At 35.8% G+C, this 72089-nt stretch overlaps 1 long non-coding RNA gene across 1 annotated transcript; it reads right to left on the bottom strand.

Annotated features, from left to right (window-relative positions):
* Nucleotides 1–18457: 18457 nt before the first annotated feature.
* On the bottom strand, nucleotides 18458–58364 carry LOC117098937. Its single transcript, XR_004443654.1, has 2 exons — nucleotides 58158–58364; nucleotides 18458–18865 (listed from the first exon to the last, which is right to left on the bottom strand). It is a non-coding gene; the product is annotated as an uncharacterized LOC117098937 (long non-coding RNA).
* Between the last annotated feature and the right edge of the window lie 13725 nt (nucleotides 58365–72089).

Genomic DNA, 72089 nt, shown 5'->3' with positions numbered 1-72089 from the left:
CTCAAAGAACTTAAACAGAACTGCTGTTCAACCCAGGAATTCCACTACTGGAAATATATTCATAAGAAAACAAATTTTTCTATCAAAAAGACACATGTGCTAGCATGTTCATCACAGCACTATTTGCAATAGCAAAGACACGGAGGCCACCTAGGCGCCCATCACCAGTGGATTGGTTAAAGAAAATGTGGTAGATATACACCATGGAATACGATGCAGCCATCTAAAACAAGGAGATCATGTCCTTTGCAGGAACGTGGAAGTCATTACCTTAAGTGAATGAATGCAGAAACAAAAATTCAAATACTGAATGTTCTCACTCATAAGCGGGAGCTAAACACTGAATACACGTATATATAAAGATGGGAACAATAGACTATGGGGACTACTGTACAGTGGATGGAGGGAGAGGGCCATGAGCTGAAAACCACCTATTGGGTACTAACTGCCAGGATGAAGGGATCATTTGTAGCCCAAACCTCAGGTCGTGCAATATACTGATGTCACACATCTGCACTTGTACCCTTTAAAATAAATGTTGAAATTGTATTTCAAAAATAGACTAACACTTAAATGGATAATTTATTTAAAAAATAAATGGAGTGGATAGCTTCTCAGCCTTTTGGTTGAGATTGAGTGTAAAAATAAATGCAGTGGAGAAAATTTATCTTTTTAACACATTCTTCTGGGATAACTGAGTATCCATGTTCATATAAAAGGATCTTCATTTTATATCTCAGATTATATACAAAAATTCACTTGAAATGGATTACAGATTTAGAATCAAATATTTTTGATACAACAGTAAATAATAAATTGATACATTGGATGTTTTCAAAATGAAAAACTTATGCTTCTTGAAATACACTATGAGCATAAGATATAAAGAGCATGTACCTTGAATATACATATATGTGAAAATCAATAACAAAATGAAAATCAAATTAAATATGAACCAAAAATTTGAACAGCTGCTTCAACAAAGAAAACAAACACATGGATGATAGGTAAGCATGAGTGGCTAATTAACATCATTAGTCACAAGAGAAATAAAAATTATAACCACAATATAGTAATACTTCAAACATATTGAAATAGCTAAAAGTAAAAATAAAAATTCTATCAAGTTTTGATAAAAAGTAGAGGGACTGAAGTCATTTGCTCATGGAGAATTAAATTATATGCCTCTTTGGAAAGCAATTTGACAATTGCTTAAAAATTAAGCACGTGTATTACCTGTGATCTGACCGTTTCAACTCTCCTTATTTACCAAAGGATACATATATGTCTATAAAAGATAATATATGTCTATAAAAGACCTTAGACATAAATGTTTGCTACTAATTTATTTTTAGCAGCCAAAAAAAACTGAAAACATCCATATGTCGGTCAGTAGGAGGATTAATAATCAACCTGCCACATCCGCACAATGGAACACTAATCAGAAATTATAAGAACACACAGTTAAAAATAATAAAATATTAACAAATTCTAAAGTACTTACACTGTGTGAAAAGACAAGTTCCTCCCACTCTCAAAAAGAGTTTATACTGTATAATTCTTTTTATATAAAATCTAGAATTTTATATCTATCTACCTGTGTGTGTATATATATATTAAAAAATGATATATATAGATACAGATATAGATATCTGATATATATATATATATATATATATATATATATATATATATCTGATATATCTATATATCTATATCAGACCAGGGTTTTCTGGGGGCATAGTGGAAGTTGGTGGATGAGTGGAAGCACTTTGTAGCCTTAAATTATAAAAAAGCCAAAAATTGGAGGGCTGATATGCACACTTATTATCTTGGTGATGCCTTATGGATGTATACATGTGTCAAAACTTATCAAACTTGTCAAACCCTTTAAATATGTGCGGTTTGTTGTATAGCAATTATACCTAAATAAATGTGTTTTAAAGAGCATATGAAGTTTGTAACATCTCTTAGATCTTATGACCTTTCCACCAATTTTATGGCATAATGATTTCATCAATTTACCCTCTTTACATGTAGATGTTGTTTCTCTTAGTTGTTTAGTATTAGCTAATGACATGCAATTTGCTTTGATTTGTGAAAGCTAAAGAAAAGTATATTCCAATTCCAATAGGAAACTTAATTGAGTGTTTGTTCTTCCCTTTTCTCTCCAATTGTGGAAAAATATGTTAAGAATAGTCAACAATAAATCATCTCATAGTGACACCTGTGGTAACAATGACTCTGCAGCCTGGCAGTGTTAGGATTGCACCTAGGTCCCTTTGGTTACATTTGCAAGATTCCATATCAATCCCTCAGTCTCCGCAGCTTTCTTCCACTTGCAACTTTCTTTACAATACCGTCTTTTCAAGCTGGTTCACCCATGGGAGCAAAAAAACTGAACTGCCTGAAAGTTTATATCCTCCAGGGGTTTGCCAATCGCCAGTGAATAACTTTTGTGGGATTCTAAATCACCAACTTATTTCCCTAGATGGGAGAAAAATTATGTTTGTAGCATATGCTTCAAGATCCTGGTGGGACAGAGCAAAAGCTGCGGTGAATAAGAGTAGAAACCAAGTGGAGGAGGACGCAGCGGCTCTGTGTTCACCTTGTCATTTGATAGGCACAGTGGACTTAGAAGTTATAGCAATATTCTCTGTAATTATAAGGACTATTGACATCAATTTTGTTATTCCTACACACCTGCAATACATTGAAAGAAAAAAGACTTCCTAATTACCATTTCGTAACCAAGCATGAAAAATCTAAAAACCTTACAGATACTCTCATCTCCTTCAACTGAGGGCTGACCATACTGGGGATCAGTTTTGAGACCATTGCAAATGTTGAAGAATTCATCTGGATTCAAATCCTCAGTAATTCCCCATCTAAAGATGATGGACCTAATAGAAAAAAGGTAGAACACTGAGTCGTGATTAAACACACTTTAAAAATCTTATTCTCCCAAAGTCCCTTGAAAACTTCTGTGCTTGAACCAATGATTCATTTCTTCTTCCTCAAGTATAGCTTTCTTTATGATTTGTCAGAGCCCTCATCTGATGCAACACAGTGCTTACCCTCCTCAGAATCGATTTCTACTTCTACTTTATATAGGTAAATAAATGTGCTAGGGAGATGTAGTCTGATTGCCGGAAACCATCAGAGTTCTCCCATTATGATGTAAATGATTTGAAAACTTTTTTATGCTTTGATATGATATTACATATTCACTGTTATTTTACAAAACCAAGTCAAGAGGAATATGATAAACTGAGAAGTTAACCAAAATACAGCTTCTCACAGTGGTAATAAGTTAGCAGTATTTTTTTCTTTTCTTTGTATTTTTTCAAATTTTTTTAGGAAAGGTGCTGTTTTCTCCTAGTCTAACTTTTCTATTTACTCTGCTGTCATGTGAATGTCCATGAGATTCTACTGCCTAAGAGAGTTTTTACATTAAACATTTAAGTATCTTGTCATCTACTTTTTGATCTTATAATATTAAAAAAATCCCTTCTGACATTATTTACTCTCCTGCCTATATTCATTGTTTAGTCACCATCATTCTCTTTTGATCTATTGTTTTTAATAGGTCCACCAATAATGTATCTTTCTAGCAATAAAAAACAGAATAAAACTAAATAACATTTACAGGTGCGAGGAGAATCACTTTCACTAGTGAATTATAACCAACAAATAGTCATTTTCATGATGAAATAAAAGTAGTATTTATATGTACAGCATGGAAGACTATACGATACACATAAAATTCCTGAAAAAAAAAGGCCATATACTGATTCCCCCTCGGTTCTTACACTCTACCACATACAACTTTAAAGCATTTGGGGATGACATGAGATATGAAAAGACAGTTGTTGAGAATTTTAAATTTCTGAATTTACTAAGAAAGCTTTGACAAATAAGTAATAACCAAAATGCCACATTCAATGAGATTCTGTTACCTTTCTGGGACATATTTAAATTACAAGAACTCAGTGACTGCTGTGTGGGCTGCAACTCACTTACTTGCAAGAGTCACTCAAGATGTCTCTTGTACATCTCAGCCAGGTGCAGTGGCTCATGCCTGTAATCCCAGCACTTTGGGAGGTGACTTGGGAGAATTGCCCAAGCTCAGGAGTTCCAGACAAGCCTGGACAACATGCCAAAACCCCGTCTATAACAAAACTACAACAAATTAACTGGGTATGGTGGCACACGCCTGTGGTCCCAGCTACTCAGGAGGCTGAGGCACAAGAATTGCTTGACTCAGAGAGTCCAATGTTGCAGTGAGCTGAGATGGTGCCACTGCACTCCAGCCTGAGCTACAGAGCAAGAATCTGTCTCCAAAAGAAGAAAAAAAAAAACTCTTCTGTACATCTCAAGATGGTCCCTTCCCCCAACCCCTCTAAGTGAATGTAATGTAGAGAAGGGATTCTAGCTGTATTATTCTTTGAATCTGAGAATGTCCATAGTTCTATGAATTAAGACTTTAGAAATAGAGTAGATTCATTCCAAATCCAAGATTAACTTAATCTCTTCAGCAGTACTTAGTGTAGTGCTCCACCACTGGGGAGGAACTTCTTGAGTAGTCTTGCACCCAATGCACCAGGATAGTTTACTGTTTCCAGTCTAGGGAAAGTGATCAGATACTAATTTATGTGTGAGTGTTGGGTTTCAATCCCCTGAATCCTTTAAGAAAGTTTTCTTTTTTCTTCGCTTTGGATCATGTGACCACAATTTATGTGTGAGTGTTGGATTTCAATCTCCTGAATCCTTTAAGAAAGTTTTGTTTCTTTTTTCTTCACCTTGGATCATGTGACCTCAGTAGTACACTGGTGGATATATTAGATATGTATTAGATCCGTGTGGTGCTGAAACAAACCAAAGACAGCTGATATAATATTTCCAGTACCAGACCAAATCAATGTTTAGGGAAAATAATTATCATGGATAGAACGAGTATCATGTAGAAATAGGTAATTATTTACTTGTGATGGTTAATATTAGGTGTCAACTTGATTGGATTGAAGAATGCCTAGATAGCTGGTGAAGAATTGTTTCTAGGTGCATCTTTGAGAGTGTTGCCAGAGGAGACTGACATTTGAGTCAGTGGACAGGGGGAGGAAGGCCCACTCTCAATGTGGATGGGCACCATTGGCTGCCAGCATGGCTAGAACAAAGCAGGTAGAAGAAGGTGGACGAAGCTGGCTTGCTGAATCTTCTGGATTTCATCTTTCTCCCATGCTGAATGCTTCCTTCTGCTCCTCCTGCCCTTAAACATGAGATTTCAGATTCTTCGACCTTTGGACTCTTGGATTTATGTCAGTGGATTGCCATGGGCTCTCGTGCCTTTGGCCACAGACTGAGGGCTTCAGTGTTGACTTCCCTCCTTTTCAGGCTTTGGAACTTGGACTGAGCCACTACTGGCTTCTTTCTATGTCCTATGATAGGTAATAGCTTGCAGATGACCAAACAAGGGACTTTGCCTTGTGATCGTGTGAGCCAATCCTCCTTAATAAAATTCCTTTCACATATAGGTCTGTCCTATCAGTTCTGTTCCTCTGAAGAACCCTGAACAATCCATTACTATAAAACTAAAACAAGCTGAAGCATGCACTCTAACAATACTCTTTCATAGTTTGCAAGGACATTTTCTGTTCCTATAGTTTTGACTTTCCAGAATGACATATGAATAAAATTATTTAGTATCTAGACTTTTGAATTTGCTACCTTACCAGCAGAAGTAAAATTATTTATCATTTTGTTGTCTGAATATTCAGTTTATCACATTTTATTGCTGAGTCATATTTTATTGTGTCATAAATTGCAGATTGCTTATCTATTCACCTTCAAAATCTCTTTGTTGTTTCCAATTTTTGGTGATGGATGATACCACTATAAAATTAACTAAAAGGCAGAGCATGGTGGCTCAAGCCTGTAATCTCAGCACTTTAGGAGGTCGAGGTGGGCAGATCACTTGAGGTCAGAAGTTGGAGACCAGCCTGGCCAATATGGCAAACCCAGTCTCTACCAAAATACAAAAATTAGCCAGGCATGGTGGTGGTTACCTGTAACCCCAGCTATTCACTAGGTAGGCTGATGCAGGAGAATTGCTTGAACCCAGGAGGTGGAGATTGCAGTGAGCTGAGATCACGGCATTGCACTCCAGCCTGGCTGACAGAGCAAGACTCCATCTCAAAAAACAAAAAGAAGCAAACAAAAAAATCCACTAAATTTTTTAATGTAAACATGTTTTTCTTTATATGATTAATAATTATTTATAATTTCTATAATTATATCCAATTAATATACAACTACTATCTAGGAGTAGAGTGGCTGGATCACAGGGCACATGTATGATTATGTTATAAACTGCCAAACTTCTTTCTGAAGTTACTGTAAAGTTATTATTCTTCACAACGATGTATGAACTTCCAGTTTCTCTGGATTCTCACCAAAACTTGATAATGTCAATAGTCTCTTTCTTTTTAAAAAGCCATTTGTATAGATGTATAGTTGTATCTCATTGTAAATTTTGCCGATTTTATTTGTATTAACGTGTATGTTAATTTGGAATACGTTAGGATGAGACAAACTAAGTTATTTATTTATTTATAGAGATGGGGTTTCGCCATGTTGCCCAGTCTGGTCTCAAATGCCTGGATTCAAGTAATCCACCCGCCTCAGCCTCTCAAAGTGCTAGAAGTACAAGCGTGAACCATCACACACGGCCTACAAGTTATTTTTATTTTCAAATATTTAACGAGTCATACTAGAAATCAGTAGAAATTAGAATTACATTATCTGAATCTGTGGGATGCAGTGAATATGGAAATAGAAGTAAATTATTTTTCAATTATTTAATAAAGTGGCCAAATATTAGTAAGCTAAACATCTAACATAATTTTGAAAAAATAAAATAACAATATTAACCCATAAATTAAAACAATAAACTAAAATAAAGTATTTATTAATATATATGAAAATATGTTAAAAAATGTTCAACAGAATAAAAGTTTGAAAATGGATGAATAGGCAAGAGAAAATTTTGATAAGACAGAAATGTTTACATAAATAGAAAATATTAGGTAGGAAAGAGGGAGGATTGTAAGTAAAACAGATCAAATATATGAAAAGAATGCTGTAAAAATGGGTGAATAAATTTAAAATAAGATAAAATGCTTAAAATGTTATAAACTGTAACCTACTAAAACTGGCTCAGGATGAAACAGGAAATTGTTTTCAAGCCTTTAAAATATTTCCACAAAGAGGATAAAAAATTCAGATGATTTTGGAAGTGACTTTTATCAAAAAGACTTGAGAAAGTCACTCCAATTTTTAATAAATTATTTCAGAAAATAAAAAAGAAAAAATCTGAAACTGATTTTATATGTCTTGTGTAATAGAAAAACCAGAAGAAAGCAGTACAAGAAACTGTAAATATTATACTATCTCATTAATGACCAGAGATCCAACAATTCCAAAAGAAAATGTTAACAAGGAGGAAAGAGCAATGTATAAAAATCACCGTATGGAATAAGGTTGGTATAACAAGATCATCTAGTAAGGCAATTTTCCACTTTTCCTGGACGATCAAAAAACTTTCTAGTGGTTTCTGTTTTTTTCTTATTTAAAACATATATTCTATGTTTAATTTGCAACACAGCAATGAGGAATATTTTGAATTAAAGCACATAATCTTTTGTCAGGACTCTGGTTGGAATACTCCAATTCTGCTCCAAATCCAGTCTGAGCTTTCTTGAAGACCTCATCAACTACTTCCTTTCTCTCTGATGCGGTTTGGTTCTGTGTCCCCACTCAAATCTCATCTCAAATTGTAATCTTCATGTGTCGAGGGAGGGGAGTGACTGGATTATGGGGCAGTTTCCCCCATGCTGTTATGACAGTTAGTGAATTATCACAAGATCTGAGAGTTTTATAAGTGGTAGTTTTTCCTGCATGCTCACACTCTCTCACCTGCTGCCATGTAAGACATACCTGATTCCCCTTCCATCATGATTGTAAGTTTCCTGAGGCCTCCCCAGCCATGCAGAACTGTGAGTCAATTAAACCTCTATCCTTTATAAATTACTAGTTTCAGGTAGTATATTCATAGCAGTGTGAAAAACAATGCAAACATTCTCCTTCACTTCTCTGCACCCAGGCTGGCAGCTTACTTCTTGATTTCACCTAGCACTTGATTGTATCTGCCACATGGATTTGTTACTTCTTGTTCCCTTCGCCTAGAAAGCCTCAACTCTCTGCCTGGTTGTTTTCCTTATCTCTTTCAGTGAGAATTTTGTTCATATATCTGCTTTGTACTGACCCTATTCCTGACTGCCCTTTTTAAAATGTTTACTGCCTCACCCCTTATTTGTGTGCAGGACACATTCTTTATTTTAATTATTTACTTATTTTATTCTTCTATTTGAACACAGAAGTCATTTCTATGTTTTGTCTTTTCACCATTTGGTGTCTTCTCAGTGCCCAAACAGCACCTGGCTCTTGGTTCCTGCGACAACTGATTACCCTTGTGGGCAAGTTTATCTCTCTGGCTTTAAATGCTTCTAGGATGGATGTCTTCATACCACTCCTATATCTTTCAATCAGACTACATTTTTCTTGTCATAATTACCATCTCCTTTAACTTATAAGTAGCCTATCTGTTGAGTGATATTTCTGAATATTTCTTTCTTTGAAGTTTATGCCATCCTGATACTTGTAAATTGAAAGTGAAAAATCTATTATTTCCATTCAGTCATATGTGAAAGGCACTCAACCACACTAAGTCAAAGGACAACTCTTCTGTAAAATTGTATATAGCACTACAGAAGGTAATGAGGTAACACTTTTAGGGGTGTGCCCTTAATTTCTTTATCATTTACTTCAAGCAGCACAATTCCCCTTCAGTGACTAGCACCTATCAATATCAATTGTGTTTCCAATTTTGTCTTGTACGTTGGTCAGTGATGAGCAACTGGCAGAAACAGATGCTGCCAATTCAGCATCTATAGTTATAAATGTCTCTGGGTTTCTTTTCTTTTTTCTTCCTCTTGTTCTTCTCTTTGATGTCTGAGTATCCTGGCATTAAATTGCCTGCTCTCGTTTATTGACAGTGTTCAATAATTTTCAATTATTTTAGAACAATTTTCCTTCTCAGGTTATGGTATCAGTGAAATTAACTCTGGATTCCTTTTAGAAGTATGAATTTAATACCACATGATGCTGTTGGAACTATGAAATAATCTGATATAAAAGCTTAAGAACAAGCACCATGTTTTAACTAAACATAGTAACAGTGTGTATGTGTGACCATCTAGTTTGTTTCATCTCTATGTTCCATGTCTTAACTGATAACCCTGATAGGTTTGCATGTCTTGAATAGGTTTCTGTATTAATTCACAGATTTCAAAAAAAATCTATCTTTGTATGTATGTGACTCAGCTCTTTAAAAAATAATCTTTTATCAAATGCTTACAGTTGAATTTAATGTTTTATGAATGGTGTAAAAATGGACTCTTCACATCAAGAGTTCAAACTTTCTAGAACTGACAATTTAAGTTATCCTATTTACCAGTTTTCCAAGGACCATCGAGTTAGCCCAAGGCAATCCCAATTTTATGCCTTTTGACACAGTGAAATGATTAAATAATACTTCCACTTCATCATCTGCAATGTTCTTGTTTGGAAGTTAAGTTACAAGCTTACTCAGGCTAACATTTGTTAATTCATCGAGCCTTGTCTCCATTCATTTTTTCATTCTCTTAGTAAATTTTGTGGAACCTGGTGGAAAACATGCATTCTCTCGTTTAGGATGAGAAGAAGAGACTCCAAATGATATAGGCAAGGTTTTCAGTGAAAACTTACTGACACAAAACTTCAGAGAAAAAAACTATAGTACAATGTGCAGAGAGTCAGAATGTAGGGATGTGGTGGAAAGAGAAGTGGAGGTATTGCAAAATGAGGAAGAGCCTCCACTGAAAGGTTTATAATTAAATTTCAATGACAAAAATAAGAGGCAGGAGACAGGGGAAAGGTAATTTCTCCTAGAGGAAAAAAGTAAGGGCAAGTGCCGTAAGACTAAAACGAGTGGGGCATGGTGCTGGGAAGAAGAGTTCAGTGTGAATGGAGCATGGTAAATGAGTTTAGAGGAAGGCACAATATTAGTTTAGAAATGCTCAGGTTAGCCAGAGTACATTTTGCTTTGTACCAGGATAATGTGAGTTATATAGCTCTTTAGTAAAAAACAAAACAAAACAGACAAACAGAAAAACAGAACTGTTTCGGCAGGATATGGTGGCTCATGTTTGTAGTCATCACTTTGGGAGGCCGAAGAGAACAGATCACTTGAGGAGGCCAGGTGTTCCAGACCAGCCTGGTCAACATGGTGAGACCCCGTCTCTGCTAAAAGTACAGAAATTAGCTGGGCGTGGTGGTGCGCACCTATAGTCCCAGCTACTTGGGAGGCTGATGAGGGAGGATCACTTGAGTCTAGGAGGTTGAGGCTGCAGCCAGCCAACATCATGCCTCTGCACTCTAGCCTGGGCAACAGAGCGAGACTGTGTCTCAAAATAATAATTATAATAATAACAATAATAATCATAATAGAACTGTTTATTTTAGATAACACTTTTTCATAGTAGCCAACAAAGTAAAACAATTAAATCATTAAAAAAATGTGGTCTTGAGAGGCAAAAACTGAAAACAAAGGATCAGGGACAGACTTTTTCATTTAGAGATTGTGGTACAACCCTGGAAAGAGGATGCTTTTATGGCAGGACGAGCACTCACAACGATGTGTATAATATAGATAATAGGGTTCTTTTCTTTTCACCATAATACTTTTGAAGATAGTTAAATATCTTTGTTCATAGGTTGAGTCATTTAATAAATACTTACGGAGATACAAACCCCATCCTATGCCATGTATATGGAGGCAAACAAGAGAGGAATGGCTCCTGCCCTCCTGCAGAAAAGGCTGCTGGATCCATCATGACAAAGACTGAGAATTTGAAATTAGTACAGTGTTTTCTGGATATAAATAACCTGTTCTAAGACATGGGAGAGGCAAGAGAAAGTGTCCCTGAGAAACTCAGAGGTAATCATGTAAATAGTTGTTGAATTTTGAAAGTGAATTACTAGTATTTGTTAACCAATTGATTTACTATTGGAGTCATTTGGAATGTCAGGCTGCATTAAAAGTGAAGGGGCAAAAAATCTGGGACCCAGCTAAACATGACCATCGTACAATAGAAGTTCTCCTGCATAGTTTCACAAATAAAGTCATTGTCAATTATTCCCATACATAGTAATTTCGGAGTTGGCTTGTACCAAAAACAAGTGCTAAAAATCCTAGAGTAACTAGAGATTTGGAAACTACACTAATTTATAAAGCCGTTAGGGTACGATGATTAAATAAATAATGAATAATGAAATAATGAAAGCCCCAAGGAACTATGAAGTTTTGAATTAAATTCTAAATTTTCTTAACTTAAGCTAAACACTTTCTTTCGCATTTTGAAACAGCTTTGCTATATATTGATGATTTTATAATAGATTGTTTACTGCACTACAAACAGTGATAATCAGCCAATCACTTGTTAATGCATAGTTTCGTAAAGCCTTAGATTTGAGCCATTATATGCTATTTCCATTTTGACAAACAACAATGGTTCATGAGATTTACTTTAGGAGTGGAGAAGAAAATTCATCTAAAAAATTGTTTCTTAACAGTTTCAGTGGCTAAGCAATAGACATTGTTTGGCATTAATGAGTAGTGTGCTTGAAACAAGGGAATTTCATCAGTTGTATTTATTTAACATTGTTCTTTCTTTTAAGTCTTATACAAAAAGTTGTCTCTGAAGGGTTATGGCCAGGCACACTGGCTCATACCTGCAATCTTAGCACTGGGGGTGGATGAGGAGGGAGGATCACTTGCACCAGGAGTTCAAGACTAGCCTGGGCAACACAGTGAGACCCCGATGGCTACAAAAAACTAAAAGAATTACCTGGCCATGGTGGTGTGCACCTGTAGTCTCAACTACTTGTGAGGCTAAGGTGGGAGAATCTCTTGAGCCTGGAGGTCGAGGTCATAGTGAACTGTGATCAAGTCATTGCACTCCAGCCTAGGTAACAAAGCCAAAAAAAACAAAAGCAAAAACAAAACAGCAAGAACTCAGGATACTTGTAGAATATGAAGTAAAGTGAGAGAGGTGAAATTACTTAATATTAAGTAAAAGTAACATGTTGATGTTACTTTTATGTTGAATAAAAGTGCAATGACTTTTACGTTGAGTGATAAGGTTGTCATTAATGAAATTTATGCATAATAGATTATTCTTTTCCATGGGCTTCAAGAATGAGGGCACAAAATATAAGGAGCTGAGGTATGCATATTTCAGCCACTTTTCTATCATCCTCTACCCTTCTGTCCTTCCTCCCTTGAACAGACATTGAAGTAAATGCATACACTAAGTCATAGCTCTAATAGGGTTAGAAGAGAATGATAAATAGGACGTTGCACATGTACAAACAGATCTTATAAGTAAACAGACGTAGCAGATAAAGAAAGAAAGATATAGGCCAGGCACAGTGGCTCATACCTGTAATCCCAGCATTTTGGGAGGCTGAGTCGGGCAGGATAACCTGAGGTCAGGAGTTCAAGACCAGCCTGGCCAACATGTTGAGACCCTGTCTCTAATAAAAATACAAAAATTAGCCGAGCATGATGATGTGTGCCCATAATCCCAGCTACTCAGGAGGCTGAGACACAAGTTTATTTTTTGAAGCCTTTTGCATTTTGTAGACTTATAGCTATGCTTGTGTTTGTAAGGAGAGGGGAAAATTAGAAATAGAAAACAAACAATAACAACTATGTCCCCCAATCTAAATTAAGTATTCAAGTATTCAGCTGACAGGTAAGTAGTTTTCATTATCTTGGAAAGCATCCCCAACTTCTCTATTTTTTAAGGAAGAATGAGTGTTTTTTCAGGACCTAAACTGTCAATGATACTGTAGCTTTTGACCTCACTTGTTTATTCTCCCCCATGTGCCTTTTAAAAATTTCTTTTCTCATAGTTTCTTTCACACATTATATTGTTCTGGGATAATCCATATTAATTATTCTTTGGTAATACTTCTAAATTTTCCCAATATCCGATTGTTTTTAATTCTCCAAACATAGTCCTTAACTATTTGGTTATTCATTTATCCTGAATCAATTGGACATATTTTACTTTTTGACTATAAACTTCAAATCAGTGAATACACTGCTCCCCCTCCTCATTTGGTGTGTTTTTAGATATACTTCTATATTTTTAAATGCTTTTCAGGACATCTGCTAATATTTATCTTGTTATCAGTTGTACATCTTGGTACTAAACTCCTAAGTGTCCACATCACAGCAATCGATACTGATGAACTGTCTTAGAACCATCATTGGCATTGTCCTTTATCCTTTACATATCTGAAATTCCTATGTCCTTCATCACATGCTTTTTCTTCTCCCTTCCATGGATCTATCAATAATTACCTAGAACCAATTTTTTTCTAATAGATCCCTATTTTCCATTTTTTTTCTCCCACACTTCTGTCATCCTAGCAAAAAGTTTGTTAACTGCTGGTGAAATCACTACACAGCAGATTCCTATCTGCGGATCATGCACTGTTTCAAATTATCATTCCCAATTTAGTTGCAGTAAACATAGAATAAGTAGCACTCTATGTCCTCCATATATGTTATTATAACAGTAGACTGAAGATTTTAAGGTTCAAAGCCATCTAGATGCTTAACTATAACCTCAAGAGAAGGGACCAATCTTCAGATTATAGTTGCAACAATGAGAAGAAAAAAAAATCAACCATAATGAGCATGTGGGGAATTCTTATGACTGTGCCTGGAATTTACTGACTAGGAACTCTTCCCATAAACGGTGCATCCTCCATGTAATTTGAAGACTTTACAGGCAAACCATATTCTATGTTTTAATAATGGCAGAGCATTGAGGACCATTCTACATCTACATCTATGTTATCTTCTCATTATTTAAATCATACACAAGACTGAAATTCTAGGTGAGGTCTAAACTCCTTTCAATGACTTTGCTAACAGTCCCAACACACAGACACTCAATTACCCTTTTACAGTTTGTGTAGGCTTTCACTCCACACACTTTTATAACTGTAAATATTCTTAGATACTCTTGCTTTTCCATGTGTTTTTAAGTACTCTGTTTTTAAGTAGCATTAAAAAAAATTCACCCACCTTCACTTTCAGTGTAATATTAGTCACCCATAAATAATTTATTTAAATTCCATTATATAATTAGTACATATCTACTACTCACACTAATAATTACTTGGAGTTATTATGGAGAAATGTTAACATTTTAAAATATTTGAAGTTTCTGAAGGAAAAGAGAAGGAAATAGGAGTTCTTCCCATTATGCCACATCTCTTTCACCTTTAAAATCTTTATCAATAATTTAGAGCATAACATTTGTCCTTTCCTCTTGTACTAATGCATTACATTGTCCCCTAGTGCCCTCAAATGTCAATGTGCCTCTCTAAGATATAAAATTAGCAACAGGGGCTTAGACAATTTAAAATTTGAAAGTCTTAAAAAGTATAATTAAACATAGGTGTGGAAGGTTAAGCCATCACTTTTGGAGAAAAATTTACTTCAGCCTTTAATAGAAGACATTGGTAGTACTTACACGAAAACCATATTCTGGGCTAAAAAGGCAAGAAAAACATGAAATCCCCATGTATTTTTTCTTCCTTAATTGCTCAATAGCCATTTTTTTCAAATTGATTCCATCATAACCATGCAATTTAACATTTTTAAAATTTTAATTGATTTTAATATTGCAAGTTTCTTAGCTGGTTCATTGCTCCCAATGGCATTGCAGAGATATATCTCAATAAAGGCTGTTGCTATATTAAACCAGTATATCAATACACCTTACATTAAGAAGCAAGAGCCTTAGAGAATGTATGAATCAAAGCAGAAAGAAAAATGGTTGCTGAACTTCATCTTTCCTAAAACAAACACATTAATGGAAAAACATCATAAAAAGTATTTTTTGTGTGCTGAGGGATACATAACACAAAAATGCATGGCAGAGTAAATATTTCCCTTCCATATATTGATATAAAGCACTAAAATATTTTCTCCAGGGCAGGAAATTCAAATGCTTACATCAAAATAATGCATAAAGTATGTGAATAAAAAAAGTGAAGACCCTGTTTATGACAATCACTTCCTCAATAAATGAAGAAAGTAACTGTAGTACCTGTTTTTCTCACAGGGATATAGACAGTTCCAATTTATGACTTGCTTAGGCTCAAAACTGATATGTAAGGAAATCTGTAGACCTTTGATTGCACTTTCGCTTACGGGTTAGAAGTACTGGTTTATGAACAGAATCTCCAAAAACAGACAATGTATTCCTGATCAAGTGAAACCATAATACAAATTACACTACCCTATGTTTTAATCAGGGTTTACTGAAGAAAAATGCTTAGCAAAAGAAAAAAAAAAGGAAAGAGGAAGGAAGGAAGGAAAGAGGAAGGAAGGAAGGAAGGAAGGAAGGAAGGGAAGGGAAGGAGGGAGGAGGGAGGAAAGGAGGGAAAGGATGGAGGAAAGGGGGGAAGAAGGGAAGGAAGGAAGGAAGGAAAGAAGGAAGGAAGGAAGGAAAGAAAGAAGGAAGGGAGGGAGGGAAGGAGGGAAGGAAAAACACTTTCTATGCAAAACTGCATCTGCAATTGCCCTTCTACCTATTGTGACTCTGATAATGGTAACAAGATTAAATATCTACAATCTATTTTCAGATACTAGAATACTTCCCACACTTTTTTTCCCTCATGATGCCCATTTGTACTGGCATTATTTTATTTATGAGAAAATGCTTGATTTGAGTAAGTAACATGCTCAACTGCAAAGGGTGGAGCTGTGTTTCTCTGTCGAGTCATTAACAGGCTTATTATTAACTGGCTATGCTGTTGTGAATAGGAGACTAGTCTCTCTCTGCTGATTGATGGAGTTGACAGAAAATAAGGCTCAAGTGGAACTGAGAAAATCTTTCCTTGGAGAAGATGTATTCCTCTGGTTGTTGTTCAATGATGACTTACATGACCATACTAGGTGGAACAGAAATTGGTGCTGTGAGCACAATTTTGCCAAAGTATTCACATAAGTGCTCCCAGAAACCGTGAGACCATGAGGGTGAAAGAAAGGGTAAAATTCTGCTGCTAAGACTAAGCAAAAAAAAAGACCAAAAAAACCCACAAAAAAAAATAAGGGAGAAATGGCTGTGTGTTGGAGGGATGGCAACAGCCATGAGAGATATTGAATATTGGTTGTAATAGTGCTTCAAAAAGTTGTATGAGAGATGGAACACACAGTTATAAACCAAACAAACATGGACAGTTTTTATTAAGAATGTGTAATAGGGAATTGTTTCAAAATGAAATGTATTTTAAATGTAGGATGAACCTTCTCCAGATAAAGTATTGATACATTTAATGCTTTCTATCAATATATGGAAGAGAAATATTTGTTACTGTAGTATCAGGGAAAAAGTATTAGGCTTATGTATCTCTCATATTTTTATTTATATCTAAAAGTTGTTAATTTAAATTGTTAAAAAACATGTAAATAAGGAAATGCCATGTTTTAATTAATGAAATTGGTGTTAATTTCAGATCGATAGATAAAAGCATGTTTCAACATGGGTACAGAAAGACCATGAGGCCAGTAAAAGGAGGAAGAGTTGTTATGGTTGGAGTAAAGCATGTGGACTATTTACTTAAACAACTAGGTTGTATTTGTATAATCTGTGTGTGCTTTTTAAATGGCGAAAACTGTTGAGAAAATTGTACAATATATTACATAATTACCATAGAACCCTAATAGGTTGCCTTATTACAATTATTTTGTAAGTAAAGTTGCTAGCTAGTTAATGGCAGAACTATAATTTAGAACCAGTACTTAGAAATTTTGTAGCTCATGGTCTTGCAACTGTATCATAAAACTGCAGGGAACATTTCTTTATTAATAGCTCAGACATCATACACTAATTATTTTAAAAATACCAAAATAAAACCAGGAGTTGGTCAAGAGCCAATATTTAAGAAAAAGAGTCAGTCTTCAAAGCTACAGGTGGAAAATACAGTCATTTTGCTCATCAGTAAGAAAGAAAGCAGAAGCCAGGGTACGTAGTGATCAGTCCAAAAGACTGGATGAGATTCAAGGTCAGGACTGGCTGGACAAAATGAAGCTGAAGAAAAAAAAAGGCACAAGAAAAGACATAGTTCAACCCATTTCCAGTGGAAGGTATCTTGATATTGGATTCTACATGTTTATTTGTATTTACTTACCTACTGTGTGCAAATTTTTAAAATATATGTGTGTATGCACATTTATGTTTATAAAAGTTTCCCTCTAAGCTTGAAAATTTTTCTATGTTTTTATTTGTACTTCTGAAAAGTCTTACAAACAACCCTGGTCTGCTCTCGTATCTCCAGAGTCTGATTTGGGGTAGAAAAATGCCCTGATTTTAAAGCATGCTATCTATTTTATTTTTTAATTTTTATTTATATATTTATTTTGAGACAGAGTTTTGCTCTGTCACCCAGGCTGGAGTGCAGTAGTGTGACCTCGACTCACTGCAACCTCTACCGCCGGGGTTCAAGCGATTCTCCTGCCACATAGACTGCAGAGTAGCTAAGATTACAGACTCGTGCCACCACACCCGGTTGATTTTTGTATTTTTAGTAGAGACAGGGTTTCACTGTACTAGCCAAGCTGATCTCGAACTCTTGACCTCTGGTGATCCACCAGCCTCGACCTCCAAAAGTGCAGGGGTTACAGCATGAACCACCACATCCAGCCAAAAGCCTGCTATTTAAACCTCCACGACTTTCTTATTTGGCTCCATTCTTTGTCTTTATTCACATATTTTATATCATTCTTTCCATATCATATATATAAATGCAAATTAACTGTTTGCGTTTAAAATATGCCTTATATTTTATAGTCTCTGTGACTTAGCTCAAACTATTCAATCAGTAATGTCTGTCTCGCTATTTACTTTTCACCCAAGCTCTATGAATTTGAACAGTATCCTCTTATATAACAACTACTTCTAGTTAGATATATTTCTTATTTGCTCTTTCTAACATGCTCTACTAGATATCAATTTACATGCACAGTTGTCTGTATCCATTCCGATTTTAAGCGCTTAAAATGTAGGTTCTGAGTTGTTTGGTTCCATGGAACAAATGTCCCAATAATTCAGTTATCTTTGCGACATTTTTAAAGACTTGGAATTAAAAATTCAATGAATAGAAACTGATTTTGCAAGTAATTATGATAGAGCACCTGCAGGAAGTGGGTAATATACACATTTACTTCATAAAAGGTAGACATCAAAATTCAGCAATCTGATAGGAATATTTATGGATCAGAAGCTTCTTTATTTTAATCAATTCAATTAATTGTCCCTGATAAACCTAATATCTAATTTTATGTGTATCCCATGTAAGCTAATACAAACAATATTATCCTTTTAATTTCTGGAAGAAGCATGTAAGAATGTAAGATTTAAACATGTCTGCTAAGTTCTATAATTTCATACTTGGGCTAAGACAGCCAGATGTCAGTGTTATTGTTGTATATGTTACAGTTTCAGTCTTGCTTTCTACTACTTTTCAGCTGAGTTGTTACTGTACTACCATTGCTTGGAGTGGATTTTACAGAAGCAGGAGTGAGAAGGTATTTTTCTTCTTTTCATCTTCCCTTCTTCCCTGCATCCCTCCCTCTTCCCACTTTTTCTCCGTCCCTTCTTCATTCCTTGCATTTTCATTTCTGGGGAGTAAATTACATACATGGCACTTCTTACATGAGTGAGCTATGCCTATGCCCTTAAAAATTAATTATTAACCAGAAATTAAACTATATTTTACTTATCATTTTCAAAAATCATGCATTGGGAATTTAATTTTACATGTCTTACATCATCTCTTTCAACCCTATATTTAATTTACAAAAAGTAATAAAACTTTTATTGAAGAGTTTATAGGTTATTTATCTTAAAAGGCCCTAGAACATTTGTTCATCATTTTGACTACATAATCTGATTAATTAAAGAGTATACATGTGTTTGCTACACATTGATTTTAATTTCAGATCATTTACAGAAATTCAAGGTAACTTCTTATTTTCATTCAAGTAGAAAAATTATTAATAAAATATGATAAATATTTTATTTGTAATGTATTGAAAAGTCTTCACTAAATCACACACTATAAAACTTTATTGACATAAACATGTTTTTAAGATCATTTTCCAGAGATTTCCATATAGTGTACAAGTTATAGAGAACTTTATTCGTGGACTTTGTCTTACATAGAATAATGTGTTTGGGAGGAAGGCTTTCCTAAGCATCTTGGAGTTGGGGTGATAATTATGATTGTTTATATCTGCTTCCTGAGTGGACTGTGTTGGGGATAAAAGAAGCTAACCAAAAATATGTTATTATTAGATGTTAATGGCATCACGTCTGCTTTATAGTTTATGTGCGTTAATGATAAATTACTGTAAAACGGATTTGATGATATGAACACCTAATAACAAACAAATAGCTCTTAAATGATTTTTGCCAGATTGAGGAATAAGTAACCTATGACTCCCAAATAAAAGTAAGAGAAAAAAAAGTTCTTGTTGTGTTTTCTCTTTATCATATTGGAAAAAATTTCACAGTCAAGAAACAACAAAACAAAAAACAAACAACAATTCCCACAATCCAAAACTCTTTTACTCTTTCAGAACTGTGGTCTCATAATGACCAAGGAGTGCTACTCCACAGCGCTCCGTTTCCATTTGAGCAGCAGCAGCCATTTAAGAGCGTGCCTCTCTACACTGATACACAGATGGAAAGAGGAAAGCCATTGTATTCCTCTTTGTATATCTTTTCATCAACACCAGTGCTGTCCCCTTGTGGGTTTGTGATACCCTTCATCCTCTCTCTTCGTAACAAGTGTAAATAGGCTTACATTTCATGCCCCAGTCAAATCAATCAAGAAAACAAAACAAAGTCACGCATTGAAAATAGAATGGGACATTAGTGTTGGGTCAGGCTTTCTCTATTTTTAGGACAGCCTAAGGGAAATGTTCCTGGCAGAATCAAAACATATGAGATCAATGGATGTTTTCTTTAAAAAAAAGAGAGGCAGTACTCACCTTTATGCCTTCATGCAGAGTTACCGGCTGTCACTGAAAACTAATTGTCATTAAATTCTCCCTTTGAAACATTAAATGGAGTACAAGCATGTTGAAGATTATTGGGAAATTAAAAGCATGACATATTTGAAGCCTGTGATTAATATCACATTTATTACAAAACTCAGCTAACAGGGCTCTTTGGAAGAAGTTTTATATCATATCAGGTTATTGATGAATAGCAAATTGAAATTTTCATTATGCTGAGATTATATTTAGAGTTAGGGAAAATAATTTGCTATTCATTATTTAACCTCTCCAATGGTAAGTCAAGAACAGTAATTCTGAAAAGGTACAAATTTTATAAACTTGCACAGATAAATCTGCGATTTTTTTTTTTAACCAAATTTAGTGTAGAAAAACTTACTTTCATTCCAAGTCTGTCATGTAAAATGGGCAATATATTTTAGGAGAAAAACTCTGAACTGAATGATTACAAATTGAAGTAAAAAATATAGGATACAAAATTGAATTCAAAATTTGTTTCTAAACTTGTCTGCGCACTAAAGACTTTTTTGTTTCTGTGAGTCAGAAATAAAAATATGCAATATGAGCATAATATTAATAAAGACTTTGCAATATTATTGTCAAAATCAAACAAGGTGACACAAGCACAAAAACTTTCATCAGTAAAGCTCAACATAAACCGTACCAATATCTTCAATCTGTTCTAGTGACTACAAATGTATGGAATTGCTATTACTAGGACTTACTTGTAGGATTACATACACTTACAGACTTTAGAGTATCATTTTCGTTTGCAGGTCAGTTGTGGCTTTGTTAGTTGGTGTTTCTAATTTTTTATATTTCTTCAAGATAGTGAAATGCATTCTAGTCAAAACAGCTTTAAATGGACTAAAAACAAAGACATCTGAGGAAAGTGTTTCTCCTTTCTAATGTAATTCATGCTGCCACATGAGTAAGATAATATAGTTCAATATTCTGGCAAAGGAGAGCTAGTTTCAACTGATTATGTAAGCAGACAGAAAACATATGGACACCACCAATACTAGAGGGGAGCTGTCCAGAGAAAAAACAAATGTCCAAAGCACATATAGAATGTAAATGGAAATGAGACGATCCAATTTTAAATAACACATGTGTCCAAATAAATAACCAAAAAAGTTTAGAAAATATTTTCATTGAATGATTTTTTAATTCTATCAAAATTCATGTAATGAAGATAATGCAGTACTCTTAGAGAAATTTAAGACTTGCAAGACTTGTCTTCAGATGAAAGAGATCCTTAAAATCGATTATCTGATATTTTATCTTAGGATTATAGAGAACAGCCAAATGAATCTAGTTAGATGAAGCCAAGAAATAATAAAGATAACAAAAAGCATTAAACAGAAGAATACACCACTTCATGGGTGATGGGTTTCAACACACTCCAAACCTCAGCATCATGCACTATACCTTTGTAACAAACCTGCAATTGTACTCCCAGAATCTAAAATAAAAGTTGAAAAAATTACATAAATTAATAACACCCAACAATGGTTTTTAAGAACATTAAAACTGAAAAAGATATATGTAAAATGATGAATGGAAAAAGAAAAAAATAGCATTAACAGTGATAAAATAACTTTTTAATATTGTTTTGTAAGCACTCATAAAATGATGACAAAATATGACTAACTTCGTATCATTGAATTTCTCAATTTTAGTGAGGTAAACAAATTCCTTGAAAGATATAACTTAACAAATTAGACTCAAGAACATTGCAAATATAAACAGCTTTCTTTTATTAGAGTAATTACATTCATAAATAAAACCTTCCTTTTCCCTTCCCAATAAAACTTGCAACACGAGATGGTTTTATTGATGAATCCTATTTAACATGTAATAAAGATATGATAACAATCTTACATAAATTTTGGGGAAATTCTTTTCAACTTACTTTATAAACTAAGATATTAATACCCAAACTGCAAAACAACAACAAAAACAAAAACAAAAACACTAAGAAATGACAAAAGCCACTAATAAATGAAAACCACAAGTTTGTTAATTGAAAGAATAAACAAGATTGATAGAGTACTAGCTAGATCAGTGGTCCCCTACCTTTTTGGCACAAAAGATCGGTTTTGTGAAAGACAATTTTTCCAAGGATCGGAGAGAAAGTGGGTGGGGTTTGTGATGAAACTGTTCCACATCAGATCATCAGGCATTAGTTAGATTCTCATAAGGAGTGCACAACCTAGATCCCTCATGTGCGCAGTTCACAGCAAGGTTCACGATCCTATGAAAATCTAATGCTGCTGCCGGTTTGACAGGAGGCGGAGCTCAGGTGGTGATGTTCACTTGCCCCCACACTCATCCCCGGCTGTGCAGCCTGATTCTTAACTGGTTGGGGACCTCTGAGCTAGATTATCAAAGAAAACAAGAGAGAGGATCAAAATATGGACATTCGGAAATGACAAAGGTGAAATTATGACTGATAACACAGAAATACAAAATATCTTCAGAGACTATTATGAATACCACTATGCACATAAACTAAACATCAAGAAAATATGAATAGATTCCTGGAAATACAGTCTCCCAAGATTGAATCAGGAAAAATTGAAACCCCGAACAGATCAATATCACGTTCTAAAATGAAAGCAGTTAAAAAAAGAAAAAAAAAAAACTACCAACCATACCATGTAAAGCACTGGACCAGATGGATTTACAGCCAGATTCTACCAAATGGGCACAGAAGAGCTGGTACCAACTGTATTGAAACTATTTCAAAAAACTGAGCAAGAGGGTCTCCTCCTTAACTAATTCTATGAGACCAGCATCACCCTGATACCAACACAGGATAAAAAAGAAAACTGAAGGTCAAGATGAACATACATGCAAAATTCTTAACAAAATACTAACAAACTGAATCCAGCAGCAAGTCAAAAAGGTAATTCACCACAATTAAGTTGGCTTTATTTCTGTGATGCAGGGTTGGTTCAACATACAAAAGTTAATAAATGGGACTTACCACATGAACAGACTTAAAAACAAAAATTGAAACACCATCTCAGTAGACACAGGAAAAGTCTTCAATAAAATCCAGCATTCCTTCACACACACACACACACAAACCCTCATGAAACTGGGCATCAATGGAACATACTCCAAAATAGTGAAAGCCATCTATGGCAGATACACAACCAACAGCAAACTGTATGTGCAAAAGCTAGAAGCATTACCATTGACAACTGGAAAAAGACAAGGATGCCTACTGTCACCACTCTGCTTCAACATAATACTGGAGGTCTTAGAGCAATCTGGAAAGAGAAAGAAACAAAAGGCATCTGAATAGGAAAAGAAGATGTCAAATTATTTCTCAACATATGATGTGCTTCTATACGTAAAAAACCCAAAGGATTCTACCAGAAGGCTCCTGGAACCAATAAATGACTTTAGTTAAGTTTCAAAAAACAAAATCAAAGTACAAAAATCAGTAGCATTTCTGTACACCAGTAATCTTCATGCTGAGAGCCAAATCAAAAATAGAATCTCATTTACAATGGTGACAAAAATAAAATAAAGTAAGTTATCTAGGAATATAGCTAACCAAGCAAGTAAAACATCTCTACAAGAAGAACTACAAAACACTGATGAAAGAAATTATAGGTGACACAAACAAACAGAAAAATATTCCATGCTTATTGATTGCAAGAAATAATATCATTAAAATGGGCATACTACCACTGAATCTACAGATTCAATGCTATTCAAACTACCAATATCATTTTTCACATTTTAGAATAGAAAAGATACTATTCTAAAATTCACATACACCAAACAAGAGCCCAAATAGCCAAAGCAATAGTAAGCAAAAACCACAAAGCTGGAGGCATCCCATTACCCACCTTGTATTACATGGCTACAGTAACCAAAAGAACATGGTACTGTTACAAGAACAGATACATAGAACAATGGAACAGAATAGATAATTCAGAAATAAAGCCACATACCTACACCAATCTGATCTTTGACAGTCAACAACAACAACAAAAGCAATGGAGAAATGATTCCCTGTTTAATAAATGATGCTGGGATAGCTGGCTAGCCATATGCAGAATAGTAAAACTCAGCACCTACCTTTCACCGTATACAAAAATTAACACAAGGTGGATTAAAGATTTAAACTTAAAACATCAAACAGAATCCTAAAAGAAAACATAAGATACATTATTCTGGACATTGGCTTTGAAAAGAGTTTATGACTAAGTCCTCAAAACCAATTGCAACAAAAATAAAAGTTTGCAAGTAGGACCTAATTAAACTTCTGCACAGCACAAGAAACTGTCAGCAGAGTAAACAGGCAACCTAAAATGGGAGAATATATTCACAGGCATATTCATATTCATATGCATTTGACAAGTGTCTCATATCCAGAACCTACAAATAACTTAAACAATTCAATAAGCAACAAACAAACGACCCCATGAAAAGGTCTGCAAAAGACATCAATAAACACTTCGCAAATGAAGGCATACAAGTGACCAACAAACATAAGAGAAAATGGTCAACATCACTAATAATCAGAAAAATGCAAATCAAGACCACAAAGATGTATCATTGCATTCCAGTCAGAATAACTATTATTAAAAACTCAAAAAAATATAACAAATGCTGGTGAAGCTGTGAGGAAAAGGAAAACCTTCTACGCTGTTAGTGGGAATATAAATTAGTTCAGCATCTGTGGAAAGCAATTTGGAGATTTCTCAGAGAACTATCATTTGACCCAACAACCCCATTACTATATATATATCCAAAAGAAGATAAATTATTCTACCAAAAACACGTGCACTCATTTGTTCATCACAACACTGTTCATGATAGCAAAGACACAGAATCAACTTAATGTGGCTATCAATGGTGGATTAGATAAAGAAAATGTGGTACATATACCCCACGGAATACAATGTAGCCATAAAAAATTGCCAGAATAACTGAGAACATTATGTAATTTTACAATAAATGCACAGAAAGTATTTAGCAAATGTTGACAGCTATAAATGATTGTTCAATATCAGAAACTATAGTTAACATCGTTAATTGTTAAAGACTGAATGCTTTCCTGTTCTCCCCAATTAGACTGACAACAGAAAAGGTTTCCTGCATTCACATTTTTCTTCAGTATTGTATTAAAAGCGCTAGCCAGTGCTGTACAGCAGAAAAATGGAATAATTGGAATTTAAAAACTTAAATGGAAGGGAAAACTGTCTCTATGTGCACATGGCATGTGCATAGAAAATCCCGAATGATCACCAACTAATGCATACAATAGAATTTTTAAATAAATTTAACAAAATTTAAAGACATACTTATTATATAATACCTGCAAAAATAGAAAATGCAAATAAAAGTACAATTAATACTAGCATTAAAAACATATAATATTTTCGTGTAAATTAAATACAGATTTGTAAAATACACTGAAAAGCACACCACATAAATTTATAAATGTAAGACCTTAAAGAATCACAGGACATATTTTGTTGTTAGATTTGAAGGCTGAACATTTTTAAGTGCCTATTGTTCCCCAATTTTTAAAATTAGTCACAATCAAAATGAAAAAGGATTTTTTTTTGTATAAAATGATAAGCTGATTCTAAAATATGTATGGAATTGCAAAGATCCTAGATTAGCCCAAACAATTTTGAAAAGGACGATAAAATTTGAAGAACATATGCTACCTAATTTAAGTCTTTATATATAGCTTCACTGATTACCACAATATGGCATTGGAATAAGCAGACAAAAAGAAACGAAATGCAGATGTGGTCAGTAGATTCTTGACAATGGTACTAAAGTAATTCAATGGAAGAAAATATAGTCATTTTTTGGCAACTGATATTAGAACAACAGGATGGTCATATAGAGCAAAACAAACTTCTACTACTATCTTACACTACACAGAAACACTATATTTATAAAGAGTTGTATATTTAGAGAGTAGCCTAAGTAAATACTTATACTGAGTAAAAGTACACAGCAATACAAAGGAATAAGCACAGCAATATGTATGAATTACAAAAACATGCTGAGTGGCAGAACCCATAAAAAACTACAGTATAGTGTATGATTGCATTTATATGACAATCTAGAACAACCAGTACAAATCTACAGTGAACAAAATCAGATCAGTTGTTTCCTGGGGCAGAGAATTTCAAGAATTGTATAGAGAGGGTTCAAGGGGAATTCCTGCGTGGTGTAAAAGTTCTCTATATTAATGGACATGCATCTGGGTATATACTTTTATCAAAACTTATCAAATGATATATGTATGTAATTCTGTATATACATTATAATCAATATTTTTTTAATTTGAAAAGAATATAAATATAGACAAGAAAGGTATCTAATAAGTTTCTTTGAGAGCATACGCATACAAAAGTGGAATGCAAAGTATTGACTCAAAAAAAAGACTAGATAAACATACTTTCAAAGCATAATATCCAAATAAATGGTTTATGGTGATTTATAATGTGAAATTTGTGAAAGCTCCTTGATATGTTTTGGCTCTGTGTCCCCACCTAAATCTCATCTTGTAGCTCCCATAATTCCCAGGTGTTGTGGAAGGGACCCAGTGGGAGATGATTGACTCGTGGGGGCGAGTCTTTCCCATGCTGTTCTCATGATAGTGAATGGGTCTCGCAAGATCTGATGGTGTTAAAAGTGAGAGTTTCCCTGCACACGCTATCTTTTTGCCAGCTGCCATCCACATGAGATGTGACTTGCTCCTCCTTGCCTTCTGCCATGATCATGAAGTTTCCCTAGCTACGTGGAACTGTAAGTCCGTTTAAACCTCTGTCTTTTGTAAACTGTCCAGTCCCGGGTGTGTCTTTACGAGCAGCATGAAAACAGATTAATACACTCCTATAATATGGTAGATCAAATTCTGGTTTATAAGTCCATTTTATGTTCTTTGCATTTTATTAAAAATATTTGTTCCTGGAAAACACGAATTTATGGCCATTTTAAAATAATTGACTAGGTAATTTCTGAAATCATTACAGATGTCCTAAATTTGTTTCCTGGTTGGCTAATATTATTCATTTATTATTTATGATGCTAATTTATCATTAACTATTAGTGGTATCTAAAGTTTCTAATACTTCGTTTTAGATATCTTCTCTAATTCAGGTATTTGTTTTTCTATAAGCTTTTCATTTCTCTGATTGCTTTCAAGAGGTTGTTTTTAGTTATAAAATTGGTTGTTTTCTGAAATTCTGAAATGTGTGACTTGGTGTCTGTTTTTCAGATGACCATTATTTCTTCACATATATTAACATACATCTTGGCCATTACTTCTTCACATGTATTTCTGCCAAATTTTAGTTCTTGAACTTCTAGACTTTCAATTACATATAAATTGTAACATTTGATCTTGCATGCTCTGTTTTCTGTGTGCATGTGATTCATTTTCCTCTTTAACTTTTATGTGTGTGCAAATAAAACACTGTGAATTGGCCTCTTTTCAAGTTAGATGACTATTTTATAAACTACTAAAAATATATTGATGAACCTGTGGTCAACATTTTCCATATCCTTTACTATCGTTTTCATTTCTAGCATTCCCATTTGATTATTTCCAATACTTTCCATCTTTCTGATAAAGTGAGCTATCTGGTTGTTCACTATGCCCACTTTTTCTGCTATAGCCTTCAATATATTATTCATAGTTATTTTACATTATGTCTTGGATAATCCCAATAGGTTAGTCATGTTTCAGTCTGGTACTATTGATTGCTTGCACTCTTGAAAAGATTTTTCAGTTACTTTTTTCTTGTTTCAGTTTCCAAAATTATTCTTATTAATTTCTCTTGATTTCTAGTTTTATTACATTGTGGTTAGAGAAGATCCTTGATGCTATGTCCGTTTTTTCTTTTTTTTCTTTTAACATTTTCAGACTTGTTTTGTGACTGGTATAATTTGGCTCTGTGTCCCAACTTGAATTTCACCTTGAATTGTAGTAATTCCTACATGATAAGGGTGAGGCCAGGTGGAAATAATTGAACCATGGGTGCAGTTGCCTTCATACTGTTCTCCTGTTAGTGAATAAGTCTTATAAGATCTGATGGTTTTATAAATGAAAGTTTCCCTGCACAAAGTCTCTTGCCTGCTACCATATAAGACAAAACTTTGCTCCTCATCCACCTTTAGCCATTATTGTGAGGTCTTCTCAGCCATGTGAAAAGGCGAGTGAATTAAAAGTTTTTTCTTTTCAAATTACCCAATCTTTGATATGTTTTTATTAGCAACATGAAAACTGACTATACAGTAAATAGGTACCAGGAATTGGGTGCTGCTGCTAAGATATCTGAGAAAGTGGAAGCAACTTTGGAACTGGGTAAGAGGCAGAAGCTGGAACAGTTTGGAGGACTCTGAATAAGACAGGAAAATGTGGGAAAGTGCAAAACTTCCTAGAGACTTGGAGGGCTCAGAAGACACAAAGATAATGGAAAGTTTGGAACTTCCCAGAGACTTGTTGAATGACTTTGACCAAAATGCTATGGTGATGCAGATAATAAAATCCAGGCTGAGGTAGTTTCAGATAGAGGTGAGGAACTTATTGGGAACTGGAGCAAAGGAGACTCTTGTTATGCTTTAGCAAAGAGACTGGCAGCATTTTGTGCCTGACCTAGAGATGTGTGGAACTTTGAACTTGAGAAAGATGATTTAGGATATCTGGAAGAAGAAATTTCTAAGTGGCAAAGGGTTCAAGAAGAAGAAGAGCATAACATTTTGGAAAATTGGCAGCCTGATGATGTGATAGAAAAGAAAAATCCATTTTCTAAGTAGAAATTCAAGCATGGTTCAAAAATTTGCATAAATAACAAGGAGCTGAATATTAATCAACAAGACAATGGGGAAAATGTCTCCAGGGCATGTCAGAGACTTTACTGTCAGCCCCTCCCATCACAGGCCCAGAGGCCAGGGAGGAAAAAATGGTTTCGTGTGCCAGGCCCAGGGTCCCCTTGCTGTATGCAGCCTAGGGACTTGGTGCCCTTTGTTCCAGTTACTCCAGCCATGTCTAAAAGGTTCCAGAATACATCTTGAGCCATGGCTTTGGAGAGTGCAAGCCCCAAGCCTTGTGGCTTACATGTGGTGTTGGACCTGTGAGTGCACAGAAGCCAAAAATTGAGGGTTTGGAACCTCTACCTAGATTTCAGAGGATGTATCAAAACACCTGGATGTCCAAGAAAAAGTTGGTTGCAGTGGCAGAGCCCTCTTAGAGAACCTGTGCTAGGACAGTGTGGAAGGAAAATGTAGGGTGGGAACCCCCACAAAGGGTCCCCACCAGGGCACTGCCTAATAAAGCTGTGAGAAGAGGGCTGTCATCCTCCACATTCCAGAATGGTAGATCCACTGGCAGCTTTCACTGTGCACCTGGAAATGCCACAGACACTCAAAGTCAGTCTGTGAAAGCAGCCGGGAAAGGGGGTATACAGTGTACACTGCAAAGCCACAGAGGTGGAGCTGCCCAAGGTCATGGGAGCCCACCTTTTGCATCTGTGTGACCAGGGTGTTAGACATGGAGTCAAAGACAATCATCTTATAACTTTATGGCTTAATGACTGTCCTATTGGATTTTGGACTTGCATGGGGCCTGTAGCCCATTCATTTTTGCCAATTTCTCCCATTTGGAATGGGTATATTTACCCAATGCCTATGTCCCCCAGTGTATCTAGAAAGTAACTAACTTGCTTTTAATTTCACAGGTTCATAGGTGAAAGAGACTTTCCTTGTCTCAAAAGAGACATTGGACTGTGGACTTGTAAGTTAATGCTGAAATAAGTTAAGACTTTAGGAGATGGTTTGGACGGCATGATTGGTTTTAAAATGTGGGGACATTAGATTTGTGAGGGGCCAGGGTGGGAATGATATAGTTTGGCTGTGTCCCCACCCAAATCTCACCTTCAATTGTAATAATCCTGAGGTATCAAGGGCAGGGCCAGATGGAGATAATTGAATCATTGGGGTGGTTTCCCCCAATGATTCTCATAGTAGTGAATTCTCATAGTAGTGAATAAGTCTCATGAGATTGGATGGTTTTATAAATAGGAGGTCCCCTGCACAAGGTCTCTTGCCTGTTGCCATGATGTAAGACATGACTTTATTCCTCATATACCTTTAGCCATGACTGTGAGGCTTCCCCAGCCATGTGGAACAATGAGTCAGTTAAACCACTTTCCTTTATAAATTACCCAGTCTATGGTATGTCTTTATTAGCCACATGAGAACAGACTAATACAGTGACCTAATAAATGGTCTATGCTTGGGAATTATGTATGTGCTGAGAACAAGAATGTGTATTCTGTAGCCACTGGATAAAATCTTCTGTATATTTATATTAGATCTACTTGTCTATAGCTAATATAAAGTCCAGTGTTCCTTTGTTGATATTCTGTGTGTAAGATCTGGCCAATGCTAAAAGTGAGTGTTTATGTCTCCAATTATTATTATATTGGAGTCTACCTGTCTCTTTAGCTCTAATAATGTTTCCTTTCTAGATCTGGGTGCGCCAGTGTTGGGTGCATATATATTTCAAATTGTTATATTCTCTTGCTGTATTGACCCCTTTATTGTTAGTCACCTTCTTTGTCACTTCTTAGATTTTTTGTCTTGAAATCTATTTTTTCTAATACAAGTAATCCTGCTCTTTTTTGGTTTCCATTGGCATGGAATATCTCTTTCCATCCCTTTATTTTTGCTATTTGTGTGTCTTTATAGCTGAAGTGTGTTTCTTGTAGGCAACAGATCAATGGGTTGTTTTTTTTCTTTATCCATTCAGTCACTCTATGCCTTTCAATTGGAGAGTTTAGTCCATTTACATACAATGTTACTGTTGCTAAGTAATGATTTACTTCTGTCATGTTGCTATTCATTTTCTGGTTGTTTCATGGTCTTCCCTCTTTCCTTCTTTTACTAGAGGTGGTTTTCTCTGGTGATATTGTTTAGTTTCTTTTTGCTTTTTTGTATTCATTGTGTGCTTTTTGGTTTGAGGTGAACATGAGATTTGCAAATACTCTCTTATAACCCATTGTTTAAGCTGATAACAACTGAACACTGTTTGCATAAACAAACAAATAAGCAGAAAGAAAACTAATAAAAATATTTATGTCTTAACTATGTCACCTGCTTTTTAACATTTTGTTGTTTCTATTTATATCTGATCATACTATATATGTCTTGAAAACTTGTTGTAGGTACTATTTTTGTTTATTTAATGGTTTAGTCTTTCTACTTAGCATACAAGTAGTTTATACACCACAGTTACAGAGTTATAATAATCTGTGATTTTTCTGTGTATTTACTATTACCAGTGAATTTTGTACTTTTAAGTGATTAGATATTGCTCATTAACATCCTTTCTTTCTGATTGAATTATTTATTCTCTTTAACATTTCTCCAAGTCTGGTGTTAATGAAATATCTCAGCTTCTGTCTTGGAAAACAAAACAAACTTATTTAAGGGATATTTTTGCTGCATATACTATTCTAAGGTAATTTTTTTTCCTTCAGCACTTTTATTATGTTATGCCACTCTCTCCTGGCTGTAAGATTTCAACTAACAAGTATGCTGCAAGACATATTGGAGCACAATTGTATGTTGTTTCTTTTTTCTTGTTGCTTTTGGGATCCATTCATTATCTTTGATCTTTAAGAGTTTGATTATTAAATACTTCTGGTAGTCTTCTTTGGGTTAAATCTGCTTAGTATTCTATAACCTTCTTGTACTTTGATACTGATATCTTTCTCTAGGTTTGGGAAATTCTGTTGTTGTCCCTTTGAATAAACTTTCTACCCCTATCTCTTTCTCTACCTCCTCTTTATGGCCAGTAACTCTTAGATTTGCCCTTTTGAGGCTATTTTCTAGATCCTGCAGGTGTGCTTCATTTTAAAAATTCCTTCTCTTTGCTTGCATTTTATGGAAGATAATATGTGTTCAAATTAATTATATAATGTATAAATATTTTATTAAATTTAAGAAATAGAGCTAATGCCAATTAGAGAATTGAATTACTTTGAGCTAAATAAAAATAATCAGCACATCCATCAAAAATGTGCTTTAATGCAACTCTACCTGTATATGTATCTACATATTTATTTACATATATAAATTTAAGTAGAGAAATTTATCTTTACTGAGAAAAAGTTTTAACATTTTTAAACTATACAAACTGTTGGGAACAAGCCCCCCAAAATCTGGCCATAAACTGGCCCCAAAACTGGCCCTAAACAAAATATCTGCAGCACTGTGACATGTTCATGATGGCCATAAAGCCCACACTGGAAGGTTGTGGGTTTACCCGAATGAGAGCAAGGAACACCTGGCTCGCCCAGGGCGGAAAACCACTTAAAGGCAGTCCTAAGCCACAAACAATAGCATGAGCAATCTGTGCCTTAAGGACATGCTCCTGCTGCAGTTAACTAGCCCAACCTATTCCTTTAATTCAGCCCATCCCTTCATTTCCCATAAGGGATACTTTTAGTTAATTTAGTATCTATAGAAATAATGCTAATGACTGGCTTACTGTTAACGAATACATGTGCAAATCTCTGTTCAGGGCTCTCAGCTCTGAAGGCTGTAAGATCCCTGACTTCGCACTTCACACCTCTATATTTCTGTGTATGTGTTATTACTTCCTCTAGTGCCTCTGGGTTAGAGTCTCCCCAACTGAACTGGTCTTGGCAACAAACTAGTTGATTTTTTTACAATAAAAATATATAACATTCCATTATTTCTCAGCTCTAAATTCCAGAAAGAGCATGTAAACCAAAAAATATATATATATTTTAAAAGTAAATTATAAATATGTTCTTTAATTTTCTTCATTTTTGTTCCTTACAGAGTGATATGGTTAGCCTTTGTGTCCCCACTCAAATCTCATCTTAAATTGTAATCCACAGGTGTTGGGGGAGAGACCTGGAGAAAAGTGATTGGGGTTATTTCCCCCATGGTGTTCTCATCATAGTGAGCAAATTCTCACAAGATATGATGGTTTTATAAATGGTAGTTTTTTCTGTGCTCACATACACTCTATCTTGCCTGCTGCCATGTAAGTCATGCCTGCTTCCCCTTCTGCCATGATTGTAAGTTTCCTGAGGCCTCCCCAGCCATGTGGAACTGTGAATCAATTAAATCTCTTTCCTTTATAAATTACACAGTCTCAGGTATTTCTTTATGATGGTGTGAGAATGGACTAATGTACAGAGAGAACAAAATTTGTCTCTCATAGAGACAATTAAATTTAAAATTCCTAGACACCCTGTGGCTTTTTAGTATACTATTTTGAGACTTTGACTGTGTATGAAATATAAATGAATTCTTGATAAAATTTTATGTATTATCAGGTGCTAATGGTTGATAATCACTTGTTGCATATGAATATATCAGACCACAAACTAGAATTTAGTATTATTTCATCAATAACACAATATTGTTTTTCTTTAAGGTATTCCTCGTGTTTGTTAACTGTTTATTATTTTTAAGGTATTTCCCTTGGCTTTAATTGTCGTATCATACAGGAAAACATTACCTTTTCCTTTTCCCCCCAAATAGGAAACCAAAGCTTAAAAAGATAATGATTCGCCTTACATTATGCAATTTAAAATTATGTGAGCTATAATTTGAACCAAAAATATTCAAGTCAATCTTCTGAACCATTTCTAGAAAATACATTTTAGTAATTCTGAAATATATTCATTTACCTCACAGAAAAACTCTGACATTATAAAGCAATGATATATCATCTGTTTTAAGCATGATTCAAACTAACTTATGTTAAAATATAGAAACTCTCTCTCTCTCTCTATATATATATATACTTTTAAGTACAAAAGTTTTCTATTGTTTTTAATTTGGAAATTATCTTTTCTTCTGATTTTAATTTTGCTAGTTGTTATTAATCAAATTAAAACACAGAAATTTAATATTTATGTGTCACTCAAGAAAAATAAAGCCTAATTAAAAAATGTTAATATTAGCACTCATATAAATTTATTTCAGCCACAACCTAGAGATATTTTAATATAATATGAGATTTAACATTTAATGTAATGTTTTATCTATACTTTTGACAAATATTTTATTTATTTTGGTTGACAACACCAATTTTTCAAGTTAATGTATTCCAGGTACCCATGTAGCAATCAGGAGACTATTAGATCTACATAGTTTTTCTAGCCAAAGATTGATAACATAAGAAACATTAGGAATGGAAGTTATATTAGTTACCTACTCAATGCTGTTCCTAATAAAGGAATGTTCCCTTTAGGGTGTTCTTAAGTGTTCAATTTATTCATTAAATGATTCAGAGTTCAAAAATCTACAGCCATTCCAATTGTTGAAAGTAATAGATATTCCCAAATATTCTTTGGAGAAATCTAGAGTTCTAGGAAATCAGTGTTCAAACACTTCATCTTATAAAGTTATTTTTGTTGTATATGAGGTTAGAAAAGCAACATTTTAAAATGTTGCTATAAACATTACATAAAGATATGACACATTTTAACACATGTTCTTAAAATGGAAGCAGGAGAGAATCAGCTCTGTGTGGACTCTCAGATGTGGTCATCACATAGAACTGCTTGTGCTTTCCCTTAATGGTTTCCTTTTATTGGATGCTGACAATTATTTTTGAGGTTTTTGTTGTTGTTGTTGAAGTGAGAATTCATATGATAACTTCTCTGTCCAATCTGCAAATTTTCTCTTTCCCTTGCTCTGTTTCTAGCACTTGTGTTTGGAAACAACCATGTAGGAGTGCTGAAAGTGTTTCTCTGTGGGTTCATCCACACAGCATTCAAATCCATTTTCCTTTCTGATCTCACCAGTTTCTTAGGGGTATTAGGTTTTTGCTGTCAAAATGGTATTATGTGTGACATATTATGTGTGACATATTATGTGTGACATGGGCATTACGTGTGATGTTTTCATATTGACTATCATTATTTATTCAAAACATATGCGGTATCTATGAGAAATCTATGTTCTAATCTATCGTATCACAAAACAACAACAACAACAACAACAAAAACCTCAAAAATAATTGTCAGCATCCAATAAAAGGAAACCATTAAGGGAAAGCACAAGCAGTTCTATGTGATGACCACATCTGAGAGTCCACACAGAGCTGATTCTCTCCTGCTTCCATTTTAAGAACATGTGTTAAAATGTGTCATATCTTTATGTAATGTTTATAGCAACATTTTAAAATGTTGCTTTTCTAACCTCATATACAACAAAAATAACTTTATAAGATGAAGTGTTTGAACACTGATTTCCTAGAACTCTAGATTTCTCCAAAGAATATTTGGGAATATCTATTACTTTCAACAATTGTATTCTTACATAACAGTGCAAGATGCTTCTCATAGAACAACAAGATTCCTCAAAGATTTATTTTTCATTTCTACAATTTAGAAATAATAATCAGGTTTCCATAGCACTTCTTGACAATAAAAGCCTCATGATTTTCTAAAAAGAGCATAGTCTTATGGAATCATAGAACATTACAAACCAAAGGAATCTTATAATCAATTTCAGCATTTCTGTTAGCATACATGATAATCTCCTCCAAGGGAATGAATGGAAAAGACAATACCTTAAACTCTTCATTCTATATATTTGTTACTTGCTAATGGTCTATTTGGAATAAAACATTCTAATGTATTTAAAACAAGTTTGAAATGTACTGATGTAAAGTGACCACTCATTTTATATGTTAGGGAATTAAATAGAACTTGTACATAATTTAAAAAAAAAAAAAGCTTTTTTTTTTTTAATCAGAAACCAAAATTACAAAATGGAACCTTATTACATATATGTATTTTATGTGATACTAAGTTTTAGGAATCTCTAGAAGGTACCCTCTATTCTAAATTTATTATTTAGGCAAAAGTTTCTTGTCTAAAGACTTCTTATATGAAGGATTAAAATCCATTCAGATTTTTGCTGTTGTTACTTAGCATGCAAGTAATCAGCAGGAAATTAAAATTATCAACTGAACTAATGTAACTATGAGGGGCTGAAAGACACCTGAGAAGCAGACTTTGAATAAACATTATATAAAATTTAACTATACTTTTGGGTGAACTTGAGTGAACTTGGGATCAGATTAATTTCAATGCTTGGCCAGTTCTAATGTAAGTCCCTCCCCTAAATAAATGGGGAGGGGCTGGGAGCAGTGATTCACACCTGCAATCCCAGCACTTTGGTAGGCTGAGATGGGTGGATTACTTGAGGCCAGGAGTTCAAGATCAGCCTGGCCAACATGGCAAACCATGTTCTTTACTAAAAATACAAAATTATCTGGGTGTGTTGGAACATGCCTGTAATCCTAGCCACTCAGGAGGCTGAGGGAGGAGAATCTCTTAAACCTGGGAGACAGAGGTTGCAGTGAGCCAAGACTATGCCACTGCATCCAGCCTAGGCAAAGAGTGAGAATCTATCTCAAAAATAAAATTAAAATTAAAAAAATAAAAATAAATGAGGAGAGACTCCAGCCCAGATATTCATTCTTTAAATGAGTCTTTATTGAGATGACCTCACTTTATAACAGTGATTACTCTCGAGACACTGGGGATAAATCAAAATACAAAACCCAGAAATTTACTGCTATTATGAAGCATACGTTCCAGTGCAGAGGTAGACAATTTACAAAGTAATTAAAATGGAGGTTATTTTAAGTATATTACCTTGCTGTGGCACATATTTCAGAAACAACAAGAATGACAAAACCAAAACGAGGAAGAAGAAGTCTGAGTGACTGACAAAACAAAGTTATATTTCCTTGGTCACATGTAGTTATGAACTAACTGCGTGTACTAATATAAGGGAGCATTTCTTTAATTGGAGGAAAGGGCTCTCATGGCAGAACAAAAAATTAATAGTGAAGGCATATAATTGTTCTTATTGTTTCTACTTAAATGTAATGTATGTCACCTTCTCTCAAACCCCACTGGACAAGTGAGGTCACTGGAACAAATGGAAGGGAGAGATGCATTCTCCAATCATGGGAGACTGTCAAGCACCTGGGAGTAAACAGATATATATATATAGATCTTCACACCAGGAACACTGAAAGTTTGCAAACAGTACTTCAGACTAGTGGTAACAAGTTTTCGGGTAAGAGCTTTACAGGAAAAAAAAATGGAGACGGGACTGAGGCATACCAGGAGTTAGGCATTGTGGTATTAAAAATTAAGTAGATGAGTCAAAGGAGACCCAAGATAGCAGCTTTGGAGTGAAGTCTTGAGGGAGGTGAAGGAGTGGAGCAGAAGCACACTCTGCAGGATGAGCCCATGTGGAGCCCAGTGTGGGTGAAGCTGACTGAGAAAGGGTGGGAAGAACCGGAAACAAAAAGAGGTTCAGAGAAAAACTGTCTGAGGCAGATCAAGTGGGATTTTGAAGATCAGTTTGAGGGATTTGACTCTTACTCGTAGTGACATGAAAAGACATTGTGGGGTTTTGATCATAGAAGTGCCAGAGTGACTTAATTTTTTATAAGACCACTCTGGATGCTTTGTGAGTAAACTAAAATTTTCAAGAATCAAATAAGAGGACAATTGGGAAGTTATTTTTTTACCAGCTAGTAGAGATGACAGTGAAATATGCCAGAAAGATATCAGTGAGAAGAGGAATTTTTTTCTGCCTGTATTTACCAAGTGTGTTTATAGAAGTAGGATATTAAGGAAGGCATAGTGTCAAGCTTCCAAAAGAATGGACATGAAAGTGACTACATCAATAGGAAACTGTATATTAAAGTTGGAAGTTCAAAGGAAAGGTCTAGACTTTTAGGAAACTGAAATATATATATTATATTTTTAATATAACACACACATACAAATATATATAATTTGTATATATATTTTACTTTATTTTTGTCCCTCCTTAATAGTTTCAGGATGTGGCCATAGTGATCATATTTTTCAAAAAAGATCCAATAATAAATGTCTTCTTCAAAGAAGATATGTAACTCAAGTTGAAATCTACCAAAAATAAAAAGTAACTTATTCATAGAGAGAACACTATGTATTAGTCTGTTCTCACACTACTAATAAAGACATACCTTAGACTAGGCAATTTATAAAGGAAAGAGGGTTAATTAACTCAGAGTTCATGACTGGGGAGGTCTCAGGAAATATACAGTCATGGCAGAAGGGAAGGCAAACACATCCTTCTTCACAACATGGCAGGAGCGAGAAGTATGAAAACCGAGCAAAGGGGGAAGTCCATTATAAAACCATCACAGGAATCACATGAGGGAAATTGTCCCCATGATTCAATTACCTCCCACTGGGTCCCACCCACAATGGGAATTATGGGAACTATAATTCAAAATGGGATTCGTGTGAGGACACAGTCAAACCATATCATTCTATCCCTGGTCCCTCTCAAATGTCTTGTCCTCACATTTCAAAACAGTCATGCCTTTTCAACAGTCCTTTAAAGTCTCAACTCACTTCAGCATTAACTCAAAAGTCCAAGTCGAAGGTCTCATCTGAGACAAGGCAAGTCCCTTCTGCCTATGAGCCTGCAAAATCAAAAGCAAGTTAGTTACTTCCAAGATACAATGGGGGAACAGGCACTGGGCAAATACACCCACTGCAAATGGGAGAAATTGGCCAAAACAAAGAGACTACAGGGCTCATGCAAGTCTGAAATCCAATAGGATATTCATTAAATGTTAAAGTTCCAAAATTATCTCCTTTGACTCCATGTCTCACATCCAGGTCACACTGATGCAAGAGGTAGGGTCCCACAGCCTTGGGCAGCTCCCCCCAATGGCTTTGCAGGGTATAGCCCCCTTTCTGGCTGCTTTCATGAACTGGCATTGAGTGCCTGTGGCTTCTCCAGATACATGGTGCAAGCTGTCCATGGAGCTACCATTTTGGGGTCTGAAGGATGGTGACCCTCCTCTTACAGCTCCACTATAAAGTGCCCTTGTGAAGACTCTGTGTGGGGGTTCCAAACCCACATTTCTCTTCCACACTACCCCAGCAGAGGTTCTCCATGAGTGCTGCACCCCTGCAGCAAACTTCTGCCTGGACATCCAGGTATTTCCATACAACTTCTGCAACCTAGGCAGAGGTTCCTAAACCTCAATTCTTGTCTTCTTTGCACCCACAGGGCCAACACCATATGGAAGCTGCCAAGGTTTGGAGCTTACACCCTGTGACGCAATGGCCCAAGCCTGGATATTGACCCCTTTTACCATGGCTGGGGCTGAAGTAGCTGGGACACAGGGCACCATGTCCTGAGACTGCACAGAGTGGGGGTGCCCTGGGCCCAGGTCATGAAAACATTGTTCCTTCTAGGCCTCCAGGCCTGTGATGGGAGGGGTTGCTGTGAAGGTCTCTGACATGCCCTGGAGACAATTTTCTTATTGTCTTGGTGGCTAACATTTGGCTCCTCATTACTTATGCAAATTTCTGCAGTGGGCTTGAATTTTTCCTCAGAAAATGGGTTTTTCTCTTCTATCGCATCATCAGGCTGTAAATTTTCCTAACTCTTATGCTCTACTTCCTCTTGAATGCTTTGCCACTTAGAAATTTCTTCCACCAGATACCTAGATCATCTCTGTCAAGTTCAAAGTTCCAGGGATCTCTAGGGCAGGGACAAAATACTGCCAGTCTCTTTGCATAGTGAGAGTGAACTCTCCCATAGTGAGAGGGAACTCCAGTTCCCAAGAAGTTCCTCATCTCCACCTGAGACCACCTTAGCCTGGGCTTTATTTATATCACTATCAGCATTTTGGTCAAAGCCATTCGACAAGTCTCCAGGAAGTTCCAAATCTTCCTACACCTTCCTGTTTTCTGAGCCCTCTAAGTCTAGGAAGTTCTAAACTTTCCCATATTTTCCTATCTTATTCTGAGCCCTCCAAACTATTCCAGCCTCTCATGTTATCCAGTTGTAATGTCACTTCCACATTTTTGAGTATCTTAATATCAGCACCCCACTCTCTGTGATACCAATATAGAATATTAGTCCATTCTCAAACTACTAATAAAGACATGCCTGAAACTGGGTAATTTATAAATGAAGGAGGTTTGGTTGACTCATAGTTCAGTATGGATGGGGAGGTCTCCGGAATCTTACACTCATGGCAGAAGTGAAAGCAAACACACCCTTCTTTACATGGTGGCAGGAGAGAGAAAAATGAGAACAAATCGAAGGGGAAAGCCCCTCATAAAATCATCAGATATCATGAGAACTCACTCTCTATAATGGGAATCGCATGGGGGAAACCACCCCCAAGAGTCAATTACCCCCCACCAGGCTTCTCTCACAGCACATGGGGATTATGAGAACTATAATTTAAAATGTAATTTGGAGGTCAGGTGCAGTAGCTCATGCCTGTAAACCCAGCACTTTGGGAGACCAAGGCGGGTGGATCATGAGGTCACATATTCGAGACCAGCCTGATCAACATGGTGAAACCCTGTCTCTACTAACAATACAAAAATTAGCTGGGCATGGTGGCACATGCCTGTAATCCCAGCTACTTGGGAGGCTGATGCAGGAGAATTGCTTGAACCCAGGAGGCAGAGGTTGTAGTGAGCCAAGATCGTACCACTGCATTCCAGCCTGAGTGACAGAGTAAGACTCCATCTCGAAAATAAATAAATAAATAAATAATGAAATAAAATGTAATTTGGGTGGGGACACAGCCAAACCATATCATTGCATCCCTAGGCCCACCAAAATCTCATGTCCTCACATTTTAAAACACAATCATGCCTTTTCAACAGTTCTTTAAAGTCTCAACTCATTTTGACATTAACTCAAAAGTCCAAGTCCAAGGTCGGACAAGTCAAGTCCCTTCCGCCTATGAGCCCACAAAATCAAAAGCAAGTTAATTACTTCCTAGATACAATGGAGGAACAGGCATTGGGCAAATACACATAGTATGGGAGAAATTTGCCAAAACAAGAGACTACAGGCCCCATTCAAGTCTAAAATTCAAAAAGGCAGTCATTAAAATTTAAAGTTCCAAAATGATCTCATTTGACTCCATGTCGCACATCCAGGTCACACTAATGCAAGAGGTGGGCTCCCATGGCCTTGGGCACTGGGAAATTTATAAAGGAAAGAGATTTAATTGACTAATAGTTCAGCATACCTGGGGAGGCCTCAGGAAATTTATAATCATGGTGAAAGCAGATGTGAACATGTCCTTCTTCACATGGCAGCAGTAGAGAGAAGAATGAGAACTGAGAAAATGGTAAAGCCATCAGATCTCATGAGAACTTACTCACTATCTCGATAATAGCATGGGGGAACCACCCCCATGATTAATTATCTTCCACCCGTCCCTCCAATGATAAGTGGGGATTATGGGTACTACAATTCAAGATGACTTGGGTGAGGCCACAGCCAAGCCATATCACACTAATATTCACTAACAACTGTGTTTGTTATCTTCTTGCTGGGAAAATGTCAATCCCGTGTATTTCACTGATGATTATTAAGTGGAGCTGGAGATCTGATTTCTGGATGCAAAGAGAAAAGCATGTGCAGTCTCCAAGTCTGGCCTCTAAAGTGCACATTGCACAGTCCACTTTTCTCACCCCATTTGCCCTCTCTGATGCAGAAGAGCTATTGGAAAAATCTGGGGATTAATGGACAAAGAAACCATAGGATGGAAAGAATCCCGTTTGTCATCTTTCATTGGACATCAATACAAGATAAACAGCAATCTTTGCTGTGTTAAGCTGCCAAGATTTTGGGGTGAAGGTGGTTGTTTCTTATAGCCTCTGGTGGTACACACTTGGGATAAATAAGATTATATATGAAGAAGCAAGTGATAACAAGTATTGGTGAGAATGAGGAGGAAAGGGAACCCCTACACTGTTATGGAAATGTACCTTGTAATAGCCATTGTGGAAAACAGTATAAAAATTCCTCAAAAAATTAAAAAATAAAGCTCCAGTGATCCAGCAGTCCTACTACTGGGTATATATTCAAAAGATAATAAATCAATATGTTGAAGAGAAAACATCTCTTTCATATTCATTGCAGCAGTATTCAAAATTTCCGAGATATAAAAACAACGTATCTCTAGGCAGATAAACGGATAAAGAAAATGTGGTGTGTATATATACACAAACATATACACACACACATGTGCTGGAATAATATTCAGACTCAAAAAAGAAAACAATTCTGTCATTTACAAAATCATGGGTGAAACTGAAGGACATTATACTAAGTTAAGCCAGAAATGGAAAGAAAAATACTGCATGATGCCACTTATATGTGGAATCTAAAACAAAACCAAAAAAGGTTTAATACATAGAGAATGAAACAATGGTTAACAGCGGCAGGGAGGGAAGGGAATTAGGAATGTGGAGATGTAAGTCACAAGGTAAAAGTTGCAGTGATGTGGGTTGGATAAGTCTGAAGATTAAATCTATACATAAAGACTACAGTTTAAAATATTGTATACCTGAGATTTGCTAAGAGAAGATTTTAGGTGCTCTTAACACACACATTCACTTTCACACCCCCACATACACACACACAGTTACTATGTGAGCTGAAGGATTTGTCTATTGCATGATTTAAAATTTCACTATGTAAATGTGTATCAAAACTTCATGTTGTCCACATTAAATATATGTGATTCGAAAATAATAAAGGCATGCATGCATAGTGTTCATGGTGGTGCAAACTGGTGCTAACAATGTGGCGATATTGCTGAAAACCTTGCAAAAGTGCCCTTGCCCTTTGATCAGTTACATATTTTTAGAAATTTTTGGTAAAGGATAAAATCAGATATGTATCTAAGGTTTTAGCTCAAAGTCATTCACCTCAGATAGTTATAAATATTCTTATAGCACAAAAAATATAATAACGTCCAATAAAAAAACTGGCTGAGTAAAAAAAGAAAGTAAAACCTTTAAGATTACATCTTATTCTGAAATATGTTTTGAAAACATGTACAAATACTTCATAAATAATCACTGTAATGGTTTTGTTTATATTAATTTGCTTTGGTTAAACATATTAGTGCGGTTATTGTTTTTTCAGCTATGAATAATGAAATCCTTAAAAAACTGTATTTGAATTATAAAACAGAGCAAGGTAGACAAAAACCAATATAGCAGATTTTCCAGGAACAAATTTATACAAATATACAAAATAATCAATATAGAACCATGGCTCTATATTTTGTATAATATAACACTAATTATAACTATTAACAGTCATTTTATTTGTGATGTATTTTTTAGTACTTTCTTTGCAATATGCAATTTTCCTTAAGAACAACTTTATGGATTCTTGTGTTATTTAACGTTGGAAGAATGCTTTGACAGTCTGAATATGTGGGCCTCTCTCCCGTCATTTTCGGTAGTAAAGTGAAATCATTTTCAGTTTCCAGTGAATTCACTACTCTCTTAATTGCCCCCTGAGGAGCAAAGTGTCAGCAAGAATTTCTACCGAATCTTGCATAATGATTAAAAATGGAGAAACCAAGGCAGCTACAGAAAAGGTCACTGTATAATCTCCTCTTATTGAAACAAATAGATTTAATGGAAGTACTCCATCTTTTTGGTAGATATTGGTGACTTTTCTCAGTCTTGAAGAAAAGATCCCTTCCGATTTTATTATGCTCAATTAAATGCTATCTTTATGAGTTTCTTCTTTTCAACAGTAATGGGGTGAGAGTCTTTAACTTTCATTTTTTTCATCATGAAAATTAACTTAAATAAGGCTTAATTGTACTTTATCAAAGACTAGAAAAATATTCATTTCCACAGAAAAAGATTTGTATTCTCTTTTAGTTTCAGAGCTTAGGAATAAAGCCTGCTCAGCCTCTGAAAATAGCTGCCCACATTCCACTGTTTTGAGTATGGTTGAATACACACTCTTTTCCTTTAATATTTAGAAAATGTTTTCTATTGCAGAAAATGTAATTAACATTAAATTATAGACAGTTTATTATAGGAAAAGTGACCAAGTATACCTTATTCAAAACTCATATTTATAGATGAGAATTAAATTGAGTAATTGTAGAGTCCCCTAAATAATAATGATCATAATAATGACATTGTCAACAGCCAATATACTTTCTGGATACTAACAATCTTCTGGCCAACCTGATAAACACTTTTTGCACGTATTCAACTAATTTAATCCCCATATGTCTTTTACATATCAGTTTGTTACTCCCATTTTAGAGGGAGCAAACTGATTTTTATCAAGGTTAAATAATTTTTCTAGATCCCACAGTAGGCAAACTAAACTCTAAAATCATGGTTCAGGTATTTGAGGAAATTCATGAAATTTAGAGGCTGAAAAATATAGAACTTAAATTTTTTCATAATAAAAGCTACTCATCGTGAAAAAATATTTGCCTATGAACATACATATTTGTGCTTTGGTCACTGTAAACTTTAAGCTAACTGTATAAAAAAAATTTCTGAGAGGCAAATAATGTCTACAGAAAAAAATGTTTGCAGTAATGGTGTCATTTTACAGTATTTTACAAACTAGCAGTCCTTTCATTTGAGGTTTAGTATGCTTAAATCTAAAAACCAAAATGGAATTCTGTAAAATAATTCTATATAAATTAGCTTACTTTAGTTCACTAAGATTTTACTGATTGCTTTGTTTTATAAGGAAAATAAACTCATATATGACATTCTGGCTCATAATTCCTCAAGAGTTTTGCTTTAAAAAATTGTTCAAAAGACTGTGCTTAAAGTTTGGTTTACTTAGATATTGTGAAAATAATTTGAAATCAAAACACTTCATATGTAATAATAGTTGTAAGAGTCCCAATGTTAAAAGAAGCAAATCTATTTAAAACTTGTACATATTTTTCATGTGTTAAACAAGCTTAGAAAATCATACTATAACATTAATTCATATGGCTTAACTTGGTTATAAACTTACCTTTTTAAGAAAATTGAGTTTTATTCTCTTGCATTAAGACAACACATGATCTTTCAGATAATTGTAAGTAGTTACAAATATGTAAGCCCCAAGTATATATCTTAAATACATAATATATATTACAGATTATAAATATGTATATACATAATTTTGTAATGCTTATTTTAAATATTTTAAAGTTAGCATATGTTGATGTAACTAGTTTCTAAATATATCAATGGTAATTTTCTAGTTTTTCAATGTCCCATAAATTATTTAGCCAGTTTCTCCTTGTTTGGATATTTAGAGAGCATCATTTGATGCTATTGGGGAAAAGTCTAAGACATTTTTCTACACTGAGCAAAATAAATTTTAGGAAAAGCTTAATGGTAAAGCAAATGTGTTGTTGAGATAGTATCTTATATCTAAGATTAGTCGAATGACTAAAATTGTATCATCCCTTTTTACATCCATGTTTAAAAGGGCCAAGAGGAAACTTCCTAATGTATGAAATTGTACTTGTAAATGTTACCTGTCTTCGGCAGCTTTCATTTCCCTGATTAACACGCTCTTACAGGTGGAACGGACTATCACTTACAAAAAAGCCTGAGGCTTGAAATCCATGGTTCTTTGAATGTCAGATTGAGTTTATTTCTCAAACGTATGGTTTCTTATTTCGATGAAAATATATACTTACATTAGTCACACAAAATTCTTACTATGATTTTTAATTGTCTCTTTGTTTTGACAGGCCAGAATAACAAATTCGGGTTGATTTGTACCAATTATTCTACAGAATCTTATCTCTAAGAAACTTTCTCTACCTCCTAAATTTTAACTTTGTTCATCTCCTTAGTATTTATAGAAAGCCATGCTTCCATTCTGCTACATTGTGTAAATAAACATAAAAAATTTCTTGCTCAGGCACGGTGGCTCACGCCTGTAATTCCAGCACTTTGGGAGGCTGAGGTGGGCGAATCATAAGGTCAGGAGTTTGAGACCAGCCTGGCCAACATTGTGAAACCTCGTCTCTACTAAAAATACAAAAATGAGCTGAGCGTGATGGCGAGTGCCTGTAATTCCAGCTACTAGGGAAACTGAGGCAGAAGAATTGCTTGAACCTGGGAGGCAGAGGTTGCAGAGATTGTGCCACTGCACTCTAGCCCAGGCAATAGTGAGAGACTCTATTTAAAAAAAAAAAAAAAACCCAATAAAATGTCTTAGTCAATAAATATGTGTATCAAAAATTGATATTTTAAAAACTATCATATGGTTCTTGTCTTTGGTTCTGTTTATATGCTGGATTACGTTTATTGATTTGCGAATGTTGAACCAGCCTTGCATCCCAGGGATGAAGCCCACTTGATCATGGTGGATAAGCTTTTTGATGTGCTGCTGAATCCGGTTTGCCAGTATTTTATTGAGGATTTTTGCATCGATGTTCATCAGGGATATTGGTCTAAAATTCTCTCTTTTTGTTGTGTCTCTGCCAGGCTTTGGTATCAGGATGATGTTGGCCTCATAAAAAGAGTTAGGGAGGATTCCCTCTTTTTCTATTGATTGAAATAGTTTCAGAAGGAATGGTACCAGCTCCTCCTTGTACCTCTGATAGAATTCAGCTGTGAATCCATCTGGTCCTGGACTTTTTTTGGTGGGTAGGCTATTAATTGTTGCCTCAATTTCAGAGCCTGCTATTGGTCTATTCAGGGATTCAACTTCTTCCTGGTTTAGTCTGGGAGAGTGTAAGTGTCCAGGAAATTATCCATTTCTTCTAGATTTTCTAGTTGATTTGCGTAGAGGCATTTATAGTATTCTCTGATGGTTGTTTGTATTTCTGTGGGGTCGGTGGTGATATCCCCTTTATCATTTTTTATTGTGTCTATTTGATTCCTCTCTCTTTTCTTCTTTATTAGTCTAGCTAGCGGTCTGTCAATTTTGTTTATCTTTTCAAAAAACCAACTCCTGGATTCATTGATTTTTTGGAGGGTTTTTTGTGTCTCTATCTCCTTCAGTTCTGCTCTGATCTTAGTTATTTCTTGCCTTCTGCTAGCTTTTGAATGTGTTTGCTCTTGCCTCTCTAGTTCTGATTATCTCAATAGATGCAGAAAAGGCTTTTGACAAAATTCAACAGCCCTTTATGCTAAAAACGCTCAATAAATTTGGTATTGATGGAACGTACCTCAAAATAATAAGAGCTATTTATGACAAACCCACAGCTAATATCATACTGAATGGGCAAAAACTGGAAAAATTCCCTTTGAAAACTGGCACAAGACAGGGATGCCCTCTCTCACCACTCCTATTCAACATAGTGTTGGAAGTTCTGGCTAGGGCAATCAGGCAAGAGAAAGAAATCAAGGGTATCCAGTTAGGAAAAGAAGAAGTCAAATTGTCCCTGTTTGCAGATGACATGATTGTATATTTAGAAAACCCCATTGTCTCAGCCCAAAATCTCCTTAAGCTGATAAGCAACTTCAGCAAAGTCTCAGGATACAAAATTAATGTGCAAAAATCACAAGCATTCTTATACACCAGTAACAGACAAGCAGAGAGCCAAATCAGGAATCAACTTCCATTCACAATTGCTTCAAAGAGAATCAAATACCTAGGAATCCAGCTTACAAGGGATGTCAAGGACCTCTTCAAGGAGAACTACAAACCACTGCTCAGTGAAATCAAAGAGGACACAAACAAATGGAAGAACATACCATGCTCATGGATAGGAAGAATCAATATCGTGAAAATGGCCATACTGCCCAAGGTTATTTATAGATTCAATGCCATCCCCATCAAGCTACCAATGACTTTCTTCACAGAATTGGAAAAAACGGCTTTAAAGTTCATATGGAACCAAAAAAGAGCCCGCATTACCAAGACAATCCTAAGTCAAAAGGACAAAGCTGGAGGCGTCACGCTACCTGACTTCAAACTATACTACAAGGCTACAGTAACCAAAACAGCATGGTACTGGTACCACAACAGAGATATAGACCAATGGAACAGAACAGAGTCCTCAGAAATAATACCACACATCTACAGCCATCTGATCTTTGACAAACCTGAGAGAAACAAGAAATGGGGAAAGGATTCCCTATTTAATAAATGGTGCTGGGAAAATTGGCTAGCCATAAGTAGAAAGCTGAAACTGGATCCTTTCCTTACCCCTTATACGAAAATCAATTCAAGATGGATTAGAGACTTAAATGTTAGACCTAATACCATAAAAACCCTAGAAGAAAATCTAGGTAGTACCATTCAGGACATAGGCATGGGCAAGGACTTCATGTCTAAAACACCAAAAGCAACGGCAGCAAAAGCCAAAATTGACACATGGGATCTAATTAAACTAAAGAGCTTTTGCACAGCTAAAGAAACTACCATCAGAGCGAACAGGCAACCTACAGAATGGGAAAATATTTTTGCAACCTACTCATCTGACAAAGGGCTAATATCCAGAATCTACCAAGAACTCAAACAAATATACAAGAAAAAAACAAACAACCCCATCAAAAAGTGGGGAAAGGATATGAACAGACATTTCTCAAAAGAAGACATCCATACAGCCAACAGACACATGAAAAAATGCTCATCATCACTGGCCATCAGAGAAATGCAAATCAAAACCACAATGAGATACCATCTCACACCAGTTAGAATGGCAATCATTAAGAAGTCAGGAAACAACAGGTGTTGGAGAGGATGTGGAGAAATAGGAACACTTTTACACTGTTGGTGGGATTGTAAACTAGTTCAACCATTATGGAAAACAGTATGGCGATTCCTCAAGGATCTAGAACTAGATGTACCATATGACCCAGCCATCCCACTACTGGGTATATACCCAAAGGATTATAAATTACTCTACTACAAAGACACATGCACACGTATGTTTATTGCGGCACTATTCACAATAGCAAAGACTTGGAATCAACCCAAATGTCCATCTGTGACAGACTGGATTAAGAAAATGTGGCACATATACACCATGGAATACTATGCAGCCATCAAAAAGGATGAGTTTGCGTCCTTTGTAGGGACATGGATGCAGCTGGAAACCATCATTCTTAGCAAACTATCACAAGAAGAGAAAACCAAACACCGCATGTTCTCACTCATAGGTGGGAACTGAACAATGAGATCACTTGGACTCGGGAAGGGGAACATCACACACTGGGGCCTATCATGGGGAGGGGGGAGGAGGGAGGGAATGCATTGGGGAGTTATACATGATATAAACGTCATGCACATGTACCCTAGAACTTAAAGTATAATTAAAAAAAAAAAAAAACTATCATAAAATTTCTAAGTTATTTATATTTTAACATCATAGGATAAAAAATTCTCCACTAGGTTTATTGATTTAGTCAATATAGTAGATATTTGCCTTTATGTGTTGTCTAGCATATACAGTACTCATATTTCACAAAGATGTATCAAGTTGCATTTGAGGGACGTTGTTTCTTTCTGGCTCTGTGTTGTGTTTGGTAACTATTTATCCCATTTTTTATCCTTCCACTATGGAATCACAAAAGTGCCGGATCCTTCCCCTCCTCAATTTCCAGGAAAATAAATGATAGATGGGAAGTAGTGGGGGAGAGGGGTCATAGTAATGCCCAGCACATGCTGTCTCCCAGGTCTGAATTTTGATTAAGCAGCTAAGGATAAGGTAACTCATCCCTGAGTCTTATCAGTGGCTGTGATGGCAACATTCAATGCAGCTGTCAGATAATTGCTATTTGCAACATGAATCAATAATTTGAAAGAGCTCATACATTCTTAGCCCTTGGTTGTAATTTATGACCTCTAGTTTATAGAAATAGTGCAGATAATTATACTGTTAATTCATCATAGTAATGTAATATTACTTAAGACTTACCTTAGGCTATGTTCCCTGACAACTATTTTGCATGCACTATCTCACTACTTGTATTGCGCAGTGTTTGAAATAGTATTTAGCCCTCTAAGGGCACGCACGCTTGGATTCATAGCTCTAAATCTCGAGTTCCCGCTCTCAACCCTTCACTGTCCTACCTATTGTCAACCTATTTAGTTTCTTATCTATTATTTTCAACTCATGCAACATCTCTTGAGGACTTCATTTCTATGAGACAGGGCACTATACACTGGATTTACACAGTTTAATTTGATATTATCCCTGCCTTCGTTGCAGTTTATTAAGAAGAGACTGACATTTAAGCAGTGAAGTGAAATTGAATATGGTACTCACCATGATAGATGTCAGGGATAGGGAGAGGATTAATTAAAGATAATGGTCAGTTCATGGATCAGGGTCAGAATAGGATTTACAGCAAAGTGGCCTGCTAACACTTTAAAGATTATGAGGTATTTTGTGGCAGCCAAAATACAGGAGAGATTTTAAGAAAAGGTAACACCTTGACTACATTTTTGTAGCAAGGAAACAAAGTGCCATATGTTAGAAATGGAATTTAGATTGTCCTGAATAGAGAGAGGGGAAACACCTATGTAGGAAACAGCATGTGAAACTTTAAAATGTGGGCAAAGGCCAGATCATGGAAAGTGTCAAAGGTCATGATAACAATTTACACTATTTTGCTGCATTTAATAATAATATGCAGATATTTTTGAAAATAGATAATAAAAGGATCAATTAGAAATTTTGGAAGGTGTGTTTATATTTCAATTATATATTGAAAAGATTATAAAATTATGATTAATCTTTGCAATGGTAGCCAGTATTATATGTAGTGCATTATGACTTACAAATTCTAAGAGATTGAATGTAGATCCACTCCAACGAACTAAGAGCTTTTAAATTATGTATAATATTGCTTTTTATTCAAACTGTTGTGTCTTTCTGAGTTGTAGAATTAGCTCTGGGTAAATCGTATGTAGAGATTTGTCTTGACAATATTTTCATCTTCTGCATTCTCTGAAGTGCCCTCTCCCTCATCGTACCTTGTTTTCTCAAAATTCCTTTTGTAGTTCAATGATGCTTTTAAGCATTATCCACATGTAGTTCTCTTGGCACATGGGTTACTCCCCAGTGGCAGCAATCACAATTAAAAAAAAAAAACAACTTAGGTTAACAGTAGAGGCTATGTTTATTGGGGCTTTCTTTGTTTTTGTTTTTTGTTTGTTCTGAGACAGTCTCACTCTGTCGCCCAGGCTGGAATGCAGTGGTGCAATCTCAGCTCACTGCAACCTCCACCTCCCAGACTCAAGCAATTCTCATGCCTCAGCCTCTCTAGTAGCTAGGATTACAGGTGCCTGCCACCATGCCCGGCTAATTTTCTGTGTATTTAGTAGAGACAGGATTTCACCATCTTGGCCAGTCTGGTCTCGAACTCCTGACCTCAAACCATCTGCCCTCCTCAGTCTCACAAAGTGCTGAGATTACAGGCAGGAGCCACCATGCCTGACCAAATCTATGTTAATATAGTATCTCCATCTGAGTTTTATTATTTGGATAACCTAAAAAGTAGCCTTAATTGTTGAAATTTGAGTTGCAGCACGTGATTTGGTAAGTTGTGACCTTGTTAATAAGAATTTTTCAGCAGCAATTAAGAGTGTAGACATATCCAGAATATGTGTTGAATCGTTTATGGCTCCACAGTTTTCTGAGATTTATTATGCATCATACTTCACTGTCCTTAAAAAATTTCTTCCAGAAAGATTAATATGGCAACATCATGAAAAGCGGACTAAATCAGAGAAAAACTGCACCCGGACAGATTGGTTAGTGTGATCATAATGTCAAGGGAAATGAAACAAAATCTAGTGCTTTGAGGATCCAGGACTGAGGAAGTGGTAATGGCAACAGAAAGAAGCTAAAAGTTGCAGACATTACCAAAAATACATATACATATGTAATCTTTTTCAACTTACCGAAGGGGAGATAAGAGCCAAAATTTGTTCTACATTTTTGGTCCTAAGCTAATTAATTGAGAAGTCTTTAGGAGTGACAGGGGTAGGGGAGAGCGTACGGGTTTGATTTTAAACATAGATGAATGGGGACGACCACCTGGCAGACGGGCAATGCCATGGTGAAATAGAGAAATTTGGAAGTACTTGCCAATAGAGAGACAAGACTAGAGGGATGAAGGTATAGTTTTGGAAGAAAGAACAAACTAGTATTAGAAAATGAAATAGAAATAAATTAGAAAGGGAAAGCAATTCCTGAAAAGTATCCAGCGAACAAAGACAGAATACTAAAATCCAAGGGAATAGGATATTTCTTAAAGGAGATAGTGATCCATCTAGACTCTAGAATGTTGTTGTTGTCATATCAGAGTGTTCGGAGATTGTGGAGAATGAATAATGAGAAAATGCTTTGGATTTTGCTAGACAGGTGTCATTTATTATATTCAAAAGTGCATTTTCAGGAAGCCACAAGGGCAACCGCTAAATGAAAAGAAGGAATCCATCCTGAAAGAACAGAATAGATGGTGAAATAATTGATGTAGGTAGGAATGCTAACTAGACACTCTTTTGGTTATCATTGCAATACATATTGAAAGTATTTATTTTTGCCTCTGCAGATAGTCTGGAACTCAACCAAGGGCTTCTGTGTCATTATTTTGTATATCTCTGGAGCCTGACACAAAGCCTGCACATAGTGAGCATTTCAGGCATGCTTTAGAAGATCGTCACAGAATGTAAGGAGAGAAATGGAGAGGAATAATGGGGAGACATTAAAGGCAGCCAGCCAGTCAGGTAGCTAGCTTCTGTCCTCCTTCCCTCTCTCCCTTCCTTTCATCATGTTGTCTATACTTTTCCCAATCCGGGTCTATTCCATCATCTTATCATATTTCATTTTTTTTTTGTGGGGTGGGATGAGGTCTCTCCATCGCCCAGGCTGGAGTACAGTGGCGCGATCTTGGCTCACTGCAACCTCCGCCTCCCGGGTTTAGGTGATTCTCCTGCCTCAGCCTCTCGCATATCTGGAACTACAGGCAGGAGCCACCACACCCTGCTAATTATTTTGTATTTTTAGTAGAGGGAGAGTTTCACCACATTGGTTAGGCTGGTCTCAAACTCTAGACCTCAAATGATCTGCCTGCCTCGGCTTTCCAAAGTGCTGGGATTGCAGGCGTGTGCCACCGCGCCCAGCCATCTTATATTTCTAACTCTACCTGAATATGAAATGTTTCATCAAATCAGGGCTTCTTTATCCAACCTCCAATTATCAATGCCATTCTTGTTTCTTTGCCTTTGAAAATTAGATAAAGCCTGAAATTCTTATCCCACCAATCTTAAACCTGAAATTCTTGTCCCACTAGTCTTTGCAAATTTTTAATCAATGCTCAGCTGAAACATGACCTCCTTCTTGTTAATTTCAGCTACATATCTTTTTCCACAACTCCCGAAATACTTAACTGCCCTATAGATTTGACTGCCCAGCATATACTTAACACATATTCCTGCATACCTACGGAATGTCAGGCTTGGTAACACATCATTTAGCATAAGACAGTCTCACTCTGTTACCCAGGCTGGAGTGCAGTGGCGTGATCTCAGTTCACTGCAACCTCCGCCTCCTGGGTTCAAGTGATTCTCCCGTCTCAGCCTCCCTGAGTAGATGGGACTACAGGTGCCTGCCACAATCCCTGGCTAATTTTTTGTATTTTTTAGTAGAGACGGGGTTTCACTGTGTTAGCCAGGATGGTCTCAATATCCTGACCTCGTGATCTGCCCCCCTCAGCCTCCCAAAGTGCTAGGATTACAGATGCAAGCCACCATGTCCGGCCCTTACTTACCTACTTCTAAGTAAACTCATAAACCTTGTATAATGACTGTCTGTTATCAGCTGCCAAATGTGAAACACTAAATAACTACCATGGATTGATAAGTAATCTAAGCGGGGCTGATAAGCAAGAAGGGGATTGGTCTGCTTCTTCACAAATTGGATGTAAAATGAAATCACCTGAGGAGCTATAAACATCTTGAAGCCTGGATTCCACTCCAGAGATTGATTTAATTGAAGAGGAGTGAGGCCTGGACATAAAGAGTGCAAGATCTTCCCAGGTGATTCTAGTATTCACTAAAGTTTGAGAACCCCTCAATTAGTGCATAGTCAAGAAAAAGTTTTCAGTCTAGGAAAATCTTCGTGGTAAACATTGAAAACATTCTGGAATTCCCCGATTTAAGCTTACCTTGGCCCAGAGCTTCAATATGAAGAATTGATTGTGATAACTCTTTTGCATTCCTTGTTTTCAAGATGGTTCACTAGCTGCACAACTATCCACTCATAGTTTTCGGGCACCGCATGCAACTACCACCAACTGTAAGTCATACCGAGCTACTCAGTCTTCATGAAGACTATTAGATGCTGATTCAGCTCTCTAGCATCCTGCTTGGAAAGGCTGGGGCTTGCTCACTAACCAAAAGGTAGTACACATTGCTATAGGTAGTACACACTGATTTAATAAATTATAATTAATAAATCTACTCTGACATCTATAGAACATTTAAAGTTTTTTAAAATCCCCTGTGACTTCATTTAGTAAAGCAAATCATTTAGGTAAACACAATAATTGTATCTGAAAAATGGAGAAACTGAAGCTAAAAGTGGTTAAGTGACTTTGCTTTTCAGCTAGTTGTCAAAGTAAGATTAGAAGTTGGATATCTTAACCAAACTGCCAATGCTTTCCTGATTTCACAAGACTCCTTCCTTAATATCACCTACCGTGTGCTAGAGGACTACACCAAGTGCTTCAGGAGAAGAAAGAAATATATAAATCTCATTGTTCCTATTCTGATACTGTTTAAACTTACACTAGGAAGATAATATGCATATATCACATACTTTAGTCATAATTAAACAGACAGGAAGGCAGAAACGCAAACACCAAACTAGATATCCTGTTTTTCCCAAAGTCTAAAGCATCAGAGTTCTAAGTTTTGAATACAGTATCTCTTTTAGACAATTGATTTTTGTTACTTCTTTAAATATAAATGCTATCATAAGCCTACTGTATGTAAACGCACCTGAGAGCAAAAACTTACCCATACTCCAAGAATGACCCTGTATGGCAGCGGCATCTGAATGTGTTTGCTGAGCTACGGAATCTGGGAGTGGCCACTCCAGAGAGTCATTCCTTGTTTATGAGTAACATCTGAGCCCCCAGCCCAGCCCGTGGAACACAGGGTGTAGAGGGGATTTGGGAGTTGAATGAAGGTTGCCAGGTGAAGGTTGTTAGGTAAATGGTGCTACGTGAAAGTGCTATATGAACTGCATGCCTCTCACAAATGGTTGTGGTTCTTCGGCCCAGCCTGCTGCGACTGGACTTCTCCCCTGTAGGTAAGCCCCCCAGTAAAACTCCCTGTCTCAAAAAAAAAAAAAAATTATTCCAATTTCTCAGTATTAGTCATGGTATTTTCTTGATGTAAAATGTGTCCGAAAAACAGAGATTGAAAGAATAAATAAAATAAAAAAGTGTCAGAAAAACAGGGCCTGAAAGAATAAATAAAATAAAACAGTACTTCAGAAACAGGCAAGCAGCATAACACTTCCCATTACTGGTCCTTTTGTTCTTCAGGATCTATTTATTAGCTCCCTCCCTCTGCATTTAGAGTAGAATGAGAACTAAATATCTTTAAAAATGGAAAATAAAATGAAAAACATGAAGTCCAAGATAAAAGGTAACTGCAGTGTGAATTCATCTTTCCTCCTTGTGGTTTACTTAAATTGCCACTAAAATGAGTGCTTGTACTGCAAATAATCTCTTCATTCTTTATCCCTTATAGATATGTTCTGTACCTTTTGGGAGCATTGTGAAAATAATATTTATGTTGGGAAAGTAATCTGCTTTGACATTACAGAACCAAAGCATTTTTAATGAGCACCACGGGTATGTCTTTCTATAGGAATTTTGTTACAATACGTATTGTTAGAAAATCACTAGGACATTGTCTCATAAGTTCAAGGTAAAACCATTTATTATATATACCAGTTTACATACATCTAGTTAGATGTATGATTCATAACTTGATTACAATAGGAGTAAAACATATCACTAAAGAACTAGATAACTTTTCTACAGTATAACCATATTTTGATATTATTAGGTCTTTTAAAGATTTGTTACCTCTCGTTTTTTATATTCATTTATGCTGCTCAGATCAAACCAAGTAGGACATTTGCTGCTCAGTTACTAAGGAAGAAGAAATTTTAACAACTTGCCAAGTGTAGAGCTCCATTAAGTGACCGTAGGACTCCTTAGAATTGAAGAGGCTCCAAAAAAAGAGTATAGCATCCCGCTTTGATAAGCAACCTAGAATTTTTAAAAAGAGACTTTTACTTATAAATTGTTGCAGGTTTTATTTAGTTTATAGTGTTGAAATACTATTTGTATTTCGAAGTGTTGTATACAGTCCTGTAACAGGTACATTTACTAAAAATCAGTTCTTCAAGATGTTATACAGTCTTAAGCCATAAACTAACTGCTGTGTTCCAAACTTGCTACCAAAAAATAAAGTAAAATAAAATAAGACCCAATTATCCTCCTTTACATTTGAGGTTTTAATTTCAGAAATATTTCATTCAGATTACTTACTAGAGAAAAAAAAATCCAATTTGTAACTCTACCAGGACAAAATGTGATTTTACTTTTCACACGTTTGCATGGTAGCGAGATCTCACCAACAATGCTGATAATGCTAGACGGTGCATATCCCAAAAGCTAGGACAGCTTAGTGCATCAGAATCTCACATTTTCTTAAGGTAGTTTTTCCCAGAAAGTGATCATTATTGCCTCGTGTTCTGCTCAGGGATCATGAAGTCCTTCAAGAACATAGCTAGGTCTAATTGACTGTTATATCATTGACAATAATCATAAAAGGTATGTAAAGGTGTGTTGAATAACACAGTATTTGCTTTTTTTTTTTTTTGACTTTTGTAATCCAGAAATACATGAATGCCTTAAAAGTAGTTTTCCTAATGAATGCATAAACTCATCAGTGTGATTATTTGTGTAAGTTACTAATTTACTTTTTAAAATCTTTTATTTATCCATTGAAAATATATATTTTTAAACAATCACTTATATACTTTACACATTATTAATTTGATTGATAGGAACATACTCCTTAAGTAACCTTTTATTCATACTCATTTATTATCCAAAATATAAATATTTATAAGTAACATTTCTCTGATGGGAAATATTGATAAATATTTTTAAGACATTCTTTTATTCTGTAGGTCATTTAATTATATTTCACATGGAAAATGCCTTTAGTTCCAAGACAGATACCTGACAAGTAAACAGTTTTAATCTGATCTTTTTTAGCTACATTTATTAGAATTCAGAATTGGAATAGTCTAAGATTTCCTATGTCTATGACGGCTATTCTCTACCCTGACTTCTCTCAGAATTCAACTGGTCTTAGATTTAATTCAGCTTTTCATATTCCCATCATTTTACTGTCAAAGTAGGCTGACAGATTCATTTTATCTAGATATATGCAGACTTGGTGCAAGGCACAGACGGAAAGGATCTGGACTGATGCACTCAGCTATCAGGCACCTTCTATGCACTGCTGAACAACCCATTCCAGGCAGGGTTCAATGTCATGATTCATTGAGAGTTTGGCCCACCCAGGAATGGGGGCAAAGCAAAAAATGACAATACTTTTAACAATATTTCAAGAAGACAATTGTTGAAATGAAATACTCAAATCAGTTTCTTTGAATTCATCCCAGTGGATTGGTGACAGGTAGAATGCTGCTCTAATGAATTAGGGGAAAGTGATGGTTGCTTGAACTATATTGATGTGGTGGAGACACAGAGAAGAAGAGAAATTGGAAAGCTATTGAGAAAAATCAATAGGACTCGACCAATTGATTACGCAGGTTAAGCGAGAAAAGAGTCAATGATGACTTTTAGATTTTATATAAATTTTCATCCATAATTATCCATAAAATTGTCTGACAAAACAAAATGATATACTCAGTAGAACCTGAAATATAGCTCTTGTGCTCCAATAAAATTCTGTTCACTATAATGCAACTTACAATAATGTGAAATGTTGGAAACAGGAATACTACTGGATTATCAAGGAGTCAGTCTTCTGAAAGAGTTCAAATAGTTTCCTAAAGAGTAAATAAGGCGTGAGTGATGTTGGGGCTATTCTGGTACAAGTGAGTCAGGTACTAAAGGCAGGGCCATTTGCTATCATGTACTATCCACTCACATTCACATCGAGTGCTCACGGAAGTGTCTTCAACTCTGAATGTTCACAATGCTGTGTTTCAGTCTCAGAGTTCTGATACAGTGTTTTAGTCTCAAAATTCTGTCTCTGAACACTTTTGCAGTCTTAAAGAATATTGACAGCCTCCAAACCATTGGTTTTTTAAAAAAATTATGTCTCTTTATATTTCCCGTATTTAAAATTAAAACTCCACACAAACACACACGCACAAACACACACACACACACACACATACACATACATTATTATGTATGTCAGTCAGAGCGGTGACATCTTCTCTCACCATGTAGCCTCAAAGAAACTCCACTGTACCTGTGTGAGAGAAAGAGCGTAGAAAAATTCACATAGCAAGCAGGTTAGTATGAAAGTAGCACAATCCTTTAAAAGGATGGCATGGATCATCAGGCGTCACCACACAACACTTTGAGCACCACTGCTGCAGTATTAATAAAATGAATGGTATTTATTGACCATCTACTGTGTATGACAAAATATGCTACAGCCTAGTCATGTATTGTTATTTGATTTTCAATAGCTTAGAGAATGTTATTTTCATACAACATTTGGGCAATTGATGTCTAATGAGAAAAATGTTATTTGTCTAATGTAATGTTAGATAGGAAAAGAATTTCAAAGCCAGATCAATCTGCATCCAGAATCCATCTTTCCCCTATACATTATAATTTTACCAAGTAACAGTTAGTCAAATGGTGTTTGTTTAGAAATAATTATGAAAATTGCATTGGGAAACCATGTTGCCAGTACAAGATCTCTAAGGTTTCCTCCATATGTTTTTTTCTGCTTCTTATATAAGTGTCCAGTACTTTTGGGGATTAAAAAATCAAGTAATTAACTAGGCATCTGGAACTGACATATTTAGTTTTGTCTAACTAGTGGAGGTTTATATATGAGAGTTTCTTCATAAATTTATTTCAAATTTCACTTACTTTTGTGATAAAAACTCATTTTTCTAGATGTTACAGCCCCCAAGTTGAAAATCCAGGAGTGTGTGTTTGTATATGTGTGTATATTTTTAAAACTTAAGAAAAATATAGTTTAAAATTTATTCTAAAATACTGGTAATAATGCTAATATAAGACATGCCATGAGCAGAAAAAAATGATTTCTTGAAATAAAATTTAATAAAGTTTGGTCTTAAGTTGATTGGCCTAATTTTAGTGCTAACATTTTAATTTCTGGATTTCAATTTAGAAAGACAGCCAAAAATTATTCTTCTTCTATCATAAACTGTTGAAACAGTGTAAGATTTACTGGTGAGAGAGTTTATTAAGTTATTAAGTATTAACTTACACGATCACAAGGTCCCACAGTAGGCTGTCTGCATGCAGGGGAGCAAGAAGAACAAGTCCCAGTCCCAAAACTGATAGAACTTGGAGTCCATTGTTTGGGAGCAGGAAGCATCCAGCATAGGAGAAAGATGTAGACTGGGAACCTAGCCCAATCTTCACATTTTTCTACCTGCTTTATATTTGCTAGAAGCTGATAGATTGTGCCCACCAGATTAAAGGTGGATCTGCCATCCCCAGTCCACTGACTCAAATGTTAATCTCTTTTGGCAACACCCATACAGACAAACCCAGGATTAATACTTTGTATCCTTCAATCCAATCAAGTTGACAGTATTAACCATCACATTGTCTGTTAAATGATATACATATTCTGATGATTTAACCGTGAGCACACTCAACATAAACCTTGACCTCACAAAGCACACCCTAGTTGAAGACATAGGCATTAAGCTAATAATCACAAAATAGGTACATATTTATTATAGCAGCAGTGTACTGCTACTAGAAAATACTCTAGGTTGAGAATCACATACTTTTACTTTAGAGATAATTTAAATGTGATGATATACACCAGATTGTAAATAAAATTTGAGAAGATTATGCTATCAATTTTGAATTTGTATTTATAAGGAAGATGACAGTAAATTATAGCCAGGTATTTGGTCATTGTCATCTGTATTCAACAATTTTTGTCTGCTTTTCTGTTGATTTTTGCTCTATTATTTATGGGTTTTTTGTTTTTTTTCTTTTTCCTCATTTCCATGTGTGATTTCCTTGAAACAGGACTCATACTTTGGGGATTAGAACTAGTTACTTTGTGATCTTGGATTAAAGTCTTGACCTGATATAAAGACTTGTGGTGGATTAAATTCAATGGATGAAAAAGCAAAGGTTTGTGGGAAGAGAAACCTAGCACATTCTATTTTTGCATCTTTAAATAGTAATAGTTCTGAGTCCCAGTTTTCTATAAAATTATTAATGGATTTATTGTGTTTGTATATATTCAGAAAGAATAAATTGGGATTTGGAGACATAAATTACATTTACATCATGTAATAGTGATGTGATCGTAACGTTTTTGAATTAATTGAAAAATTATTAGAGTGCAGGATAATGAATAGTCAACTACTAAACAGATCTTTTGTTATTAATATCTATGTATTTCTTTAAGACTGTATCAAGTTCAGATTTCTTACAAAGAATTTACCATTTTTTATAGGACATATTAATAATAATACTAATGATAATGTATTTAATCCTGAATGATCTTCATGTTACATACTGAGTGCTTTCTTCACATGTGTGCAGGGGCTTTATTTTAAGAAATGCTATCAGAGAAAATGTATGTGAATCTAGGAAGAATGTTACGGAAAGGAGAAAGGCATCTTTTTTGTAGTCATTTTTCCTGGGGTTTATCATAGAAGGACAAAATCAGCATCTCTGTGGACAAGTGGACTGCAGTCCCTCTGGGAGCGCTCTGAGATGCTGTATAGAATGCTCTCCAGGCCGGGGGCAGTGGTTCATGCCTGTAATTCCAGCACTTTGGGAGGCCGAGGTGAGCGAATCATGAGGTCAGGAGATTGAGACCATCTTGGCTAACACGGTGAAACTCCGTCTCTACTGAAAATATAAAAAATTAGTCGGGCGTGGTGGCGGCGCCTGTAGTCCCAGCTGCTCTGGAGGCTGAGGCAGGAGAATAGCGGGAACCCGGGAGGCGGAGCTTGCAGTGAGCTGAGATCCGGCCACTGCACTCCAGCCTGGGCGACAGAGCGAGACTCCGTCTCAAAAAAATAAATAAATAAATAAAAATAAAAATTAGCTAAGTGTGGTGGCACGAGCCTATAATTCCAGCTACCCAGGAGGCTGAGGCACGAGTATTGCTTGAACCCAGGAGGCAGAGGTTGCAGTGAGCCGAGATGGCGCCACTGCACTCCAGCCTGGTGACAGAGGGAGACTCAGTCTCTAAAGAAATAAATAAATAGAATACACTCCAGATGGGAAAGAATAGGTGCTCATCCACGGATTCTCATAACGCTGTTCAACTCCCTCACCATTTCACACTGGCCCACGATGAAATGGATGAACAAATTCCAGCAGGCAGAATACCAGCTGCAGGCAGAGGAGTCCAGGCAGAAAGTGAGCTGTGTGCGTGGGCTGCTGCAGCTGAGGTGAGGTGCTGTCGGTTCATGCCTACCCACAGACGGTTGCCGTGGCAACACTGGAGTCACGTTTTTGGTCAAGAGAATGTGAAGTGGGTGCAAGAGATTTGGCATTTAGTAGAGATAGGGTTATTTCAGCATCTAGGCTACATTAAAATTGAATCCAGTTTATTTGACCCTTTCTCTTGCATCTTGCTTCTATCTCAGGGAAAAGAGCTTCTATTTTGGAGAGCAGTAAACTAAACTTCTACTCTTTCCTGTCAGCCTTCCAAATTTCCCCTTGCTTCACGCTTCTGGCAGGATTGGGCTTAGGAAGATTATTCACGTCTCCATCTCGGGTGGGAACACTAGGTTCTTGATGAGGACCAGACCTGAGAATGGAAGATGAAACACTGGTAATCGCTTTTGGCATAGATGTTCAAGGAATTTGTGTTAACACTCTCATATTGACTGCCAAATACTTCATACTAAGGCTTATGGAGAAGACAGCACAAATTTCATTTTTGATGCTAGAAAAATGAGTTTCATCTTCACCAAACTGATCAGGGCAGTGAAACTATGTTTAACAAGATGAGAAATTATGTGTGCCTACATTGTCTGATTAATAACTAGGATCTATCTCACCTCTTACGTTGGCTATATATGAAAAACTTAACATTTCGTTTACTTGCCATAATTATTAGCTGTGAAGATTTTAGTGTCAAAAATTTAGCTTTATGCTTATTGAATTTATTTTATATGTGAAGTAAACCTATATGTGTGTGTGTGTGTGTGTGTGTATGTTTATTTCCATTTCTTAATTGTCACCTTGGTTCAGAGCCTTCATACATGATGCCTTTTCTGCTCAGAATTCTTTCTCCAACCAAACTCCCATCATGCCCAGTAATTACTATTCTTCATTGATGTTTCAACCCAGGGAAGATTTCTAAAAAACCCTACCCATTCCCCCAATAGAAGTGGCTGTTTCCCTGTATTTCTCTTTATTATATATGCGTTTTTACATCTTTTAGTAATATATGTTTTCCCTACTAGCATAAATTTCATGAGTGCACTGGCTATTCAGTTCTGAACATAGTGCCTTAAATTTCTTGGTAAATATTTGTTGAATCCAATAGTTAACATACAATATATTAAAATAGAATAATACAAATTCTCTCTAAGTACTTAATTTTAATTTATTTAATAAAATAAAAGATACATGTCAAACAAATTTGTTTGAGTTCTTTGTAGATTCTGGATGTTAGCCCTTTGTCAGATGGTTAGATTGCAAAAATTTTCTCCCATTCTGTAGGTTGCCTATTCACTCTGATGGTAGTTTATTTTACTGTGCAGAAGCCCTTTAGTTTAATTAGACCCCATTTGTCAATTCTGGCTTCTGTTGCCATTGCTTTTGGTGTTTTAATCATGAAATCCTGTCCATGCCTATGTCCTGCATAGTATTACCTTGGTTTTCTTCTAGGGTTTTTATGGTTTCAGGTCTAACATTTAAGTCTTTACTCTGTCTTGAATTAATTTTTGTATAAAGTGTAAGGAAGGGATCCAGTTTCAGCTTTCTACATATGGCTAGCCAGTTTTCCCAGCACCATTTATTAAATAGGGAATCCTTTCCCCATTTCTTGTTTTTGTCAGGTTTGTCAAATATCAGATGTTTGTAGATGTGTGGTATTATTTTTGAGGGCTCTGTTCTGTTCCATTGGTCTATATCTCTGTTTTGGTACCAGTACCATGCTGTTTTGGTCACTGTAGCCTTGTAGTATAGTTTGAAGTCAGGTAGCGTGATGCCTCCAGTTTTGTTCTTTTGGCTTAGGATTGTCTTGGCAATGCGGGCTCTTTTTTGGTTCCATATGAACTTTAAAGTAGTTTTTTTCCAATTCTGTGAAGAAAGTCATTGGTAGCTTGATGGGGATGGCAATGAATCTATAAATCACCTTGGGCAGTATGGCCATTTTCACGATATTGATTCGTCCTATCCATGAGGATGGAATGTTCTTCCATTTGTTTGTGTCCTCTTTTATTTCATTGAGCAGTGGTTTGTAATTGTCCTGAAGAGGTCCTTCACATCCCCTGTAAGTTGGATTCCTAGGTATTTTATTTTCTTGGAAGCAGTTGTGAATAGGAGTTCACTCATGATTTGGCTCTCTGTTTGTCTGTTATTGATGTATAAGAATGCTTGTGAGTTTTGCACATTGATTTTGTATCCTGAGACGTTGCTGAAGTTGCTTATCAGCTTAAGGAGATTTTGGGTTGAGACGATGGGGTTTTCTAAATATACAATCATGTCATCTGCAAACAGGGACAATTTAACTTCCTCTTTTTCTAATTGAATACCTTTTATTTCTTTCTCCTGCCTGACTGCCCTGGCCAGAACTTCCAACACTATGTTGAATAGGAGTGGTGAGGGAGGGCATCCCTGTCTTGTGCCAGTTTTCGAAGGGAATGCTTCCAGTTTTTGCCCATTCAGTATGATATTGGCTGTGGGTTTGTCATAAATAGCTCTTATTATTTTGAGATACATCCCATCAATACCGAATTTATTGAGAGTTTTTAGCATGAAGGGCTGTTGAATTTTGTCAAAGGCCCTTTCTGCATCTATTGAGATAATCATGTGGTTTTTGTCTTTGGTTCTGTTTACATGCTGGATTACGTTTATTGATTTGTATATGTTGAACCAGCCTTGCATCCCAGGGATGAAGCCCACCTAGTCATGGTGGATAAGCTTTTTGATGTGCTTCTGGATTCGGTTTGCCAGTATTTTATTGAGGATGTTTGCATCAATGTTCATCAGGGATATTGGTCAGTCTAGTTGGTTTTAAACCTGGCTTGATGAAATAAGACAGTATCTGATAAGGTGACAGAATTTTTCTGTTTTTAATATCTGTAGTACAGGTTTTAAAAGTATAAGAGGGAAATGTCATCTTAAAAAGAATATTTAGCTCTCTAAAAGAGAGGATGGGTGACAGTAATCTATCTATAGATTGTGGAGACCCACAATTAAATCTGAACTTATCTCTGGTGATTATTAATTATAAACATGACATTTTTGAGGTCAATAGAGATGGTTGACAGCTGAATCATAATTGACAAACTGCTTAGGTTGAGATAACAATATTTAAATTAAAATCTATACTTGAAATACCATAGGACAAAGCATCTTTTATAAGTGGGATATCAGGTCTTTTAAAATGACTCTAACACTTCACTGATAGTACTGGATTAAAAAACACTAGCTATTAGTTTTGGAGACAGTGTCAATAATCTACCCAAAGGAAAGTAAGTAACATTTCTGGGTTTTAATTTCATGCACATGAAAAGAAAACAAATTGAAGGGTTTTAACATGTAGGCTGATTATGAGGCTTAAATTAGTAAATTTCTATAAAGTCCTTATAATCTTAGTTCTAACTTGTTAGTAAGTACCTTATAATATAGTACATAATATGTAAAATACTTTTTTCAGAAGAAAACTATTACAGAGGTATTTATAAATGGGGCTGAACCCATCAGAAGAGAGAAATGGTATATTTACCAGAGTTTACCAGACCCTCTGAACAACTTGCATTTAGCTTATCACAAGGGAAAATGGCCTGGGAAGTTAATCCCACTGGGCCAAGTTGTAGTACCTGACCTGGGAAAATGGCCAATTGTTCTACATCTGTTTGCATATGTGTCAGAAAACTATGACAAACAGAACAGTTTAGTATTGAGTAATAAAACTCTTAAAAATATCGGCATATGCATTCTACAACTTACAGGCACAGGTTGTGTCCTACTGATAATGGTCCAAGAGTCTCAACTTCTATTTTGGAGTTAAACCACATTGTTCTTTCAGCATCTACACAGATTTCAAATCATGAGTGTCTTGAGTCTTTCAAAAGCTTAATTAACACAAACCAGAGCCAGTTATTCTAAACTAGGGTTTAAAGGACAGTTTTAATTATATATCCCACTGAAGGAAAATGTGATGCAGCTTGAGAATATGGTTCACACACTGCCCAAAGAGAGGCGGAATGCTGCCATAACCTAGTCTTCATCAAGGCACCAATGAATAATCTGTGAGAAGCATGCAATGGAGTGCGGATTCAAACTGACAAATTGCATATACATAAAATCCATAGGTAAATCCTCGACAGTGAGTGAAATATTTTGAATGAAAAAAATGGGAAAAGTCTTCCCATAAAAAATAGTTCATTGGAAAAGGACCCTGATTGTCCTCAGAGAAAAGCAGCTTCTCAAAGATGTGAAGGAAGGTCTCATTCTCTGATCTCTGAGACTCGTGCCATGATACGTGATGGAAGAAGAAAAGGTTCACTACTTTCTGTCGTCCTTATTCCCATTCCTGGATCACTTTCACTTTAGTCATTAAGTAAATTTTCAGCAGTAAATTAGCTGTAGTTCGAGAAAGTTTCAAATGGATATAGAAGAATAGAATACTAATGTGATTAGATTTAAATTGAAAGAATCCACAAAAATGGAACGAAGGAGAAGAGGAATGAAACTACATTTTACTTTAAATAGCATTGTTATCAGGTAAACCATGTACCTTACAAATTCATGGGATAGCCCGTAAAGGAGACTACAGCAACAAGGGTAGGAGAGTCCATCCTTCTTCAAAAGTAACCCAGCATGAACTTTCTGTTCAAAATATTTTCCTATCATACTGAAGTCACTGAGATAAGCTCTAATGTTATGAGAAACTAAATTTCCTACGTAATATCATTTGACATGATGAAAGTGGTTTGCCACTTGCCTTTTTTAACTTAAATTTTTTGAAATAAGATTGATTTATTTATATTTTATTTGGATAAATATCTATCTGAACCTGTCCCATGTGGGAAACAGTTTACAAGCTGTTAAGTTTTAGGAAAAATGTGCTTCAGTGATTAAGGGACAGCATGTTTTAAAACTGTTTCAGTTGTAAAACAGCAGCAGTATAAAGCAACAAAGAAAGAGATTCATTGTTTTTGGTTACAAAACCACATAAGCCATTGTAGCCAAAAGTACAAATCAAATAGTTCAGAAATTGGCATTAAGATTATATGGGAAAGAGATCAACTTTCCTTAATCTGAAAAGGAATTATGGTGATCATAGTCAAACTATGCCTGGGAAAGATAGACAGAATTAGGAAAGAGAAAGACACCTGGAATGCATTTGTTTCTACCAGAAGGAGTTATCAAAGGGTTGTCACTTCAGGAACAGTGACAATGGCAATAGCAATGGTACTTCTCACTTATGCAACATTAGAGGTGAGAAAGTAGAGGCATTGAACAATTATCATTTCTTAACATCAGGCAGACATCTAGTAGCAAAGTCAAGATTCAAAACCAGTGCTAACTCCACTCTACATGCTTTAAATACCACATTCAAAAAACAGGTTTTCCACAGATACACCTCATCCACATGAACCGGAGGACAAAAGGAAAGAATAGACATCATGTTGGGAAGCTTTACGTTGGGTGATTAAAAAAAAAAAAAAAGTTCTGGATTTGAGCTGCAGCAGCCTCTATTTCATCTGAGATGTGGTTTTTGAATTAATCAGCTGAGAGTGAGGATGAACTGAAAACTGGATTAAGAGTTGATATATTTAGCACAGTTATAAAATTTGTCTTGTGCAGCACGCTTTTGAAATCTTATAGACATGGAAAGAGCAGGCAGTTGAACTTCGTGTAGACATGGTCAAAGCAGCATGATGGCAGGGGAACACAGAGGGAATTTGAGAGAATCTGATTAAATGTATTAAAGGAATGAAATTGTAAGCTAGGTACATGGAATAAAAAGAAGTGGCTAATATGGAAAGAAATAAAGCATTCATTGGACAAGAAGGGCTGGTTTTAGTGAGTTTATAGAATAGTTATCATTAGACTAAATTTGGTGAGACACTGTGAATAGAAAAGCATAGATAGAGAATATATATTTGAGAATGTTTCCAAATGTTACAAGACCTGCAAGTTGCAAATTTCTGGGCAAGTAATGTGTGAATTTCAGTTCAAATACAGGTCAAAGGAGATGAGGATGCCAAGAAATTGAGAAGCCAAGCCTTTATAATAGTCATGGGCATGAATGTTAAATCTCATGGTGAGGGAAGAGAGAGACTCTCTCATATTGTTTTATATTGTTTTATACTCAGAAAAGGAAAAAGAAGCGAAACTAAAGGCAGGTAGCCCAGCGCCTAGGAACCAGACCCGAAACCAGGCCTGGGCCTGCCTGACCTAAGCCTGGTAGTTAAAATTCGACTCTTGACCTAGCAACTGATGTAATCTATAGATTTCAGACATTGTATGGAAGGACGTTGTGAAACCTCCCATTCTGTTCTGTTTCACTCTGACCACCGGTGCTTGCAGACCCTGTCACGTACGCCGCTTGCTCAGTCGTACCCCTGCTTGCTCAATCAATCACAACCGTCTCATGTGGACTCCCTTGGAGTTGTGAGTCCTTAAAAGGGATAGAAGTTGAGCACCTGAGGAGCTCGGATTTTAAGATGCTAGCCTACCGACACTCCCAGCTGATTAAAGCCGCTCCCTTCACTATCTCAGTGTCTGAGAGGTTTTGTCCACGGCTCGTCCTGCTACACTGGAATGAAAAAATAACTGGGTAGAAAGAAACATGTAGACATTGATGTTAACAGTGTTTGTCAGTGAGTGATGGGGAGAAACCTCAAGTTTGAAAAGTGACCTTAAATTTGATAAGTAGATACTAGATTTAAATAAAGTGTCAACGAGGTATAGACAGTTGTGTTTTAGAGTTCAGTAACTTTTCCTGGATCCACAGATAAGTAAGGTTTACAAAATATTAGTGATACTTAGAGTAGAACCTACAAGACTTGGTAATTGTATGTGACGTGTTAGGAAAGAAAGAGTGGAAGATGCCTCAGAGATTAGAAGAATGGGGATTGTGTCAGTATAATTGAACTCTGTTACATTTTTTTTCAGTTAGGCATTGGGAAGAGATTTATCTGCATAGTAATAGAAAATACATTGCTAAAATGCGGTTGAACATTTCTTCTCTGTATCAGGAATTACCTGGCTGAGGTGCTGTCTTTGGCATTACAGAGCTCAATAAGAATTTCTAGATGAGTGGGATGTACCTGCCCAGTGTTTTTTCCATTTTCTTGATAACAGAATCCCACTTTTGCTTGGGTAACAGTGTGTCCAGCCATACTCAAAGCAATACACAAAATCGCATGCTCTACCAGTGACTTGTCTACTGATGAACATGTGGCCAAGCTCTGATCAACAAAATATAAGAGGTTATCTCCTGGAGGCTTCTGAGAAAGTCCTTCCTGAGGGGCAGGGGATGAGTGAAATAGTCATGTGAGGAACAAGTTATTCTTCCTCATTCCCACCGACACCTCACCCTGCAGCTGCGGACATTGGATCTGGTGTCTAGAGGTCAGCAGCCCTCCCATGAATGTCAGAAACAAGTGTGGGCATAGAAGCCAAAAGCTGGAATGTGGAGGTTAGTAGAATGCAAGGATTTTAAAGATCTGGGTCCTTGTTTACATGACTGAGACACTGAACCAACCCTGGGTCAGCCTACGTCATGACTTTTCATTAAATCAGTCAGGATTAAACAAAACAAACCAAAAGAATTACCAGTCCAGAGCACCACATTCAGAACAAGAGCTGCTCTGCAACGTATAATTACCTTCAAACTGAAAATAAAATAAAATAAAGCTACTGACTAACATACTAGTAATCCATCTCTTAAACACCACAAAACTTTGTTGTGGACTGTCTCTCAAAGAGTGCTTTCTGAATTCTCCACACTACTTGAATCATAAAGGTTTCTCTTGTCAAAGCATCGTGCCGGATGGCTTTATTCAAGGCTATTGCAATAGCAAAGAGGGGCCATGTCTATCAATTGTACAAAAACAAAGAGCTAGTGGATTTTTAAGAGCTGGGTGTGCGGAACTTAGCCAATATGTGCTTATTAGTTGGACGGCCACAAAGGAGCAGTCATCTTCACGGTGGGAGGTAGTTTTAGACCTTGCAGCCAGGGCCCCAGGAAGTTAGGCTTCTACCCTCCCATGGAGACAAGACCAGGGAGGCGCTATCTTGCTTGGTGATTGCATTTCAAAGGGACTGCTCCCAGGTCCTTAAAAAATAAAGTCTTGGGTTTTAAAACGTGAAAGAGGCTTTTTAAAAATTACCATTTCAAAGGGGTACAGAAAATAAAAGTTTTCTAAAGTAAATATTCTAAGAAAATTGAGGGTAAGAGCAATTGTGGTTAGGCCATCTGGATTCTAGAAGTTTTGGTGCTAGGGAGGCCAGGAGCCTAGAGGCAGGAAGAAGATCTTGTAGGTTATAGTCCAGCTGTGGGAATGCAAGGCAGTGCCAGTCATTCCTGATTACCTTTTAAGGAACAAGCTTTCTTTTTTAAATATTTGCTGGCAGGGTGGTGCAAAAGTTATTTCGATTGTTGGCATTTCTTTCAATGGCAAAAACTGCAATTACTTTTGCACCAACCTAGTATTTAAGCTAATATGAAATGTATTCTTTATTCAACAATTTATTTTTAATTTAGTCAAATAAAATAAATCACACATCTTTCATGTGTGTTCATTTAGGCAATGTTCTCAGTGCAAGAAATATTACAGTGAGACAAAATTCATCATTTTCTAAAAATCCCTTATACTGAGGGTGAGAAAGATGTAAAAAGAAAGAAATAATATGTCAGGTGAACTATCTATGAAGAAAATAATTTACAATTAAAAAATAAAGAGTGTCAGAACCTTGGAATGGATCTCTGGTGATATGACAGTTGTTCATTATGATTCAGGACATCCCTAGTAAAACCTAGCAACAGTGGAGAATGTTTGCCTTGGGACTAACGTAACTTTAAGAATTCTTCATATAAAACTCATTTAACCCTTCTAGAAATACTATGAAGGCATATTTTTCCACTCTAAGATGAGAGAACTGAGTTGCAGGAAATTAAATAATTTACTCAAGTTCACTCAACTAATGAGTAATAGGTCTGAGAATTGAACCCAAGCACTCTGACACCAGATCAAAGATTTTCATCACTATACCATACAACTCTCAACTGAGGGAGTTCATATTTTATATTTGCCTCTGGTGATTCCAGTCTTAACAAAAGTTTGGGAAATAATATATTCCTTTATGCAAACCACTACATTAAGTCATACTTGGAGTGGGATGAGTGTGTACAATAAGCAAGAAGTGGACAATGCCCTTTCTCAAGAAATGGGAAAGCTCGTTAGTAGAAGATACATAAATATCAGTTTAATTCCCATTGTGTGCACCACAGCACTTAATAATTCGCGCAAATAAGCTTTAGCGAGTCTTCCCCAGTAGACTGCTAGCTCATCAATTGCCCAGGTTTGATGCTTTTCATTGTTTTTTTTTTTTTTTTAATCTCAAAATCTGGCCCCTTGCTTGACAAGGTGAGGAGGCAGTCAGTATTTTAACGCATGAATGGGAATGTTCTTCCTGCTGTCCTCCTTCTCATCTTAGCAATGATGAAAAGAAGGGACAACGTGTGTTCCAGAACAAGTGTGCTAATATAGGCTCTAAAGTTAGTGTAGAGAAGTGTCATTCCACATGGTATAGATTATATCAAAAATTAATGCATGTTACATGTTGGGTTGTGTTGCCAGAATATTGACATAAAATAAAATTTCAGTAACACAGGGTTAGTGGGAGGGAAGAAAAATCTTTTTATTTGAGATTTTCAGGGAAAGACTATGCTTGTCTATGATTTAAAAAAAAAAAAAAAATCTTGAGGGGATAAACAGTTCTCCCATTGAAGTCTCAAATAGCTGAGACTTTGGTGTTTTTCTATCCTCAGGCTTCTCCAAACCTATATCTACTAGAAACGTGTATAAAAAAAGAAATAGACAGAACTCTAATTTGTATGAGTGTTAAGTACTTTGATATATTACTTTTGAACCAAATTTCCTTTTTAAGGTAGAAAAGTCAGAGGAAAATCAAATAGGCACCTTAAATAAAAGATTATTAAGAAAAAAATAAAATAAAAGTCAGTAGGTTAGAGTTGACCAAAACTGCTGCAGGGCTTTCCATTCGTATTCCAGTGGCTTCCTTAAAGGAGCCTTTGTTAACAGATGACTGACATGGATTTGCATTTAATTTCCTTGGAGGCACAGAAAAATCCTAAACCATCAGTTATTTTAGAGGGTAGTGATTGATCAATTAATAATTGAATTCACAATGACATAACATAATCTCGGTTCATTGCAGTACTTGATGAACAGTGAAAATATTTTTCCAGTGGATTTTCAGACATTATT

Source organism: Trachypithecus francoisi, unplaced genomic scaffold (genome assembly GCF_009764315.1).
Source record: "Trachypithecus francoisi isolate TF-2019V2 unplaced genomic scaffold, Tfra_2.0 Contig01474, whole genome shotgun sequence".
NCBI lineage: Eukaryota > Metazoa > Chordata > Mammalia > Primates > Cercopithecidae > Trachypithecus > Trachypithecus francoisi.
The sequence above is the reverse complement of the archived record's forward strand: the minus strand, read 5'-3'. Positions and strand labels throughout refer to the sequence as shown.